The following is a 69265-nucleotide window of genomic DNA, read 5'->3' as shown; positions in this document are numbered from 1 at the left end:
AAATATAGTGAAGATAAAATACTCTCATATAAGTATATTATAAATACGTGTTTAGATCTAAACTTAAATTCTACTTCACACATTATGACTATATACAGTGATTTCCATACTGCACCAACAAGAGTAGAGACGTTGGGGTTATTAATGCTTATCTGGATCATTCTCAAAGGCCATCTTCTAAGTCTAGATGAATCCCAGTTAATTTGCTCCATTGCCCTTTTCCACAAACAAAATATGTTCCCTTTTCTTCCCCTCACTGCTAAAACAATTCTTTTTTTTTTAATCTATCTTATTTTATGTATGTGTATTTGTAAATGTTCTCATATCGTGTGCACCTTTTTTGTGTTTCTATGCTGCTGTGATGACTAAATTTCCCCTCTTTGGGATTCTAAATCTTCCCTTCCTGGTTCCCTGTAAGAGGGTTGCGTAGCCTCTAGAGCTACATTAAATAATAAATTCCCCCAAGTCCTGATTAGACAGGCATAAAAATGATGCAACTGTTACCCAGGACAGAGAAGTATATATTATATTAGAAGACTCCCTGAATCCCTAAACTCTCCTGCAGTTACATGCTTTTGCAGACTCACAGGGCAAACAACCACGACCTGCACAGCCAAACAGAAAGGACAAGCACGGCACATTATCTTAATGGTAGCAGAGGGAGTCTTGCGATTAGAGGGTCAATCACTACTCACATCAATCCTTTCAGAAACAAGCACCATGATTTTACTGTTCACAGACAGACTTTAAAATGTAGAAGCGAGCACGACAGTGTGCGGTGTGAGGCAAATGAAATGAACCATGGGACGGAAAAAAAAGCCATTGCTGTCACCATATAGGCCTGTACAGTTCACACTTCGTTTTCCCCTTTAGTCACACTTTACTAACACACAAACGTGACATGTCATATTAGCTCACACATTCATGTGATGTGTGAAACCAACGTGGAAGAGAAGATTTAAGAATATTTCTTTTTGATGCTGTTGCTGAACTGTTTTCATCTTCATTCTGAGAGCACCACAAGCTTAGTGTCGAAAGGGTATTTGTTCTTAAGACCTCATGAGAGGGAAGTTTGCCAACCCATCACTAATGGCTTCTGTTAAGGTAGATCTGGGCCCATCACAAACCACCATGCTTGCCTCCATCGCTGAATTTGCTCATGCAGAACAACCATAACAAGGCAAAGTGGGCCAGATGGAAAACTGCAACTGTGCTCGGCCTCCCAGGATTCCTCTGTAACGTTGTGTATATGTACACTGGAAACATCTAAACAGCACTCTAACTCTAGCTAACGTTGTGCTCGTCCGCTCCATCCACATCCAATCTTATAAGAAAACAATACAGTCGCTCTATCTTCAAACTGTGTGTCAAGAGCAGCACTTTCCTATGGCTTTATCTGTACTTATTACTGTTCTGTTAAATGTATTGGGTTCCGAGTATCATTTTCTCTCTGATTACCTAATAACAAGTAACAAGGTTTAACTGTGGCTCTTGGGTCATGTTATACCTGAGGAAAAGACACTTTTTTTTTTTTTTTTCTGTGAAATAATGTGGGAGTGTTAAAATGAAACAGGCCAACAGGGAGAGGAAGGAATACAACTGTCAATAAAATGAGTCACTTCACTGTCGCGCTTTTCAAAAGATGGCTGGTCATTTCACCACCTGAATGTGTTGTGAAAGCTACGGACAAATGACAAGGCCTCCGTCACTATGGTTACGTTGTTCAAGGAGGAACTGAACGATCCCTGGTGATTTGTTTTTGCCATGCCAGAAATACACCGTGTACAATACGACAATCCTGGAGCTAGCACACCTAAATGCACCTTGTGCTCTTCCTGCTTCGACATGCTAAAATGTCTGCTGTGAACAAGATCTATTATCAGATCTTTCTTTCTTCCTTGTTAATAGGTAGATTTTGTATTTTTCTGTATACAGTGTTAGATTACTGGCTAAAGGCTGAGAAGTCACATTAAGGATGTCGACCTACCATCATGTGAACCATCAAGGTTCACATGATATGTTCCCTTTTTTTATTATATCCACGTCAAACTCCACAAGATTTTGGTATCAGATCAAGTTTAGATGGAAAATGATTTGTATTTCTTTATTCCTATCAAAGCTTGCTCAATGTGTGTGTTGTGTGTGTGTGTGTGTGTGTGTGTGTGTGTGTGTGTGTGTGTGTGTGTGTGTGTGTGTGTGTGTGTGTGTGTGTGTGTATCTTTACTGCATGGCTGTGTCTATTTGCATGTGTCATTTGTTTTTCCCCTGTTGAAAAGCAGAAACAAGTGAGTGAGCTCCGACAATGTTTTCACAACAGCCTAATGGTGATCATATCACATACAGACACACACATGGACAGTTCACCTGAGACCTGAATTCATTTAATCCTTCTGAAACCACAAGTTTAGTCAGTTCCCTAAATGTGTTATTATTATTAGTATTATGATGGCAGCATTTAACAATTTACTGTAAAAGCATTTAACTGGGTGGACGTTATTACATCAAAACATTATCTCTGTAGACTAAGGAAGTTAAAATTTGAATTAAACTTTGTGAAACCTATTCTGTTAACATCTGCTGATTATGAATACATGTATAATGACCTGACATGATCCAGTGAGAACGTAAGAGTTTTCATAGAAATTTAAACAAGAAATGTACCCGTAATATGAACCATATGAAGTCAACTATAAAGTAAATATGTCCAGTGCCAGTATTACCCATTTACATCATAAATCCTTATTTTAACTTGGAAACTATGGCCTCTTAAGGGAAGCTATTAAAAAAAAAAACAGGTCTATATTGGCCTAGTTTAAGCTGAAAGAGTTTCATTATATTTAGACTGTGCACACATACGCTGTGCTATCCGTGTGACAGAGCAGCTCTGTAGCCCGGCAGACCATGTTTACTTTTTCTGCGTCTGGAGAAAGGGCCGGCTGATTATGGAAAAAAAAACACAAAAAAAACACACTGGACCTAATTACGAGGAGTCAGAACCACAATATATCAACCACAAACACACACTTAGGACTAATAATCTAACAAAAAAAATTTAAAAAATTTAAAAAAAATAGTCAAATAAGATGAATCGAGAAAAATGATCAAACAAAAACATAATTTCCAGTGCGGCAAACAAAACCTCTGTTGCTACAATGAGCCTGATAACATTCATTTGAAAAAGGCAATTAAGCTCGCGCTCGTTTGTTATAGCAGTAACATTCGGTTGTGCTGCTATTAGCAGCTTATTAACATTAATTTATTTTTTTTTTTTTTTTTTGGTCATACTCACGCCAACCGTGAGAAAATGTGTTTAGGCTATCAATATAATATTAAATGAATAGGGCCGACAGACGTAGCACTTATACAGGCCACGACCAGTTCCCGCACTGGTCCCATTCCCAGCCCTCTTTTCATGTTCATGGTGACTGGGCTCATTACCACGTAAACATCTCATTCAAGGACGTGTTTGGACCACCTACCTTGAATGAATTAAATCCCCCGTGTGTTGCAGACAGCTGCGATGTCTCTTTAGGAGGAAACTCCGTCAGTCCTCCGTGTTTATTATTTTTACCGCAATGAGCAGAACGACCCTCTCCGACAAGTCCAGCGCGTATCGACGCTTTTGCTGGACGTGACGTCATTTGAAAGATACGGCACGGGCAGTGCCATTGGGCAACAAAGGTCCGGATTGGCTGCTGAGACGGTCGCTGCTCAGAGCGTCCAATCAGAAGCTAGAGCGATGACCGACCGGGGGATGTCAGGGGGAAAAAACGATGACTCCTGATCATCTGACTCGATAAAAGATTAAACAGGCATACATCACCAAGACAATGACGAATTAATACACGACGAGATAACAACTCCGATGAGTCACTGATACATGTTAACCATTATTTAGTGACCCAGTTGCTTTTGTCCTTGGAGGTTCAATTGTGAAAATTTGGCAGATTTTACACGCAGGCCTACACAAAAACAGAACAATTTTGTGTATGATAATATAGACTATTTAGGCATTAATATATAAAGATATCAATACATATTTTGAGCTTTTTGCTTAAATACGTCATTGTGTTTGTATTAATCATTTAACGGCAGAGCTGTCTTGACCAGGCAAGGTGCATCGCTGGTTTTCTTCCAGCAGATGTCATACTAGGACCAGCCTTGAGTCTTCCCTAAATTCCCTGCAATGAGTTGTAGTGTTCCTGGTTTTTATGTTAGATTACACATTTGCCAAAGTCTGTTTTTCTTTTGCTTTTAATGCCTATTTATCAGTAATACATGCCCCTCAGTGCAGGGCCTTCTAATCTAAATTAAGTATTATGGAGAACACTTAACACACATTTGGACTATTTTGATTGGGTTCTGTTATGACAAGAAAGAGTAATGGGCCCTGGGGAACAATGCACAGGTTGAGTTTTAATTCAGCGTCAGTGTCTGTCTGTGCTCTTTTTAGATGGGCAGTGACTTGACAGCTCACAGACAGAGTGAAGCACAAATGCACACACTTGCAAACATATGCATACTGTATATACACTTTATCGTGAGTTCAAATACAAGTAGAGCCTCAAGTCCTGCACTCACAATGTTAGTTGAGGAAAAGTACATAAGTATTTTCAGCTAAATGTACTAAAAATATTACGGGTACAAGTACTCATTGTGCAGCCAAATGGGATCTGTAAGTGTTCCATTATTGTACATTACTGGATAATCACTGATACATTAACACGAGACACATTTTAATGTTGATGTGGAGCTGATTTAACAATCTTTCATTCTACTCTATAACAAACTATTAAAATGTAAAAGCTGATGACACAGCTTTATGCATTTTATTCTGTAGAGTAAGTAGTAACTATAACTTTCCAGTACAAACTCACCAATGCATATGTGCCATGTGCTCCCTAGCAAGGGGTGGTGGGGTACTGGATGTTATGGTTGTAAAACTTTATATTAGCTCTTCTTCTGCATGTGACAGAGTGAATATAGAAACATACCAGCAGCCTGCTAGCATGACAGCTGTGAGACTTCAAAGTAAAGGGTCTCTCTTCTGCAAGGTAAAACCAGACTGTGTAGCAACAGGTGAAAAGGATTGCACAATGAGTATGTGCAATGGGAGCTCTTTATCCACAGTTAGAGCTGTAGTACAGTGGTGCCCCTGACAATCAAAAATATGACCTCTGAAATATGCGCACCAAGTTATGTTTACAACAAATATAAAGTTATACGTACATAAATGTTGATGAAAGGTACATGTAGCATGTTAGACAACAACTTGACAGCTTTAAAAAGGCTGATCTTATCAGAGATTATGCAACAATCTACGAAGGAATCATCAGCTCTGCTGAGCCAGATACATGCCAACACAGTGTAGTCTGAACTGTAATTCTCAAACTATTGTAGCAAAACAGTTCTGAAAAACAATTGAATTTGACATGCGAATTTCTTGAAAGATAATACATTTTCAAGTAAAATGTTGCAAACTTCACCTTTATTAACTAAACCAGACAAATTAATGATGAAATGTACATTTGTAAATACTATGTGAACCTAATGAAATCCAGGAAACGTCAAACAGCTTTTGCCTTAAATTAGATTTCAAAGTGCAGCCATGATCTTGGAATTGTTCTATACAGTTTGTGTATGTGTGATCATGTAGCTGTCAAACATGCGGTCCCTAATGATGTCACCAAGCAGGCTGTGTGTTTGAGTGTCTGTTTACATCGTCGCCCAGGCAGTTCAGCCTGGGCCCGTACCATTGGCTTCAGCAGGGGCAACAGACAAAAATAGAGCCTCATCGACTAACCTTGCTTTATCCAACCCTCCTACAGGGAAACTGTAGGAGGGGTGAAGAGATGGAGAGGGGGAATATTTGGTCTATGGAAAAGGGCACTGGGGCAAGTTTAGCAGGCTTCTTTTCAACTAAAAAAAAAAGGCAGGTCTGCCCTGTTGTTTACAGTGGTACTAGGTGGTTATTTTCCAAAACCACATTTCATGGATGTACATGCATGTACCATTGACCTGGGGTCCACAAGGAAAGGTGACACATTTCAGGATCAAGAGCAAATTGTACAATTAACACATATATGGTTGCTATTTGGAATCAATGTGTCCAATGTGCCTTTTTTATGGACTCTTTTTACTTATGACATATGTCATTTATTGTCATGTACATAATATAAGAATAAAAACAATGACATTTTTTTTGTTTCTAAGCACTTTTGGCCCTTGCTCATTGATTTATACTTCTTTATACAGTACTACCAGAAAGTTACTGACAACCTTATGTGTTCCTGCCATTTGCCCAGTGATGGATGTACTAGCTAAGGTGCTCTTTCTCAAACTGATGCAAACCTTCTGGACACATAATTACAGTTCATGATTACAGAAAAAAGAAAGGTCGCTCATTATGTTAGCAGCTTAGTTTCGTGTAGATTCATCTGTAGACTGATACCATGCAGGGGTCGTGAAAATGTATAATTCTAGTGAGTGTTTTGAGTGGGGGAGGGAGGGGGGAGGGGTTTGGATTAACCCAAATGTCTGTGATGTCAAAAGGGTTGATGCATACATTTCCCAGATTAGGACATGGGATGTTTACATTACATTACCCGTAAATGCACATTTGTATAAAATAACATTTTCTCTAATGTGGGAGCAAAAATATAGTGCATTATTGAGTGTGAGTGCACACAGACTTTGAGGTTTGTTGAGTGCTTTTGGGTCTCATTTCCAGCTTCATACTGTATCTCCTCTGGCAAATAAGTAATCGACAAAAACCACACAATTAGAGCATGTGATGTTATAGTCACCTGGTACCTGGCCTTGTTCTCACGTGCTTTACAAAAACAAACAAGTGCACACAAACTGTCGGCTGATTTAGTATTGTGACTTTTGGCAGTGTTATCTTATCATGCTGCTGCCTGGGCTCAATATTTGCTATAAGGCACAATAACACTGACACACAGAGAATATTTACTTTGGATGCACTCAGAACTGTAATGGATCAAATACTGACTCTGACCATCTGTCTTATTATGAAGTAGGAAGTAATGAATCAGAGTTGGCCGAAAGACAATTGTTAGCTTTAATGCAATTTGAAAAGGTTTCCCATTCATGTCTGCAAGACCGTGAGACTAGAAGAGCTGAGCAGACTGACCCACATCACGAAGTTACACAAGACGCATATGGAGCTGCTTATCTGTTCTCACTTGAATTCTGCACTCAGGATATAATGTGACATTAGCATTAGCATTAGCATTAAAATCCAAATAGTTGGCTCATCAGAGCTGAAACATAAATTCATTCAACATATATCTCAACATAATTCACACTCAGTTAATCCACAACTACATATTTGAGATAACTGCCTGGTCAGATATCAGTAGGTGTCATACTGCCACCCCCACATTGTAGTGTGGTTTCGATATGTCCCGCCTTTGGGCTGCAGCTGCCCTCATTCCTTGAGACCAGGCCTTCCCCTGCGGTCTGTCCCCCTAATCTACAGATCGGTGTCTGGAAGCTCGGTCCTGACCTGCTGATACGGTGAGAGAAGCTGAACAGTGTGTGCGGGTAGAAGTCAGCCTTTCAGTAACATGTGCTATTGGTGCACTTTGAACTCACTTCTGTTGCCACATAAAGTGGTGCTTGAAAGTTTGGGAAATATGTGGATTTTTTTTTTTTTTTATTCTGCATAAATAAGACCTAAATTAAATATCATCAGATTTTCACACAAGTCCTAAAAATAGATAAACAGAATCCAATTAAACCGATCAGACAAAATACTATTGGTCATTTATATAGTGAGGAAAATGATACAACATTACATATCCGAGTGCAAAGGTACGTGAACTTCTGGTAGGTGTTTTCAATCATCGGGGTGATAATCAGGTGTGAGTGGGCGCCCTGTTTCATTCAAAAGAGATTTATCAAAGTCTGATCTTCACACCACATGCTTATGGCAGTCTATAACAGTACAAACAAAGGAGATTCCTGAAAACCTCATTAAAAGAGTTGTTGATTCTCATTAGCCTGGAAGAATTGACAAAACCATGTTGGAAGTGTTTGGACTCCAACAATCCACAGTCAGACAGGCTGTGTACAAATGGGAGCAAATTCAAGACCATTGTTACCCTCACCAGGAGTGGTTGACCAACAAAAAACACTCCAAGAGCAAATAGTCCATGAGGTCACAAAGGGGCTCACTGTAACATTGGCTATGTTAATGTTCATAAATGCACCGTCAGGAGAGGACTAAACAATGATGTGCATGGAAGGGTTGCAAAGAGGAAGCCGTTGCTCTTCATAAAGAACATCGCTGCCCGTCTGCAGTGGACAAGCATGTGGACAAGCCAGAAAGCTGTTAGAAAAATGTTTTGTGGACAGATGAGACAACTATAGATTTTTTTTGTTTAACATGAGCAGTGTGTTTAAAGAAAGGATAACACTTCATTTCTAGCATAAGAGCCCTATCCCATCTGTGAAACATGGTGGTGGTAGTACCCTAGTTTGTTAGCCAACTCTACCTGCTTTTCTGAGTGGAGTTTCCTCCTCCACTGCAAAAAACAACAACATACAATTCCATACTTGAGATGGTTATGAAACTCTTAACTGCTTAGCATGTAGGTTGCTGTGGCCATATGTTTTTCCATTACACAATGTTTCATGAGGCTGAGGGAGGATCCCATTCACTGAAATATAGGTCCTCTTTCTAGCTATACTCTAGACAGATCAGACTTGCAGTGTCCATGCCTTCTCAAATCTCATTGTAAATTCACATTATAGAGCTTCATATGCCAAAGTCTCATCTTTAAACACATGAACATTTAAAACTAAGTAACACCTACATCTTGTGAACAAAGTTTAAAAAGGAAAAGATTACCAATATCTCTATTCCCCGCAAATGTTATCAGAGATCGCTTATACTGGATGTTAAAATGCTACATTATCAAACTTTGTCTCCCTGCAGTTTTAAGATAAGATAAAGGCAAAGCATTAAGAAAAACTTATTACATAATTTAATGTTTTTATAAAACTTTAGTGACAAGACAATAACTGTCCTAAACATTACCCAACACTGAATGTGATACATTTCATAAAAAAAATAAACACACGACTGACAGCAGTTTGAGCAGCCTTTATTCGTTTTGTTTTTTTCACATTTCATCTTCCCCTCCATACAAAACAAAGTAAGAGCTGATTTTCAGTGAGCTCTGACCCCCGATTAGATGAGACACCGACAAAGAAAGCTAGTGCTTCTTTTTGGGGGGTATAAATCCAACAAAACAAAACTGATGCCTGCATTGAAAAACCCAACATTACATGTTTTAATGTAATCATTTTATATTCCCCAACTTAAAAAATAGGCTACAGACTACATGTTTCTTATTTACAGAAGATTAAAAAAAAAAAAAAAAAAAAAAAAAGTGAAATCAAAATGGATTTTTTTTTTTGCAATCCTGCTACAGCTCCGAGTAACCAATCAACCCATTTAATACTATTCATTTGCTTAATACGCTTTTTCTAGGGTGACAAGCACCCTACATCTGTCTAACTTATTCATTCTTTCTGGTTCCTCACAAAAGCTTTTATTTTAAAAAAGTGAAAAAAAGCAATATACGTCATCATTAATGACCTTGGAGGTGTTTTGACAAATAACTCTCCACAGGAGGTAATATTGCAGCTCAGATATCCATCTCAAACTGGCTGTCATCTGTTGAAAAAGGACAAAAAACAGTAAAGATTAGGCTGTTTGACAATCAGCTGACAATTAACGGTTATGTGTTTGCACCCCAAACACTGCCACACCTTAACGGACCAAAAAGAAAAGGGACAAACAGAAGCCCTTATCAACACATTAGAAACTGGCAAAAAAAGAAAGAAAGAAAACAGTTGACTAAATATGGTGCAGCTCACTGATCCAAACCCATGACATGTCCTGTGTTTACCAACATAGATGAGGGAGATGGAGGAAAAATGGGGGCAAGCCCTAATCCTCATGGCCTTTAGTTTGACAGGGGGAATGGAGGGACAGATTTGATAGGTGCATATACTTCGCTCAATAACAAATAGCTCTCAACTTGACCAACAGCACAACTCTTTTGTCACACTGTGATGAAAAGCCCCACAAGAGAATCATTGCCCAAATGAGTTGTTTTTTTTCTCTCCAACTGGTCATTATAATCTCTGGAGGAGGTAATCGGAAATACAGAAAAGTATGTAATATTACTGTAAAATTGCTATCCTCACAGAAAGAACAAATTAAAAAGTAGACACTAAAAGCTGGACAGACAAAACAAATTCAGTCCTACACTATGAAATATAGAAGGATCGTTCAGTAATAAACTACTGGCCTAGTTTTGGAGGTGCTAAAATCCAAGTTATGCCCAAGACGTCATTGCCTCTGACGGACTAAACTAATATACAGCATAACTGCTGTGCTGCAAAAACAGCACCTATCTGCTGTATTAGCACGTGCTGTTAAATGAAAAGACCTAGTGAGCACAAAAGCAAGTTCATCAAAAATGTTGTCAGCAGATCCCTCTGCAAATGATATTTGTTTGGTTGTCTTTAAGATGAATCACAACATTTGTATTTGGTGGAGGGAAGTTTCATTTCATTACACTACAGAAGGAATGAGAGATAATGTGTGAAAAAATGTTGCGCAATCCACTAAGGCCAGTTCTTGTACGTTATGGCTATATGTTTGCATACTCAAAATTAGAAATGTGTCTCCAGCTGTAACGTTACTTGAACTACTTGTAAAGGCCAAAGAAAACAGGGACTAAATTGGGTTATGTTTACCTGCAATGTCCTTCTCTTCCTCCTCTGCCTCCTCTTTAAGATCCTGCAATTTCCCCATGGGGTGTGTGGCTGGTACTGTTACCCCTGGGATCTGAGGCAGACAGCATGGGGGGGTCCGAGCCAAAGGGGAGTTTCGACAATCCAGGAGAAACTTCCTGTCATAGATGATGCGGGTACCTGTGTTTGGAGAGAGGGTGGGTTGGGGGTTAAGGAAATTCGGTGTTTGACCTGTAGTAAACAACCATCAAACTTAAATAGTAAAAAAAATAATAAAAGTAAATAATCTGTACGTTTGGTGGACCACCTTTGCATCTAAGCACGGTGCACATCTGGGGAGTCAAGTATTCTTGTCCTCAACTGGAAGATTTTAGTAGGAAAAGAAGGGTTGGTTTTCTCTCTGTGTGTGTGTGTGTGTGTGTGTGTGTGTGTGTGTGTGTGTGTGTGTGTGTGTGTGTGTGTGTGTGTGTGTGTGTGCACAGAGGGGAGGGATGAGGGCTGCCACAGCAATGAGTTCTAGGAAATCAGAGTACAAAACATTCTCTCTTTGAAGCAAGAGGCTTTCTGATTAAAGCCACGTCTCATACGTTGACTGGTTTAAAACCTTCAATATTTACGACATACTAGAATTACAAAAGATGTAATTTGTCAAGTTTTTTTTTTTTTTTACAGTAGTGACACGATTTCAGCTCAAAGTTCCACACAAACCCTACAGCTTCTCAAATCTAAAATGTATTTGGCACGTCCTTGGGCTGTCACCGTTTAAATGGAAGTCAACTCCGAGTCAAAACAGGATCATAAATAGCTCATTGTGGAAAGTTCAACCAGGACATGACATGAGTCAAGGAGTGGTCTGTGGCTCATGTTATACTTCACTGGAGTTTGAACCGTAATGTACATTATCAGTTCCTCCGGTCTACAAGCGAAAACATGTTATTCAATAACTTAGCAGCAAGCAGTTCCTCCTGGACAAAGGAAAGCAAAGAAGAGGGAGGTGGCAGAAAGTATTGGGGTGGAGAGACGGGGCTGGCATGCAACCTATAGCGCAAGGCAGAGTTAGCCTGCAGAGCAATTATGTAACTATAAACGGGGTCAACCGAGCAACACATGCTCAGACTCTCGCTGAGTGTAGAATGTGTCGCTTACAAAGTGGAGTGCAAGGCAAAACTCTCTTGCAACTTCCCAGACTGCATTTACTCGGTGGCATCCATTTTCGATGAAAACATGGCGTTCATACTCTCCATGCATTAAGACATATCCTCCCCTCCCCTCCCCGCCAACTTGTACAGAATGTTCTCTACTGTTCCTCAAATGCAGAGCAGAGAGCAGCACGGACAGGACGGCCTCCAACTCCACCAGTGCTGCAGAGACCAATCATACTGGCTGCTGTGCCAGCTGAACACATACACCCTCTTCAAATCACATGATGCTGTGTTTAGAAGTTTTGCCAAGTAACTGATCAGACTTAAATGTATGTGAAAAGTTTTGATTGTATTAGCAATATGCATGATAATGACCATCTCTTATGTAAGCAAAACACTATCAGCAACAAAAAGATATGCGTGCATTTGTTCGGTTGATTTGATTGTAATTTAAAAACAAGAGGAACAACGTCTGTGCAGAGTCCGCACTACTCGTTGGTGTGAACGTATTTCTTGACTTTAAGAGTTTGGTTCATGAAGTGTTCACGACAGCAAACCTGTTGACAACATGAGGGCTGAAGCCAGCTGCCACTGTGCAGTGAGCAATACAGCATTTAACCAACTTTATCCTATTTTTGAAACAAAAATCATTGAAATGTGATTTTTTTTTTTTTTTGTTTTTTTGGTTAGGGCAAAATAATGATAAAAATGTCATTTGTATCAGTTGTTGAGACATATATATATACATATACACGTATATACATACACGCGTGTATTGTTTGCAGTCTATCGCGAGAGCTTGAGCTGTGAGTGTGCACGTACGCCCAAACCAGTTACGCCTAAAAAATAATAATAATAATAAAAATCGAACTTTTTCGCAAGTTCAGGGGTGTAAACATATTTCAGAAACACACGGTACACACACACACACACACACAAAAACGAAATATATCGGTTTTCTTACCTCCAGGCGTGGTGGAGAAGAGGGTCCCTCCGGGTGTCTGGCTGTAACAGTCGGGGAGCTGAGACCAGTCCTTCAGGGTGAGCACCTTGGTGGGGATGGGGCAGCTTTTCACCTGGTTGGTGCCCGTCGACATGCTTCAGCTTTGGGTGCAGCAAATGCAGAAGGAGTGGGACAAGTGTTTCGGAAAAAGCACCTCAAACTCGCAAATAAGCTCTCTCGCAGGTGTGTGTGTGTGTGTGTGTGTGTGTGTGTGTGTGTGCGCGCACACAGAGAAATGACTTTAAAAGGGAGTCGATATTGTACAGTGACCAAAGTAAAAAAGTTCTGCAAGTTTCTCTCGTTGACTGAGATTTCAAACGAGCTGGAGGTTGGACGTCGGGTGGTGTCCGTCGCTACAGCCAGCTACCAAACGCTACCATGTGCTGTATTTGTAGCAGCCACAGCTGTGGAGGGCCACCCGTGATGTTTGTGTGTAGCTGCTGCGAGGCACGTGGGGGCGACGTCAAATAAGATGCGAAGGTTTTATATCTAAAGGACAGTCCGTAGGGGCGGTGATAACAATGGCGTTTCATTTGAAGACACGACTGAATTCATTCCCTGTATTATACTTCAAGAGAAAATAAGCGGAAGTTGTATTGTTAATACAAGCATTTTTGCCTATAAGCTGAAGGAAAGTGTTTACATTTACTTTAAAATGCGTGCACGTTTCTAAACTGTGGACCGCCAGGAAGATAAACAGTAATTTAACGCAAATTAAACTGTGATTCAAACGTTATTGTCACAGTCGTTCACTTATAAGCTGAGCTTTTGCAAGTTTGCTCAGGAACAGGCCTGCAGGTGACCGGTTAAAAAGGTTCAAGCTGAAGATGACCGGTCGATCTCAGCCTCAAACTCCTCAACGTCACACGGACTTGCTCTTTGGGTCAGTGGGTGTAAAATGAATGTAATAAATAAGTTTTAAAGTAGCACCGAAACTGCTTCCTGGGCTTCACTGGTTCACAAAACACGCGCATCTCCACATCGCGCTTGTCAATCACTTGACAACACTGCCGCCTACAGGCACTTCAATGTACTGAAGCAAAGTAATGTGCACGTTTCTCACGAAGTGCTTCTCGCACCTGCTGCAGATCTGTGATCGACTGACAATCGACACCACGAATAAGCCTTACAATTATCTCATTAGCTTCATTACTTTTTTCTATAATTAGGTATCGCATTATTTATTTATGTACTATATTATATTTACCTTATCATTTTATTTTTTTATACACTTTATTAATAATCCCCGAGGGGAAATTTCTTCATCTCATTTCTTCATCTCATTTCATCTCTTTCATATTTATTGTAATACTTATTTTATTCTGAAGTTATGCCCCCATTGCCACAAAATAATAACATCAGAAAATAAATAGATAAATAATGAATACTCTTGTGTGATATTGCACATTAGATTTGTTAATAAAGATGTTTGAGGAAAAGATCAAAACTAAACCAATAATGTGTAAATGCTGCCTGAAGAAAGAAATATTATAAATCGATATTTATATAAGTGTAAATAAATATTCAGCTGGAGTTACTGGAATACTGCTTCAAAAATATCGGTACAAAAACCTGTTCAATCAGAACTCACTCAATGAAAATATCCAAACTACTCAGAGAAGATGTTTCTTCTTGCCGACCACTTGAGGGCGACATTGCTATGAAGACATTAACTGGGGCCTGTGTTTATTTAACTGTGTATGGTGCATAAACTATTTATGGTGGGATAGTTATAATGTCAGTGTAAATGCACAATTTCAACACAAATGGAAGACAACAAGTCTCTGTGACTATATCTCCCTTAAAAATACACTTAATTTTAATTAAAAGACTGTACAATAACTCACCTCTGGCAAAATCCATCACACAACAATAACACTGTTGTCTGTGTTTCTTGGTTGTTTATATATATACTGTACTGTATATACTGTGAATTTTATATTTAATATTTTTTTACTGTTATTTTATTGCTTTGTATTGCTTTCCTGTATGCTGCTGTAGCGGGGAAAAAAAATTCCCCTTGGGGACTAATAAAGTAACCTAACCTAACCTAATTTCAATATTTGCAAGAGCTAAAGTGTATTTGTCCACGCTTGTGTTTAAATTGTGACTTTTATCTAGCTATAGATAGACTTTATTGATCCCACAATGGGACATCTTTCAAGTAGTTTGGAGCATAGCATCTTTGGTGTCTAAGGTTTTGAGTATCCAACTTACACATGTTTGGAACTTTTCAGTGAAATAGCAACGGACGTCTTACTCCTGAGACCAGACATATTTGCATATTAATAAGATCCAGGTGTTTTTCTTTTTTCAATCAAAAACGGGAGTACATATAGGCCTACTTCTAAGAATTTTTAACAAGGTGATGAATGTATAAGAAACAAAACTGATAAGAGTATTTTTTAAAGCAAGTCAGGTTGAAACATGACCGTAGGGGATCTTACACTGGGTTCATTTATTAGCTGAATGTATAATTGTCAATACGTTTACCAACTTCAGCGTTTTTTTAAGGTAGGTAGGGTAGGTAGGTATTTACTTTATTAATCCCTGAGGGGAAATTTTTTCGCTACAGCAGCATACAGAAGCAATAAGATAATAATAGAAATAATAGAATAAAATAATAGAATAGAATAGAATAGAATAATAGAAAAGCAATAAAATAGCAGTAAATAGCAGTTAAAAAATATAAATATAAAATGCACAGTATTGTGCGATTCTGTGCTAGGTTATGTTTACAATAATACAACATATATATATGCCATATCATATTACTTATATATAGGTCGTATTATCAACTATTAATCCTAAGGGGTAGACGAAAGGCTGTGTTTGTGTAGACAACAGGGTGTGGTTGTGAATGAAGGTGTAGACAACAGGGCGTGGTTGTGAATGAAGGTGTAGACAAAAGGCTGTGTTTGTAAATGAGAGTGAGAGTACTGTGCCAAACCAAAAGGTCACAGGAGGGGGTCGGCAACCTGTGGGGTCACATACTGTTGTTCTTTGAGGCATAAACAGGAACAGACGGCTGTCTGGAGGACTCCAGGGTGTGAAGGAAGACAACCACCACCTCCACCAACCAACAAAGGACACATCAATACACATGACTTTTTGGTGTCTGGACTATAAGAAGACTGGGTCAGGGAAAGTCAGGAGGTCAGACTTCGTGAACTGACACATACTCTGTTGCGGTCAGGGAAACATAGTCTGGACCCAGAGCTCTGTAAACTGGTTATTCTGCTGCTGTTAAATAAATATCTTGAAGCCTGACATCTTCTCCTATTGCCTCATTAAAGAACACGCAGGACTGGGGGCTGACACATATTGGCTTTGTACTAGCAGGAGCCCAAGTCCAACAGTATATACATTATATATCTATATATATTATATACAAACAAACCAAGAAACACAGTCAACATATATATATATATATATACAGTACAGTATATATCTATATATATTATATACAAACAAACCAAGTATTAAGCAAAGTATATTGGGTAGTAAAGGAAAATATGGTTATACTCAACATATCACAAGAGATGACAGAGACAAATGAGAGATATGTTTTTTTTTATTTTATTTTTTTTAGTAAGTTAGTAAGTTTACGGGAAAAAAGAAAAAAAGTGAGTTTCACTAACAAAGCATTGCTGACTTCCTGTCGGTGCATCATCTCACTGACGTAGGGCAGAGAAATAGGAAAAAAAAAAAAGAAGGGCAAATCCGCTTTGGCTGCTCATTGGTCTAGAAATATGGAATCAGATGACGTAGTAGTTCCGGGTTTTTAGAGCCACAGAAAAGGTAACTTTCGGTCATTCGTTGGTTGAGAGTGGCATGACGGACCGGGCTGCCTGCTGCTGCTGAAAGGTAAGAGCACCGACACACGCCAGCCGAGGGTATCACTTCTCTATCTGACCGCTGGAATCGCATCACTGCCTTCATCCGCTGGTTAATTCGCGTTAAGGTTAATGTGTGCGGGCGCTCCTGGACTGGGTTTAAGCTACATCCTCGGCGGCTAACGTTGATCAACTTGCCGACGGGTTGCCCAATGAGACGCGCGGTGGCTGTGACGTCATCTCGTCTGCTCCTCTTCACCCATCGTCGGACAACCGGCATGTGGAGACGGTACATTTGCCTCCCGGGTCGTTTTGTTTGGACGGTAGCCAGCTCTTGTGTCTCGGTGGTAAATGGAGCTTTTTGTTGATTTGAACGGGGTTTTTAAAAAGCGTGATGTGTAACAAGTTAAAAAAAATAAATTAATAAAAAAAACGACACTGCCCGTATTGAACTCGGGCATTTCCTGACACATGATCACAATTTCTACGTGATTTATAGCAATATCCGTGAAATAAAGATATTGCATGGAAATAACACTTTCAAAGGCTGGTACAGTCGTGGTTGTATCGCACCGTGCCATCATAAAGTACCTGAACATTTGCCTTCAACCTCGTTTATACCATCATTTTGCAAATTAAGTGATTTGAATATCCTGTTATTCATAAAGATAAAAAAACAAAAACAACCTGAAGTCAGTGGTTTCACAGCTCCGTCATTTAGATAGAAAACTCTCGTCTGTGCTGTTGAAATCGTTTCTGTTTCTCTAAGTAATAAGGGCCCAAAAACCCACTCTGACATGCAAACGTTGATTCACCACCTTTATTTATCCTTTGGAGTCCAGCCAGATGTTCTTCTTAAGATATACAGACAGGTTTGACGCACACAGGAGATATGATTCACTGAAGTGGTGTAAGAGTGATACATTCAGGACAGGGAGGGTCAAGCTCCACGATTTAACTTTCTATTAGTCATAAATAGGATAAAGTGGCTCGGTAACAGGATAAAAATGTGGTGAATTGGGAATTTTATTTTTCTTGGAAAGTATGCTGCTCCATAAAAGAGGACAGCTGGAAAAGCTGCGTAATTACACGCCGCTTGTCTGCGTGTCCTTTTCTTGTGTTCAGCTGGTAGTGTCACGGAAGAAGTGTTTTACTTTCGATGTTGACAACCATTTGAAAGGACCACATTTAGCCCACCCGCTCTGCCCCGGGAGGTTTTTAAATGAGCCGAGCCCAGCTTGCCCTAGAGTGGCCTTTCACTGACCACCGAGTGGGGTGAGCCTTAAGAGTATTGTCATTGGTTGTCTGCTGCTCCATCCTCTTCAGCACAACTCACTGGGCTGTGGTCATTGGACGGTCGCCAGACTGTTCAGAAGGGGCCGTGTCTCAACACTGCTTCATCCCCTCCATGACCTTTCACACAACCTGCCCTTTATTTTGGAAAGGCAGGCCGTTGTTTGAACATGAGGGAGGGGACTTGCGCTCTTTAGTAATAACATCCTCCACGGAGGCTGACTGCATGTACAGTTGAAAGCTCTGGGACAGACACAGGGACGGTTTTAAGCACAGAGCAAGAAGGTGGTGAGTCTCTGGTGGATGGTGTGAGGAGAGGTTGTCCTGGGATTGGTTTAAATGCCTTTCAGATACCGATAGTAGTAAGTAGCTCACTCTTTTATTTTCACAAACTGGTTCCTTTTTTTTGTTGTGAAGTCGATCCACAGTTGAAGTTAGTAAACCAGCTAACTTCCTCTTTGAGAAATCTGTCGCCATGTGACTGATATTTTGGCGAATTGTAGTGATTTACATTAGTTTGATAAATTGTCTATTTCGTATGTTGTCTTTTGTTTTCTCCTAATTTTAGCTGAAACATTTGGGGGCCAATTATTTTCATACTACAGCTCTGGGACTCATAATAACACCTTGAGTGGGTGCTTTTCTCTTCCCATCTGACAGTTGTCCTTGCGTGCCTGAAACATCTGTAGGACCAGCACACCGTTCAAAACTTCTCTGACCATCACTGCTGCTCTTTCACACGTACTCTTCCTGAGAACAGTATGGGTCTCCAGTCAGACTCTGCCCTCCAGACTATCCTGCTTTTTCCAATCCACCTCCTGGTATGGATGTACTCCCTCCTCTCCTTCCTGCCTTGGTACTACATCACTGGAGCTGGCCAAAGCAAAGCTCTCTCCAAGCGGATAAAGGCCCGTTCCACTTCAGGCTGCGCCGAGGGACCATACCGCTCTGTGGACCACTTCGACTCCTTGGCCAGGGAAGACTTACCTGGCAAAGACACACTGGATAAGCTGTTCGAGCATGCTGTGCAGCGCTTCGGACCGTCTCGTTGTCTCGGCACCCGAGATGCACTGAGTGAAGAGAACGAGATTCAGCCCAGCGGTAAAGTTTTTAAAAAGGTCAGAATGTGCACCCTTTATTTTTTGTTGTGACGTGATGCTTGGGATGTCAGCACTGTTTGATGTTACAAGTGTCTCTTTCTCCTGCTAGCTGATCCTGGGGGAGTACAGATGGCTGTCCTACAATGAAGTGGACACCATAGTCAGTCAGTTTGGCAGCGGACTGGCAGCTCTGGGGCTGCAGTCCAAAAGCACCATTGCAATCTTCTGTGAAACCCGAGCAGAGTGGATGATCACTGCCCAGGCGTGCTTCAGGCGCAATTTCCCATGTAAGCATATCATAGTATGTACAGTACAAGATGTTAATGTTACTAGTTGATTATATTGTCTATGTTGCTCTAACTCACTGAGGTCTTTTATTTATTCCAGTGGTGACCTTCTACGCCACTCTGGGAGAGGAGGCGATTGCATATGGACTGAACGAGACCGGAGTTACACACCTAGTTACGAGCGTGGAACTCCTTGAGACTAAACTGAAAGTGAGTTCATTCTTTTTTTCACGTCCCAAACTGATCCTCCTGAGGACAAGAGAAGCAGTGATTAAGATACCCACACAAAACATCTCCTGTGTCTGTAGATGTCGCCCGAATAATCATCATGAGATGGTCATTTGGGACCAAGCTAATAATTAATTGACGTCTAAGTTGGTATGCGTAACCCAGAATAAGGAAGTGTGTTGTCCACAGCCGCAGATGAATGAATGAGCAGTGCATCTGTTTAGATGTATTAAAGTAGGAAACATATATTTTAAGTGTGCGACTAAATGAAAAAGATCAGTATTCTTATTGTGTAGTTTTATTTTAAAGCCTGTATAGCTTCTTCTGTCAAGAGAGAGACCGTTATTTCTGGAAGATAACTTTCAGCATATGCTTGTCAAGCCATTTTTAAATGTGATGCAACAAAATGCAAAATGTGTCACGACAGAGGAAGTGTGAGAAAGGATAGAAAACTAGAGCTGGAGGACATGCAGAATGTTTATGTTGAGTTTTTTTGTCCATATTTGTTTTAAATATTTTCCTCCCGAAGATGAGAGTTTAAGAAAATAAGCTAATAAATGTTTAAGTAAATGCATCTCAAACAAATGTTCTTGAACATACAGTATCTGTGAGTCTTCCAGTGCACGATTTCTTTATCTAATGGCTCAACCAGGCAGTGAATATGGAACTAAAAGGCCTTCTAAACATTTATAAAGGCATATCGTGTACTTGGGCATCTTGTTGTGACACCAGCATTATTTCCTGCTTTTTCTGTCCAGAGTGTGCTGTCACGGATCTCAAAACTGAAGCATGTGATCTACGTGGACCAGAAGAAAGTGAGCCCAGAAGGCTACTCAGCAGGACTTTCCATCCACAGCATGGAGGCTGTACAAGAGCTGGGCAGGCTGCCGGAAAATAGTGAGTGTTTCTCTGATTTGATGTGGCTGTGCTTTCTTTTTTTGTTTTGGTCAAATTCAGAGGTGGAAAAACCTCCCTCATTCAGTACGAGACAATGACTGTTTTGTTTGTCCTGCAGTGGACAGGCCAATTGTGAAGCCTCAGCCCTCCGATCTGGCTGTGGTGATGTACACCAGTGGCTCTACAGGAAGACCTAAAGGAGTCATGATTGTTCACAGTAACCTCATTGCAGGAATGACAGGGCAGTGTGAACGCATCCCTGGACTTGGGTGAGTTTCGCTTTGAGGAATTTGGTATACTATGATGTGCACAACGGAACATGTTTCACCATTCCTCTGCTTTTACTGAGCAAATCTCTCCAGTGTTCCAACTAAAACAACAATGACTTAGACTCTATAAAAACACACTGCCTGGCAGATAACAGTAGAATTTTCCATATAAATTTGTGCAGGGACCCACTTCTAAAAGAACCACTGCTCATCAGCCATTTAGAGGTTGAAAGAGGTTGATGGTACATTTTTTTAGACCATGTTTGTTACAAACTGCGAACAAAGGAACCACCTTAAAAGATGCCAGTGAAAATTAGAAAGAGGAACAGAAAACATGCAGTAGCTGCTGTCCCTAACTTTCCTATGGTGGGTATTGCGCGATCACACAATTTTCAATACGAGTACAGATACCTTGTCTTTGATACCTGTTATTGAACAATACTTTTTTTCAATACCACTTTAAAAAAAAAAAAAAAAACATCCATTTTATTAAGAAAAAAATTATAATACATATTACAGTCCAAATCTCAAGTTTTTATTAAATTTAGAGGGGGAGAGTGTAACCAGGTTGTTTTCTGTAGCTACAATTTACAGATGTCCCCTAAACACCTCACATGCAGAATATCGATATACCCTACAATTTTTCCATGTTCCATAAATGCCTCAAATGCAGAGTATTAGACGGCAGCTAGCTGGCAGCACATAGAGAAGCCTCCAGCTACTGCAGCACATGCAACCCAGACAGGCGTGGGGCCGAAAATGCTTTTGTGAAATTTATCTCTGCTGAAACGAAGTGATTCTATCTACGTGGGTTGGCCGCCCAAGTAAAGCACATTAACATTATCTTTTAATGTGCTTTACTTGTATGTTAAATGCTGTATTGGCTTACTGATGCTGATGAGATTTACTCCTGTGTAAATATAACAGAAGTTATACATTTGAATTTGAAAGTGTTGATGTAGCCAAAGTATGACAATTTGTTTTTTTGGTGTTTTTTTTTTATACTTGATTGAAACGATTCAGTCTGTGCCATAAAAGCGTCCATGTTCAGTACTTGGCTCTAACCTTTTCTCCCTGTCCCTGTGCTCTGGCAGCCCTGACGATACTTACATAGCCTACCTGCCCCTGGCTCATGTTTTGGAAATGACGGCTGAAATCTCCTGTGTCACATATGGCTGCCGTATCGGCTACTCGTCCCCACAGACCCTGTCAGACCAGGTAATAAGCAGCACCAACACCAGGTCACATTTTCACGCTTTATTTCTAAGTGGATGTAGTTACTAACACTGCTCTCTATCATGGCCGTTAGCTTAATCGTAATGTAATCATACCCTTCATGTGTTTTTTTTTTTTCTTGTTTCCTTTAGTCAACTAAGATAAAGAAAGGAAGTAAAGGAGACAGCTCTGTGCTCAGACCCACCCTGATGGCAGCCGTTCCAGTAAGGATCACCATTCTGTTCTGTTTCTCTTTGCTCTTCCTGCTCGATTTCACAGACACATTCTTTATTTTTCACCAGCTCTTTATCAAAAGTCTAAATGAATCCTGTGTTTTCTCCCAAAACAACAACAAAAAAAAGGAAATTATGGATCGCATCAACAAGAATGTGATGCGCAAAGTGCAGGAAATGAGTCTGATTCAGAAGACGCTGTTTACACTTGGCTACAAATATAAACTAGAACAGATCAAGAACGGCTATGACGCACCACTCTGCAACACGTAAGAAACCACCATGTTTTCCGCAGAGCCATTACACTGAATTGTGATTGCGTGGTTCAACCTGAAATCAAACGCACTCTAATCTGCTGTTGCAGTTTGCTTTTTGGGAAAGTGAAGAAACTGCTGGGTGGTCGGGTGAGGATGATGTTGTCGGGTGGAGCCCCCCTGTCCTCAGCCACTCAGAGATTTATGAATGTATGTTTCTGCTGCCCAGTGGGCCAGGGCTATGGCCTCACTGAAACCTGTGGAGCAGGCACCATCACTGAGGGTAAGACCAGCTATAGAGTGCAGCAATAAAGTGTAAAGATGAGAATGTGTAACCAAGTTATTAATTCATTGTGTTTCATTACACAGTTGCAGACATCAGCACCGGTCGTGTCGGAGCTCCTCTCATTTGCTGTGAGATCAGACTCAGGGACTGGGTGGAAGGTACGCCTGACAAACATGTTGGCACATGCTCTGCAAAATGGGAAGAATGGGTTTTTTTTGCAGGGTAATTATGTGTTTTACTATTTCATTTTCCAATCAGGTGGCTACACCAGCAAAGACAAGCCAAATCCAAGAGGGGAGATCCTGATTGGTGGTCCCAATGTAACCATGGGTTACTACAGGCACGAAAGCAATGATCAGGACTTTTTTGTGGATGAAAAAGGTCAGAGATGGTTCTGCACCGGAGATGTTGGAGAGATTTATCCAGATGGCTGCCTACAAATAGTGGGTGAGTATATTTACTCACTTACAAGTTGTATTGGATGCTTTTCTAATACTGTTCGCAAAAGCCACACCTTGTTTATTTTCTGGCAATGATCTGCATTCTGTGCTGTTGTAACTTGTAAGGCATTGTTTACATTCGTTAGCCGAGAACTGAAAACACATTTTTTTTATCTTCTCATTTCAGATCGCAAGAAAGATTTGGTCAAACTGCAGGCCGGGGAGTACGTGTCTCTCGGTAAAGTCGAATCTGCGCTGAAAAACTGCTCTCTTGTTGACAACATCTGTGCATACGCAAACAGGTGAGTAAATTGCTTTGCTTCTAATCCCAAGAAATATGATAATAGATTTTTTTTTTTTTTAAAGAAGAAATGACAGAATTGTTTTATACAAGTAGTGATATTTCTATAAATGGTGTTCAAGAAACTGTATACTGTCAACAGCCTCAGACATAAAAGAAAACTTTATTACATGCGTGCTTCTGTCATCAAAGCCTCCCTTTGTGAAAATAATGTCAGATAAACAACCTTTGGATAGATGTTTCTTCACTTTGTACATATTTGTGCAAGGAGTGTTGACAAGCACTCTGCTCGGAAATGCAGAAGAAATCACATCATAGTCATCACTCGTACATTTTGAACTAGTGTGGATATATTTCAGTATATTACGCATCACCCTAAACCAAGTGATGTCTTTCAATGTTGGGGTAACTGAACAAATGCAATGCAACTCAAAAACTAATGACATACTTTAGAGGTAAAAGTGAAAAATCTATATTGATATTTGTAATTCATGTCTAATTGTTATTATACTGTGGGGTCTTGGTTATATTGTGAATCATTATACGCTCTTGGATAAAGTGTTCCCATCTAAAAAATATTAGTCACAGTTTTATCCATCTCTTGAATATCAGCCAGATGTTTTCTATCTCTATCCTGCAGCTGTTTGGTTTAGTGAGAAATGTGTGATTATAAACAGATTCTGTTATCGCAGTATCACAATTTCATAATGACCCTATTTTAACATAATATTCAATATTGTGTCATGCCCCTGCCAGCGCTCACCTGACCTTCTCATGGCAATTACTCGAGATATCTAAGCAGCAGCAGCAGCAGTAGGAGGAGGATCTTTCTAAATTTTCACAGCCCAGATGTTGACCTTTGTGTCACAGCCCCGCTTCATGAATTGTTTAACTTTTGACATTTCACAATAACTGAAACTTAAACTACAATCATCTTTCTTTTTAGCTGAGATTTCTTTTACGGTGAATAAACTTTAAAGCTGACACTTCAAAGCCTTTTAGGTCTCCGAAGGTATCTTGACTACAAAGAAATCCCCCATAAATTGAATATATTCACTTTTCATACACAATTTACAGCTTTTAGCACTTTACACTTCAGCTCACACTTCAACTACACTCGCTTGAAGTGTCAGTAAGTTCCATCAGAACTTTCACTTCAACTGAACGCATCACCTGTGCCTCGACTGACATTTGAATTCCTTTTCAGTGCTTGAACTTTAATTGAATCTATAACACATACTTGAACAAATTAAAGTGTTACTTCAACTTCATTCTCTGCTACAATTATATTTCAGCCCTGTCTTTTAAATCATTTCTTCCAGCCTCGTGTTTTTTAATGCCACTTCTGAGACAGCTTCACCTGCTTCTCTCAATGGCAGATTTTCAGCAGTGAGCAACACGTGTTCTTCTGACTTTTATTGCATTTATTAACCTACTTTTCTAATGTTCACCCTTACAGTGACCAGAACTACGTTATCAGCTTTGTGGTTCCCAACCAGAAAAGCCTGACAGAACTGGCCAAACGGAGAGGCATCGCTGTAACATGGGAGGAGATCTGTACTCACCCTGAAATGGAGAGGGAGGTCCTGAAAGAGATCAAGGAGGTTGCTGCCACCAGTAAGAGTTGGCCATCTTATTATCTTCACTTTCATGATCAGACTTCTTACTTCTGTATTTCTCCTCATCCATTAATGTTCTCCCTTTTATGTTATGTGCCATATTTTGTAGAAAAATAAATCACGAATGTTCCATTCCCCTCCACTAGTTAAACTCCAGCGGTTTGAGATTCCAGTGAAGGTGCATCTGAGTCCAGAGCCGTGGACCCCTGAGACAGGCCTCGTCACAGACGCATTCAAGCTGAAGAGGAAAGAGCTGAAGAACCACTATCTCTACCACATAGAGAGAATGTATGGGGGGAAATAAGTTCCGGGAGGTGCCATTATAACCACAACCACTGTTTTTGATCTGTAAATACTTGTCCTGGTACCCAGGTTTAGGCTGTTTGTGTACCACAGGCTTTCAGATGAAATTGTCTTGAAAAGAAATGTTGAAGCTGTAGATAGTTGTAGCTGTTGATCCATGTGTGCTGCTTTTTTCACGTGTGTAGAAGTTTTGATTGTCAAAGACAAACACTTAAGTGGCAATGTGTGTTTCATGAAAAGGGTCTGAGACCGTTACTGCACTCGACTGCCATCTACTCAAATCAATTGTTTCTTGGTTTGTGGCTGATTTAAAAAAAAAAAAAAAAAAAAAAAATACACTGTTGGCCATATGTTGCTGATGCTTTGTTGTTACTTCCATTGAAAATATTAACAAATGTCATCATCACAAAGGCTTATAATGCTCTTTTGTAAAGTTGGAGTACGTGCCTTCAGTCTGCAGTACTTGTGTTGGCAAGCAGAAGTAAGTGGTGACTAGAGGAAGATAAATAGTTTATGGGTTTGTTACAAAATGGCTGAACTGCCATGTAAAGTTTACTTGAGATTTAAGGAAAAATATCCCACACAGACATGCACACAAATCGATCATAGACAAGCTCATGATCATGTCTGTTTATCCACGTTTATTTTTTGTATTCTTACCAATGTTTTTATTTATGGCTTTGTTTATTGTAAGAATTATTCAGTAAGAAAGACCAAAATGTGTAAACATAAATGACTCAGGAAGATAAGCAAATGTTTAAGTATATGAAACTGTCAAATGGTGGGTTACTTGTATAGAAACACTTCTGTCTAAATTCTTGTGTGCACCTTATTTTCTTAAGAGCAAGAATGCTTAACTATTAAAATGCTTATAAGCATTAATTACAGTCAGAACTGGTATACTGTAATACTGCGTGTACTTTACCTCTTCAACAGGTTAATGTAAAATTTGGTATCAAAAGATGATCTGAACTAGAGTCTGTTCATTTTCATATAATAGGAGTGTTTTCTATGTATTTTTCCAATTATTGTCGTGTTGATAGATTTTGCATCAGATGATGACGCCACTTTACAGTTGTTTGGTGAACCTATTTGTATTTATTACTCCATCATTATGGTCACATGCCTTGTTCAACATTTCCAAAATAAACATCTTTTTGTATTCAGTGTTGTATGACATTTTTATTTTATTACAAAAAATAATAATAAATGTACAAATGACACCTTTAATTTTTATGATTATATCTGCTGAACAGTTTTGAGGAAAACGGAGAACAGTGGAGCCTCAGCTGTTCCAGTCTTGAAATCGGAAACAGTCACTAGCGATCTTCCAGACAGGCTGGTCGTTGTTTGGTGACGCCTGAGCGGTCAGAAGAAAGTTCTGGTTGAAGAAACGCTGTTTGTTTCCTTCGAACTTCGCTATCCCACCAGTCACGACAAGCAGTGTGGTCTGACCTTGGGTGGCTTGTTCTGTGAATGAAGAAAGGTTTGATTGATGTTGAATCAGCACACCTTCAGCTGAAGACCATCACATGTTTATGTTACAAGTCATTTTCAAACTTTTAATTTGCTCGACAATTTTATGCCCCGATTCACAATTACACAGTGTCTCGCTACTCTTCATAACACACTTTAGATTTAGATTTAGAAAAAAATTGCCCAAGCCTTTATCTTCAGTCAGCTCGACCACTGTAATGCTTTGTTTACGGGTCTCTAAAATAAATCTATTAGTTAGCTGCAGCTGAATCAGAACGCTGCTGCTCGTATCCTCACTAAGACTTAGAAAGTTGATCATACTACTCCAGTTCTCAGACCTCTAAAGTGGCTTTCTGGCTGTCAAAGAACTGACAAAACACTCCTGTTGGTTTAAACAGCACTGAATGGAAACAAGCCTCCAGATACCTGCAGTTCTGCTGACACTCTCAGTTCTTTTTCAATCAAAGCTGAAGGCTTTTCTGTTCACCACTGCCTTATATTAATCAAACAATTACTAATTTATGACACTACACTGTAACTTTTACTCTTGACTTTATTATTATTATATTTTTCTATTCAACCCTTTTAAATTGACATCTTCATGTTTTTTTCTTTTATCATTTATCTTTTATCATTTATCTTATATTGCTTGTACATTTAGTCTTGATGCCTTTTATGTTGTATGTGAAGCACTCTGAATTAGCCTGTTGAAATGAGCTATACGAATTGAATTGACTTGACTTATTCATGATTATGTACTATACTCTGTTAGTAAAAAGCCATGCCTGATAGAATAATCCAAGAAACCGATTTGACTTTGGTGTAAAAAATAAATACTGTAGAGGTCCGCCTTTATTAGAATTTGTTTACGTTTGAGGTTGCCCCCACTGACCGTGAACTGGCTGACAGTCCAGTGTTTGAACCTGAAACTCGCTCGATGGCAGTGACTCAAAAAACTCGCCCAGAGCATCCTGTCCTGACACCGCATTCCCATTCCACACCAAGGTCGCCTTGTCAAGATACAGCCGGGTCAAGTTCTGGGAAACAGGAGACAGTACACAAAGAGAGTTAGGAACAGTGACATCAGCCCAAGACAACATACAGTGTGCTGAAGATCCAGTGACAGCCTGGTGGCAAATTCTGAAATAAAACAAAGTCAGATTACAATTAATCAACTGATAACGTTAATGATGCCCTGAAAGTGGTTATTACGTCATCGTAAACAAAGATACGTGTTCAGTGGGACTCAGCTGAAAAATAAAGTTGTTACTGCTCTCTGGTGAGCGAACTGTGTTACATCAATGGTGGACGTTGATCATTATGTGTGTCCGACTATAGCAGTGACCGTGTATCGGTAATGTTTCAGAGTGGTCATACAAATGATTTAATATAAATGAAGTAAGTTTTACAACAAAACTCACCCTCCTTTTCTTATCCATGCAGTCGTAATAAATGTTGACGAATTCTTCCGAATATCTGCACGACTGGTCAACGTGGGTCCTGAAATCCTAATGGGACAACCACGTATTAAGATGATCAAGATGAAGCAAGCAGTGAATATTGTCATGTGCTACTGTGCGTTTTAAAGAGGCGCACATTGGAGACCAGCGAGCAAAACACAGCGACAGCTGCTCGATTTCAGCGATATAGTTTAAAACTTACCGGCGTGTTTGCCATAAGGACAGATGTAAAAACCCGCAACAATAACGAACAATACTATTACAATCGTGGGAACTCTTTCCAAGCAGTAATTTGGCCTATTTTATTTTATTTATTTTTTAAAATTCTTTTCTTGTTCATTTAGCAACCAACACAAGTCAGGTTTGGCTGCATGTATTACTTCCTCGGGTTACCAGCTGTACCTACCAAAATAAAATATTTATACTTTTCTTCACAATCTAATCTAATCTTTTTTTTTCTCATGTCATGTTGTTTTCAACTATTCAAGAACAATATTTGTAGGAAGTAATGACTGGACGAATAATAAGACGGGACTGATGTGATAATGCGCTGTATTTGCCGGGCGAAATAACTCGGTATTTTAATTTGAAGAGACAAAATATCGACCCCGCGCGGAAGCAGAGCTCATAATTTCCTGAGTCATTGCGCTTCTTTTTCAAACTAAAACTGTCTGGTGTCCCCAGCAGGCTGCAAAACGTTTAGTTTGACAGTGAAGTGTATTTAACAATGGAGGGATCTGTATCAAATGTGGAGGTCTGTAATTTTGCTTACTCGGGTCAGTTTGAGAAATTAAAAGAGTGCATCCTGTCAGATAAAACGCTCGCCTGCAAAACGGACCAGGTAAGAATACATGAACCAACACGGTCCCCGGAGAATTTGTTGTTGTTTTTATTATCCTGCCAATTCTGGAAAAAAAAATAATAAAAAAAAAATGACTGGCTGCTGCCTTTGCTTTCAGGACAGCAGAACCGCGCTGCACTGGGCTTGTTCGGCTGGCCACACCAATATTGTGGAGTTTTTGCTCGACTTGGGAGTTGAAGTGAATCTGCAAGATGATGTAGGCTGTTTGTTAAATTGTATTATTTATTTATGTGTTTTATTTTCTGTGTCAAACAAAGTATCGCACATGGTGATGCGGCCCCCTTTTTCGTTTAACGTGACATTTGACCTTTACTTTGATACGAGGGACGATGTTCCAGTGTGGTGGTGATGCCAGCGTGTGCTTGTTGTTCCCCAGGCTTCGTGGACTCCTCTGCACATCGCAGCATCCGCAGGCAGAGAAGACATAGTGAGGTCTCTGATATCCAAAGCAGCCCAGCTCAATTCAGTCAACCAGAATGGATGCACCCCTCTGCACTACGCTGCCTCCAAAGACAGATATGAGGTAACAGAGCCAGGTGTCAGGAACATGCCTTGATGCCACATGACGCTGCTCCTTCACTTAAAATCTTCCATTTCTGTAGCGTTATATTTCAAATATTTAGATCTATTTTTAACATGCGGCGTCTTTACTTATAATTTGTAGAGTGTGAATATTGACAAACAAATCCATCAGTGTATCAACAGAACAACTCTTTTCATAATTAAATAATCATTTTTCAAAATTAAAACATTCTGGGGACATATTCACTAAAGAGCCTCAGGCTAAAGTACTTCCTAACTGGCATAGATAGTCTTAAAAAATAAGGTGCGAGAAACTCACACAATCGTTTTTCAACAATACAGCAATAAGGACCCTTTAAAAGGAAATAGATTTTGATGGTGGCGAGTAGGGCTGGGCAAGGAAATAATATATCACCTCTTGATATGAGACTAAATATCACCTTAGAGTTTTGATATTGTAATATAGTTATGTCTTTTTGTAATTTTTAAAGGCTGCATTACACAGTAAAGTGATGTCATTTTCTGAATTTCTCAGACTGTTTTAGCTGTTTTATTATTAGCCTTTACCTTCTTATTCATGATATCCACATTTTCTATGATTATTTATCAAAAATCTCTCTTTTTATAAATATTATGTAAAAGCACCAATAACCATCCCTACAATATTGTTGTAATATAAATATTGTGGTATTTGGGGAAACATATCATGATATTAAATTTTGTCCATATCTTTCCGGTCCTAGAGGTGAATTCATAAGTGTTCAGTTACCAACCAATGGAAACAACCCAATAACACTGGATATGATTGTTTGCACAACACGAAGTCTGCACCGCTATATTGATGCACACATTTTGCATCACTGCTGAACTTGATCTCATTTGTCTGTCAGAAGTATTTATCAATCCATAATCCACTCTTCAGAGTCTGTAGTACTATATTACCACTTATATGAAATAATAATTAATATGAATACAATAAATGAATCATCTATTTATTTCTAGATACATTTCTCTAACACAAGACAAAATAAAACATGACTTGATTAGTCTATCTAAAGTTATCATTGGTTGAAGCCCTGATATCTTAGTACTGCAGAAAAATGTTACCATTAACTTTTGTAGTGTGCAATTTTAATATTTTCATAGTAAAGTGTATTTCATATATGAGAACAACAGCAGTATCTAGGTCACATGTAGCATCATTATTTTCATCAGGTTAAAGACATTTGTCGCTAACCATTCATTGGTGAGCTTTGAATCTTAGACATTATTAGTTGTGAACAGTGACATTAAAATCTCTAGAGTTTAGTTTTTATGAATATCACTTTCTCTGAATGTCAACTCGTTGATCCTTGTATTTATATTTATTAAGCCATTTCAGCTGTGTATGTGTATTCATGAGAGGACGACAACATGCTCAAAGTCACAAACATTTGACAAAATATAGATGGATATGTGGATAAAATAAGTGTACATCATTTTTTATTAGGGTGGAACAGTGGTTAGTGTTGTTGCCTCACAGCAAGAAGGTTCAGGATCAGAAAATGTGTATTTCTTGGAAATGGAAAATCCCATGGTTTGAGAGTAACAGGTGTTCCCATCTTTACAGATTGCCTTGCTATTGCTGGAAAACGGAGCAGACCCCAATGCGACCGACAAGTTGCAGTCTACTCCTCTTCACAGAGCGTCTGCCAAGGGCAACTTCCGCCTCATCCAGCTGCTTCTCAAGGAGAGTGCTTCAACCAACATCCAGGACTCACAGGGCAACACCCCACTGTACGTGTGAATAAGGATTACTCAAATGCAACATTAGGCTGCCAGTATAAATATACAGTTGAACAAACACAAACTCTCAAAGGGTCACTTCACCCAAATGAAAAAAACGTTTTCTCATTTACCACGAGTGGTTTGGGATATTTGCCTTGTATTAGAGATATCACACCCACCCTAATGAAGTGCTTCCTTTTTATTATTGCAATTTCTGACATTCTGCATGAATTCTGTTTATTTTTTTTTTTATCCCCTCCCCCTCCCCCACCAGCCACCTTGCATGCGATGAGGAGCGTGTGGAAGCAGCCAAGTTGCTGGTGGAACACGGGGCCAGCATTTACATTGAGAACAAGGAGGAGAAGACGCCCCTCCAGATGGCCAAGGGCAGTCTGGGCAACATACTTCGTCGGATCGTGGAGGGATGATGCCTTTACTGAATTACAGGTCGTGTTCTAGTTCGAATTCCCACCATCGCAAAGTTACATGATGAGAGTTATTGTCCCAGTCGGTCCTCCTTAGCGGTCTGGTGTGATAAATTCAAATGTGTGAATGGTGGAAGATGAGACCGTGTCTGAGAGAAAGATTGGACTACTACACCCTTGTAAGCTGTTCAGATGGGATTTTGAAACTGCGCAGATCTTATATGTCTGAACAGAAACACTGTGTCCTGCACTACGCGCAGTCATTCCGACCCCACTGCATATTTTCTATGATGTTTGAATTATTAAAATGACTAAATAAAAAAAAAAATCTGTGTTCAGCCTGTTAGTGGTGCCTATTTGAACTGTGTTTATCTGTTGTACATGAATGCACATGGATGACCTATTGTCACCTTTAATGACAATAGTTATAATAGTTGCCCTCCATAATATCTTAAAAATGAGCTCACATTGCTAAATAGCAGGGCAGAGGAGTGCTAGGATCAAGCATACATAGGAAGAGGATATGATGATATAAATGTGAGCTACATTGGAGTAGCACATGTAATATGTAGTAGCTCTAGTGGTTCTTGTGTGCCTGTTCTCTGTAGAAGGCAGATTTGGAGTCTGGGCTGTAAACCATTTGACTAACAAGGAAACTTTGGTTTTAGATTAGATTAGATTTTACTTTATTAATCCCACAGTGTGGAAATTTACTCGTCACAGCAGCATAGAGAAGACAAAAAAGTGCACACAATATGAACAAATTTACAAATACTTATGAGATAACATTATCTCATAAGTATTTGTAAATTTGTTCATATAAATTGTCTGAAATGGACTCTGCAATTTATATTGAAAGTGATTGATTAGTCAAACGATTTCAAGCTAAACAGAAGTTAGTTTGGTAATCCCCCTCTGAAACTCCGCAAAACTCATTTCTTTACATACACCACCAAATGTATGAACTTCTCACCTGGCTTGTGACATTCAAGGATGCTCCATGTGATATTACTTTTTAGTGTGGTTATGTGCATCAAAGCCCACTAGCGACCACACCCAAATACACCCATTAATGGTAGGCTACTACAGTAGTTGATGTAAAATTCTACAATGTATTGCTGCTGCAATACCCAAATTTCCACATTTGAATATCAAATTCAGTTGCAGGTAGCCACAATGTAAATCGTAAATGGTGGCCATTTGCCTGGTCAGAACTCTAATTAAAGATATCTTTAATTACATTTTGACTTGGCAGGATGAAAGCCAAAGATATTCCTAATTTGAGACATCTCTAACTGAAATGACTTGTCAGAATTAAATTGTCTGAAATGGACTCTGCAATTTATATTGAAAGTGACTGATTAGTCAAACGATTTCAAGGTAAACAGAAGTTGGTTTGGGAACCCCCTCCTCTCCCCCCGTCTGAAACTCCGCAAAACTCATTTCTTTCCTGACGTCACGACACTGATCGTCTCTGCGCACCTCAATGTGCGCACATCCCCCCCCCCCCCCCCCCGTGCTTTCACTTCCTGGAAGCCAGGTCTCGTCAAGAAAACGCCTCTTGGGCCGTCGGGCGATGTTTTCACCGAAGACGGACTGAAAACACAGACCGGAGAGACCTGTCTAGGAGGTTGTTTGAAAGGTAAATCTCGGACGTTTTGCGACAATAATTCGTCGAGTAACTTCGCGACCTGGCCAACGTTACGTAGACGAGCTAAGCTAACGTAAGTAGCACACATTTGTAGCTGGCGTTAGCGCTCGCGACCCCGTTCACGAGCCAAACGTCAATCACGCTGCTGCAAAGACGAAACCGACGATTTCTCGGTCCAGACTGCTGCTTTCAGGTCGGACATCACTTCATTACTGAACCAACACTGTGTGTGCGCGGTTAGCGAGGTGTCAACTGTCGGATGCAAACAGCTGTCGGTTTGCTTTCATCGGCGTTTTACACAGAAACCACATGTTGTGTTCCGCAGCTATTGTTTACGAGACCTTTCTGGAAATATGTGGGTGCGCGTCGTTTCACTCTGAACTGCGTGAGTGGATCAGACGCAGCGAGTTCATCGGCAAACGTGTGAGATGTCTTGTGTTTGAAACCGAAGGACATTGCTTTTGATCTGGTTTGATCCGGTGTTGAAGATCACAAGCTGCACCCTTCAATAAAGTAAATATAGCATCGTGCCAGAGTGATAACGAGTTGCCTAATCAGTGACTATGTGCTGCGGTTACAGTCTTCTGCATCAGGCTGATGTCGTGCTTTGTGCAATGTGATCAATGTTCACAGTTTTAGTTTAGTTGAGGACATGTGACTACAACTGGGTGACTGAACTTCCACCCTTCATGTATTTTTAAAACGGAGTGGTACATGCTTTGTGTTGCAACATATTTCCACTTGTTAGTAATGGACATGTACCTTACTTGGCTCACTAAAATATATTGCTATATCCCTATTCTACAGATGTTTTAAATGTCACCCTGCATGTTGTATTAGACCTAATTGATGTACAGTATTCCTAAGTGTCCCAGATCATCCAAAAGGACAGGTGATTATTATCGTCCTTTGGCATAGTGTATGTCATTGTACTACCAAGGGATACACCCTTTTCTAAACTACCGTGTACTGTTCCTGTAGACAAGCCTGCCTCTCCAGTGCCCAGCCCTCACATGGGTTATCAAAAGCCTCCATGTGATTACAGCCTGGCTACTCCCCTTAAAGGTGCAGTGCCAACATGTGTCAATCCACTTCCTGGTGCCAGTCACAGAAGCACATTCAACCACTGATTTGTCTCTAAATACATACTTTTTGACCCTTTGAAATGCATTTGAAGGTTATTGTAGGTTGTTAGATACCTTGCTTTCTTTTTGTACTTTGGAAAATGCTCGTAAGCTTGCAAGAAGTGGATTTCTATTCGATCTCCCTTTTTTTAAACATTTCTCAGCTTAAAAACTCACTTAAAACCGACAACATTTTTCTCTCTGTGTTTTATCAGCAGACGTTTTGTTCTTCAACTTAGCCCACCCGGCAGTTTCCTACATCAATCATGTGTGATTTGAGATATGACGGCAATTTCGAGACAGACGACGGTGATTTTACCCTGATGAACAATCGGCTGGCGTCCTTCCGTGACTCCAGGCTGGCCCAGCAGGTGTCAGCAGAAAGATTGGCCCGGGCTGGCTTCTACTTCACCGGCCACGCTGACCGCGTTCGTTGTTTCAGCTGCCAGAAGACTGTGGAAAACTGGTGCACAGGAGACACACCTGTAGAGAGGCACAAGGAGGTAATCATATATATGATATATATCATATATATTACATCAAATTATATCACATAAATATATATATATATATACATGTATATAAATATAAAAAAAAAAGAAAAGAAAGGTGATTAATACTTTAGCATTGCTTCTTTTTTTAAATAGTTAAATCCTATTTTCTGCACTGGTCCAGGTTTCCCCATCATGCAGGTTTCTCAGCTGCACCCACCGCACCAATTTTAACCCAAATTCTGACACCACACTTACCAATGGTTCCACCTACAATGAAGAAGCGGAAGACATGGCGTATCGCTTGAGAACAGGAGAAGTGGTTGACGAGTCCACCTACCCTCTGGCCCCTCACATGAGAAGTGAAGAAGCCAGACTTCAGACCTTTTCCTCTTGGCCCTTCACTGCTCCGGTGAGGCCCCGAGATCTGGCCCAAGCTGGCCTCTACCACGTAGGGGAGAGTGACCAGGTGCAGTGTTTCTGCTGCGGCGGTAGGCTGGGCGGCTGGGAGGCCGGAGACACCGCCTGGAGAGAGCATACCAAACATTTTCCCTACTGCTTCTTCATCCTCGGGCACGACGTGGGCAACATCCCATTGCAGGGGGGAGCAGAGGAGGAGGGCGGCAGCAGTCGGCATGCAAACACTGATGTACCTATGGGGAGTTTTGAGGAGAGGCTTGGTAGCTTTGCAGGTGTCCAGCACCCTGTTGACCACGAGAGGCTTGTCAGAGCTGGTTTCTACAGCACAGGTAAAAGCAACATTGTTGTACATTTTCTAATGTGTTTCATCATAGCTGTGAATGCAGGAAAGTTAAAGTTGTGTGCTTTACAGGGACAGGAGACAGGGTGTTGTGTTTCTGCTGTGGAGGGGGCTTGAAAGGTTGGCAGCCTGAGGAAGACCCCTGGGAAGAGCATGCCAAACACTACCCCGGGTAAGAACGGCTACCATGTTCCTTCTTTGAAATACTAATTTATATATATAAAAATATATATATATTTCTTCTTGTTGTGGCATTTGATTTTGTTTTATTACAATTTCATGTTATTTTCTAATTAGATGCAGCTTCCTGTTAGCAGAAAAAGGACAAGAATTTGTCAACAGCATCCAGCTTCAAGGACCACGACAGAATAGACCCGTAAGCATTTTTTTTTTTTTTTTTTTTTAAATCTTTCCCTTTGGGGATCAATACAGTGATCTATTTAACTAAATAAAGGTATAAAATGTAAAATTTGTTTGCCCTAATAAGTCTAAAACAATGACACTTATGGTATATATTCTACTCTGATTTGTGTTCCCACATTATTCGGAATATTTCAAACAATTATAATCGGGGTAATGGTCCGTTTCATTTGATCTTCTGTCAATGGCGTCCTAGCAATATAACTCCTTCTACTTGCTATAACTTGTGGGGAAAAACTATGGGCTGGTTAACGACAACAGTTAACACTTATAATTCCTCCAGCATTGCAAATGCACTAATTCTATTACATGCACCGTTTTCACTAAAAGAGGCAGAGGAGCGTCTTAACGTAAGACCAAGCAAGAGACATCAGGAGAGTGAGCGGGAGAGTAGAAGCCATTGCTGAACTGCTCAGCTAAAGTTGATTTTTCATCACAAATGGTGATTGTTTAACAATGAAGAAGACAACTCCTTTGATCCCACACTTCTTCACGATGTCATCACGCTCTCTTGTTACTGTTTTTACTGAGAGAACGGTAACAGCAGAAATAATTACACACTGTGCTTTTAATTAACCGTGTTGTTATTTACTTTGCAAAGTAATCTGATTTTGTAAACCTGATGTAAACATGGAATCGGATTCCTTCAATTAGGATAATGATTCAAAGGATCTCGATTTACGGGCCAATATTATACTTAACCTGCTTTCTAACCGTGTTTCCATGCGGCATTTGTGAATAATAAAGACCCAGGACAACAAATGTATAGCTGTGATCGTGTTGGAATCAGCAGAAACATTATTACTCGTGGTTGGTACTTAGCCTGATATTACCAAACTCAGATTAACTGCATGAATTTTATCGGTCTGTCCACGCTCCATAGAGAATTGTTTTCAGTCGTTGCATCCTACTCGGTGGAGACCTCTTTTGAAGCAGCCTTTAACCAATCGGCATTCGTCATCATATGCGCTGAAACCATAAGGAAACAGCACTTAACCACACTTCCAGACTACAATCACAGCAAAGAAAACTAAAGCTGCGAGCCATAGTCTGGCAGAACCAAGGTAGTGGGTCCATGGATGCAAATTCATTTCATTCAAAATGTAGCTGAAACTGGGCTGGTTAAAACCAGTCTTTGTTACAAATAGGGTAGTGGTTAGGTGGACATTTTCATTTCCAACCAGCTGAATGTAGATTTTGCTTTTTATTTCACTTAATCTTAGTTCTCACTGGCCTGATTCTCTCCTGCATGTAAACTTTAAACTGCGATTTGTGATTTTCCAGCCATTTAACTGCAGTGATGGACACATTGCTGTGGCGTATTATGCTTTATATTGATTTTTGAACAATAAATACTCCCCTTTGGGTGCGTGGAATAAATGGAAATATGTCTTAATGTCTGGAGTGATTTTGATTTACACCAAAACTAACTATGTGACCCTGTTTGCTTCCAGACTCCAAGTCATCAGAATGGATTTTCAGGAGATAGGAATGGTAAATATTTATGTATTTGATTTCCCTTTATGAGAAAATGTAAGAATAATTTAAAACATCTCTTTTACTTAAAGATGAAAAGGTAGTATATATTGCAAACAAAGTAAAATATCACAGCTGGACAAAACAAAAAGTTGTATAAATGATTGTTCCTTTATTTTCAGAGACGCTGCGGTCAGCCATGGCTCAGAAGGCCATAGAGATGGGTGTCGACCCCAGCGTTGTGGAGACGACCATCTTGAAGAAAATCAGCAGGACTGGCTCAGGCTACTCCTCCCTGGAAGAGTTTTTGGAAGACTGCCTCAACAACACACCAGAGAGCAAAGCTGCCCAGACAAAAGAACAAGGTAAGTGCACCTCCTGTATGCTGAACCATGTTCACACAATACCGGCTGAGCAGCAGTGATTTTTACATACATTTATTTCACTCCTTTCTTTCAGATGAGGACCCACTTGAGAAACTACGGAAGCTGCAGAGGGAAAAACAGTGCAAAATATGTATGGACAGAGATATTTGTATTGTATTCATCCCATGTGGTCACCTGGTCTCCTGCAATGTGTGTTCAGAGTCACTCATCAAGTGTCCAATCTGCTGTGGAGTTATAAAACAGAAGCTCAAGACTTATATTGCTTAAGGGAACCACAACCTCTGGCCAAACATCAATGCTGCTTATCCTCCTTATAATATGGTAATTTAATATTCAATGTACAGCAGATAGCCTATAATATATTTAAGGACCATGTTGTTTGTATCAAGATCAGAATGAATGATTGAATACACATCTCAAGACTATTTTCACAATCACTCATGGTAAATAGTTGTAAATATTAAGATGATTTTAAAAATAGCTAAAATTTGTAGTGGCCATTAAATGAGTACTGACACTTGTAAATACACACTAAAGTACGATTTCCATTTTGCAACACACTTTTTGCCAGAAGTGCCTTGCTTTAGGTTTATGTACTAATGTGCCTCCTTTACCACATTTAAACTGAACTGAACATTGGATGTCATGTGAGTCCGTTTCATTCACTTATGTCCCACTCCTCTCTTCTGTTCAGTGTATTTTATGCTTAGACTCAGTTTTAGTTATTTCCATATGTGCTGCTCTCTATTGGTATTTGCTTTATAATTAATCTGCGATAAATCAGTGGGGTGTGAAATGATTTTACCATTCCATCATGCAATCTGTTGTCATCCAGAGTGAATAAATCTTAATATTTGGATTTGATGTTTTGCTTTATTGCTATTGTGTTTTTCTTTTTTTTTTTTTTTAACTACAACTGGTTGTATTTTGTGTTTGATACGATGCCAACTCAGCCACTTAAAGGGTTTGTATGTCTTTTGTAAATTAAAGTGTTTTTCCATTTTATTATGTATCAGTTTAGTTTTACAAATAATTTAAAATGTTAGTGGTCATAAAACCATAATTTTTCTCAGCTGTGAGGTTTACTGGAAACCTTTTCAAAAGGGGAAATGTAAAGATTAATCTCAAAATGAGACACACAGTATTTCGGCATCAGAAATCACAAAAATATTGATTAATTAAAACAGGCTGTGTGCACTATACGGCTAAATTCTCAACACATTTTAGTCTAAATATATGGATAGTTTGAAAGGTACGCAGATATATAAAGATTGTTTTTATATTGTTTCCTAAAAGTAAATTATTTATAGAAGATATTAGTTTTAAGAACTATTGTATTGACTTTGCATTACCCGTGTCACAAAATAGATTCCAATGAATTAAAAACAGGTTATATCGCAAATGCTGGACCACAGCTGACCAGTGATGGGAATGACCTCATCAGAGAAATTAAGTTGGCATTTTACTCAGTATTTTGTTAAAGGACACCAGACACACAGCTTCCAGAACAAGCTGTGTTGTTCAATATGGTGGTTAAAAGCCAACCTTTTGAACTGCTTTCTGGTGTGCCACCCATTGTGGGAGGAAAACTTAGATTGTTAACTTAAGTAAAAGAAGCAATACTACCTTAAAAATAATAATAATTAAAAAAAAAAAAAAATCAATTACAAGTTGTAGTCCTGTATTCAAAATCTTACTTAAATAAAAATACATAAGTACTGTCAGCAAAATGTACTTAAAATATCAAAAGTAAAAGTACTCACTATGCAAAATGGCTCGGCTTAGATTGTTTTTAGTTTTGAGTATATTTATCATGAATTACTGGAATAGTACTTTATTGACATGAACATGTGAGCAGCATTTTAATGTTGACGTAGAGCTAATTTTAATATGATACTGTGGAAGCGTCTAATCTATGTCTATATAAATTCATATATAACAACTAATCATATATTTTATGTAGGAAATATGGATCAGAAAAGTAACTAGTATCTGATGCTGCCAAATAAATATATAATGGAGTAGAAAGTAGGCTACAACATTTCCCGCTGAAATGTAGTGGAGTTGAAATACAAAGTAGCATCAAATGAAAATACTCAAGCAAAGTACAAGTACCCATGAATTGGTTAGGTTAGGTAGTTACTTTATTAATCCCTGAGGGGAAATGTTTTTGCTACAGCAGCATACAGAAGCAATAAGATAATAATAGAATAATAGAATAATAGAAAAGCAATAAAATAGCAGTAAAAAATATAAAATGCACAGTATATACAGTACAGTATATATCTATATATATTATATACAAACACCCAAGAAACACAGTCAACAGTGTTATTGTTGTGTGATGGATTTTGCTAGAGGTGAGTTATTGTACAGTCTTATTGCAGTGGGCAGGAATGATCTCCTGTATCAGGAATGATCTCCTGTATCGGGAATGATCTCCTGTATCAGGAATGATCTCCTGTATCAGGAATGATCTCCTGTATCTGGAATGATCTCCTGTATCGGGAATGATCTCCTGTATCTGGAATGATCTCCTGTATCAGGAATGATCTCCTGTATCAGGAATGATCTCCTGTATCTGGAATGATCTCCTGTATCGGGAATGATCTACTGTATCGGGAATGATCTCCTGTATCGGGAATGATCTCCTGTATCTGGAATGATCTCCTGTATCGGGAATGATCTCCTGTATCTGGAATGATCTCCTGTATCGGGAATGATCTCCTGTATCTGGAATGATCTCCTGTATCTGGAATGATCTACTGTATCAGGAATGATCTCCTGTATCAGGAATGATCTCCTGTATCAGGAATGATCTACTGTATCAGGAATGATCTCCTGTATCGGGAATGATCTCCTGTATCTGGAATGATCTCCTGTATCGGGAATGATATCCTGTATCTGGAATGATCTCCTGTATCAGGAATGATCTCCTGCATCTGTCCTTGTGACAACAGAGCTGGAGGAGTCTTTTGGAGAAAGTGCTCCGCTGTCCCTGCAGCAGGTGGAGAGGGTGGTCAGGATTAGAATTGTACTTAAGTAAAGTACTTGAGTAAATGTACTTAATTACTTTTCAGCAGCACACACACACACACACACACACACACACACACACACACACACACACACACACACACACACACACACACACACACACACACACACAGGTCGGACTTCTGGGAATAACGTTCACGTTCTCCTGGCGTTTTCCTCTCCAGTGTGCAAAAAAACAAAAACAAAAACAAAAAAAAGGCAAAAGCGCACAGTGCACTCACTCACTATGCGGCCGCGTTGAGCTGCAGTACCCGTCGGCCGCCACTAGATGTCAGCTCATCAACGCTGCATCGACCGCGGGCGGAGTGGCCGCTAGGTGGTAGCTCTGCACCAGGATTTCCTCCTCCCAGGTCGTCGAAACAACAAACCGAACTACGGAGCAAGCGGGGTGAGAGAACGTCCGAAACCGCCTCTGACCGCGACTTTTAAACTATTTTCTACAGAAATTGCGGCGGAATTCAGACGGAGGCGGCGTGCGAGTAGTTAAAGTTCCGCTTCTGCCGGGACTATATTTCTCAACAAGGTAAGTTAGCTGTAAAATGGCGGAGAAGCTATCTGGGAACTTAGTTGATTTGTATTTTCGCTAGCCGCGTCGCTAGCCGAGGCTAAGCTGGGAGACGGGGCGGAGCGCGGAGCGCGGAGCGCGGCGCTCCGAGCCGAGCCGAGCCGCTCCGCTAGCTCCGAGGCTAAAGCGGAGCTAACGGAGCCGGACGTTGTGGCACAGCGGCGCAAAAAAAAAAAAAAAAAAAAAAAAAAAAAAGACGTAGTTCGCGACCGAAAGAAGCGTTTTACTGTTTCAACCGACTTGGTTGCACTTTATATATTTGTAAACAAAGTGTTTGTTGCTTATGCAACACCGTACTGGAACTCCCGAGGCAAGATGGAGGACGCAAGGACGTGATGTTTTTTTTTTTGGGGGGGGGTAAACGTTAGCGGTAGCTGTTAGCGTGGCTAACTAACGGGAGTTATTTCCGTGTCGTTTATCGCGGCGCAACTCGTATTATTCGCGTCGTCTCCGGTCGAGCACCGGGTACGACCACCGGGTACGACCGGTCTCCCGACGCGGGGGGAGTTTATTCCGCGGCGACGTCGCTGACCGTCGGTTGTTGTGCGCTGGCTAACGTTAGCCCCGCGCTAGCCCGGTGAGCCTTGCGTTGTTTTGTTTTTGTGGTCCCGAGTATCGGCGGCTTCGGCGAAACGCGCTGCGCGGGTTTCTGGACCTTCCGGTTCGGGTAATTGCGGGTTTGTTTGCCCTCGGTGGTGCGTGCTTTTTACTTCGGCTGACGCCCGGGAAAAGACGCCAAAGAAAAAAAAAAAAAAAAAAAAGTGGCGCTTAGCAGCAGCAGCAGCAGCACCGGCGTCAATTTTGACAGGAGCCGACGAAGAGCGTTGCCGAGCCGGCGTTGTTAGAGGGAACCGAGTCGCTGATTTGCGGCGCCGTCGTCCCGCTGGAAATCACACGGTTAAGTTTCGCTTCTTCATTTTTGTTAATCGGAGACTTATCTCCTGCCGCTTCGCATTCACACGTTTATGAGATACGCTGCCCGATTTGGCGCCACTTTTTTCAGTCTACACCCATAGACGATCCCGTCGTCTTGTCATGCAGCATCTCTTCACTGTCGAGGAACCAGAGACGGTCCCATGTTGTTAAAGACAGGAACATCCCGGTGAAGTCTAAAGTCGCAAAAGTCGCTGCGCCCGTCTCCTTTGCATCGTGCAACACCGCACATGCACACGTTAACCGTGTTGTAAATATTAGGGGATTTTTGCATCGGTTATTATTTATTGGTAATAAATACGCTTAGTTAAGAGCTTCAGTTTCGCATATGTGGGCCGTCGTTTGCTGGGTGTTGTGAGAAGGAACCTCTTGATCAGGTTTCTATCACAGTTGTGCCCATATGCTCTGCTCGCTGCTTACAACTCCTATCATGGTTTGTGAATGACACGGTTACATGTCAGTGCTGCGTGGACTAGAAATGAAAGAGGCACCCACAGCACCCAGGGTGGTGTAATGGGTGGAGTTTGCGTTTCCTTTTTCGGGACTGAACAGTTTACTCCGGTGTGCTTTTATTGACTTTCATTACTGCTAAAGAAAAAAAAAAATAACATTTGTGTCTGAATTGCAGACTGAGTAAAAAAAAAAAAAAAAATCCTGGTTTGAAAAGTTACTCCTGCTCTCCTCTTTGATCTATGTGCCACTAATTTACACATCACAACCATGCAAGAGTTTCCCTGTGTCCTGCAGTATCTTGTTGATGTTGATATTGTCTTTTGATTGGTTGAGAGATGTATGGGGCGGATAGGGCAGTGCCATATTTGGCCATTGAGGAAGATACTCCAATCTTACTTGCATGACGTTGTCTGTAAACTGAGGGGAGCTGAGAAAGAGAGGGAGCCAATGGCGAGACAGCCAGCGTGACAGGAGCGCTTGTGCCCGCCCCCCCTGTTACCATGTGAAACCTTTTCTCTTTTTTTCTCTCTGAAAGACATCAAAGAAACATTTGCTCACTACGAGGCTGTGATTTCTGAAAGCACACACATATATGATGTTTGCTTTTGTTTTGTGTAATTCATCATTTTTTTTGCTGTGTTAAAATGACAAATACATCTCCACGTGTAGCTCTCTAAATGATCCTTTTTCCATATTCTAGGTCACATGCAAGCTCTCTTGTCTGTTATTTTCTGAAGATCTCAAGCCAGTTGTAAGTTGAAGTTATCCAGAAGATGTTACAGAAATGATAGCAGCACCAGAAATACCATCAGAGTTCTCCTATACTCAGTAAGTACCTGCTTCCACTTTTTATTCACTGGTAAGGTTTAGGTCAAAGTGAAGTTTCATTCTAGGATTTGTTTGCGTTTACCAGGGATACAGACACCCGATTCTCCTCAGACACAGACTTCTCTGAGGATCCCGATGGAAGGAGTGCAAATACAGCTAAAGGAAAGGTATGGAAAGCACAAATGGACCCTTGTCCTGCGTCAGCATCTCGGTTGGATGACACAGTGTTGTGTCTTTTTTTGTGATAACATATATTACACAATGATAAAGTGAGCTTTGTCTTTCCTCACTCTCGGCTATGATTCATAAACTTACTCTGTGGTTTTTTTCACACTTTTCTAGGGTGGAAAGAAGGGGAAGAAGGCAGCAGGGGAGAAAGGAAAAGGAGGGAAGGGGGCAGGCCGGATAAATGGCCACCACCAAGAGAATGGCATGGAAAACATGATGCTGTTTGAGGTGGTGAAGCTGGGCAGGAGTGCAATGCAGGTATAAACAGCAACATCTTTGATACTACAACATTGTAAAAAATAAAAAAAAACTTTTTTTCATTCAAGTTAATAACTGGTCTACTTTTTGTACTGATTTACAATTTCTAAACGTGTCCATCCCTGTGTTCCTTCAGTCAGTGGTTGATGACTGGATTGAGTCGTACAAACATGACCGAGATGTTGCGCTACTAGATCTCATCAATTTTTTCATCCAGTGCTCAGGATGCAAAGGTATTAATGCGTTTCTGTTCACGTCATCCCACCTGTCACTATTTAACAGATATTGAGGTAAAATGTTGAACCGCATTACTCTGTTCTCACTCAATTGTTCTTGTTGAACACTAACTACATTTTCTGTGTAACCCTTTTGTGTTTGTCAGGTGTGGTCAGTGGAGAAATGTTTCGCAACATGCAGAACTCCGAGATAATTCGACGAATGACAGAGGAATTTGATGAGGTAATTTATGTCATCAGAGTAATTATTACCATATCCACCAGGAATCTCATAGGTGTCATTTTACATTAAATGTTAAAATCAAAATTCTTTTACTTGAAAAGCTTGCTGACTTGGTGGACATAACAGCTATTTGTAGCAGCATTTAATGATGTTCTTCCCCCTGTTTCCTCTGTAGGACAGCGGTGACTACCCTCTCACCATCGCTGGGCCCCAGTGGAAGAAGTTTAAATCAAGTTTTTGTGAATTCATTGCTGTCCTAGTGCGCCAGTGTCAGTACAGTATCATCTATGATGAGTACATGATGGACACAGTCATCTCCCTTCTCACCGGACTATCAGACTCCCAAGTCCGAGCCTTCAGACACACCTCAACACTGGCAGGTAAGATGAACTGTGTCTGTGATGAACATTTGAATGCGAGTGCTGAATTGCAATAAGTGGTGTGTTCTTCAACTACACAGAAAAGTTAGCTTGGTTGGGATAGTCACTAGCTTGTTTTGTTTACATTACTAGCTCAATTTGATTGATTTTGCATTTTGAAAGTATTTTAAATAGTATTAACGATGCATGTACAGTGTATATATTCAGTTTAGTTAAAAAAAAAAAGAAGTGTTCGTTGTGAGGTTTATACTGTCAGTCTTCTTTATGTTTTGCAGGGTGCAGTCATTGTTAAAACGTAATTTTGGCTCTTTTAGGAAAGTTATTTTCGATACTTTTATGAGAATAGTGTAGAATGAAAGCAACCACAGATAAAGGCACTCAGCCCCCATGACACACCCACACAGGGGTTTTCACTTATTTTGCCCAATTAGACCTTTTTGGTTTTTTTTAGTCCTCTTAAGAAAACGGCAACTTGCATCTTTTTCATCGGTTGCGCTTGTAACGCACACGAGAGAGCTCAGGATTGACGTAGGCAGCAAGAATGACTTTACACACTAAACTAAAGAGCCAAAAGCACCTGGTGGGGGCAGATCATATGCTCTACAATAACTCGAGGTATGCAGCACACAGCCAGTATTGTTTGTGCAGTAGCGTTGCACGTTTCACAAAACCAATACTTAACTGCAGGTGGGTGGTGTGACCACAAAACACGTCTCTATTTTTCTGTCTAGGTAACCGTCTTTGTCCTTAAATGTCAGTGTTCAGCAGTAATATGCTTTTCTTGCGCTTCTATTTTTGTGTTGGAGTGTCTCAGTTGATGCACAGTTTATTTCAGATGGTGTCCCGTTTAATAATAATGCTCTCTGGCCTGAGCTTAGGTGTATACAGAATGCAGCTAAAAGTAGACCTATTCATATCCTCAGTGAATGGAGCTTGTTGACTGTTGTCAGCATATTTCCAGCATAATCAAATGTAAGGTCTTAACTAGGCAGAGTGAACACATTTCTACCAAATACAAATAGGGTTTTTAATTGTGTTTATTTCATCAGCATTAAGGAGAAAGTTGATTTGTTTGTGTTTTAAAGATTACATTTGACCAAGGGGCTAGTTTATGTTGCACGTCATTGACACCATATACAAACACAAATGATCAAATCAGGTAACCTCTCATGGTGTTGAAAGCCAAGAATACTGTTTGTCTGTGGACTTTTTTATTTCTTAATGTTTGTTACTTGTGCTTTTTACAGCCATGAAGCTGATGACAGCCCTGGTGAATGTAGCTCTAAACTTGAGCATTAACATGGACAACACCCAGCGCCAGTACGAGGCGGAGAGGAATAAAATAGTGGCCAAAAGGGCAAATGACAGACTGGAGCTGCTCCTGCAGAAACGCAAAGAGGTAAGCTCGGCCACACTTGGCTGCCTTTGTATTGAAATGCAGTTTACCGAACTACCTGTCTCTTTCATTTTGTTACTTTTACCCATTGAAAGCTTCAAATTCTAACTGAAATCTCCTGCCAGATGGAGGTCAGTTTGACCAGTCATTTGTTTAGTCATGAAGTTCATTATCCAAAGTGGCATGCTCCAAACAAGACCGAGGTCTTCCTCTAACTTTTGGCAGAAAGTAGTGTGGTCTCACTGTGATATGAATGCACTAAAAACTGTCAACATAATAAGCTCGCTGTGCTGTGCTGTGCTGTGCTGTGCTGTGCTGTGCTGTGCTGTGCTGTGCTGTGCTGTGCTGTGCTGTGCTGTGCTGTGCTGTGCTGTGCTGTGCTGTGCTGTGCTGTGCTGTGCTGTGCTGTGCTGTGCTGTGCTGTGCTGTGCTGTGCTGTGTTGTGTTGTGTTGTGCTGTGTTGTGCTGTGCTGTGCTGTGCTGTGTTGTGTTGTGTTGTGTTGTGCTGTGTTGTGCTGTGCTGTGTTGTGTTGTGTTGTGCTGTGCTGTGTTGTGTTGTGTTGTGTTGTGTTGTGCTGTGCTGTGCTGTGCTTGTTCTATGATTCTAAATTGAATAACAGATTTTCAAAATATAAATTTGTATCTTGCCAGTGCAGTTATATTAATGGGACATTAAAAGGCAGAACGAAAGGGCAATGGTGTACAACTTGTACACGTTGGAGTTATTTTGTTGGTCAACTGTAAAGAAAGATCCGTTAAAGATTGAATAACTTGGAGATTAGCTTTGCAAAATGAAAGTGAATTGACTGACTGTGTTTACAGTCATTAAGCAGTAAATGGTGCTTGTGAAAGGGGCTGTTTGTGATTTAACTGATTATTCCATGTGGGGACAAGTCAGCACAGTGGATAGGTTTTTACACCAGTATATATTGTAATGGCTGTTTATGAACTCTCGCTTTTCACAACTAATACTGAGCCTCATGGCACAATAGAATAGCCCTGGTCTTCTTTCTTTGCGTTCATCAGTCATGTCAAGAAATTGTGCCAGAATTCAATAAGATCTAGAGTTGATATCAGAATGCTCAAAGGTTGTATGTTTCCCAGCTTGCAGGCTGTAGCCTCCTCCAGGCTGTTTTGTTCAGGCAAATCATGAAAGAACCTGTACACAATCAATCCTGGCTAAACAATCATTTCTGAATCACTTGAGCTTATGACCATACTTTTTTTTTTTTTTTTAACAATAGCAACTACACCACCCGAATTGTCAGTTTATTAGGTTGTGTAACAGCAGGTCCCACTGGGCATCCATCTGTTAGTTCTCTGTGCAGCCGCACCACAGCATGGTGGCTTAGTTGGCTGTAGCACATCTTATGTTAGAAATGAGTCCTGGTCACCTCTTACTGTAGCAGTCTAGTCAGTTAGGGTGTATGTTTAATGAAATGTGCTCACGTGTCTTTATTCTGCTCTTTATTTCAGCTCCAAGAAAATCAGGATGAGATTGAAAACATGATGAATGCAATATTCAAAGGAGTGTTTGTTCACAGATATCGGTATGGCTTCATACAATGAACATCTATTGTCAACAACTTTAATACAGTCTTGGTTGTTGATGCTGCTGAACAGCTTTCATTCTTGTGTTTTGTTCTACAAATGATGATAAAATGTTTTTGCAGAGATTCGATAGCAGAAATCAGGGCAATCTGTATAGAAGAGATTGGAGTGTGGATGAAACTCTATAGTGATGCCTTCCTCAACGACAGCTATCTGAAGTATGTGGGATGGACGATGCATGATAAGGTGGGTTACATGAAGGTTTCTTATGCCCATTGTAGTTTTAAAGTCTCTACTCGCCTATGGTCTGCCAACACGGGAGTTCTCACCTTTATTTCTTTCTTAATTGGACCTCTTCTCAGCACTGTGATTGTTTACAGACTGAACAACCACATCTCTGTCACTTTCATGTCAGTTTTCATGAACCTGTTCATGTTGGACAGCTTAAACCTCTTACAATTTTATTGTTGTATCATTTCTAATTTAGCTTTGCATAACTCAATCTGAGCAGGTGTCTAATCACACACACACACACACACACACATACATATATATAAATATATATACATATATATATGTATATGTATATATATTTATATGGATATGGTTTCCCAGATCACAAACTTCAATTTAAATTGATTTGTTACTTCACCATAGATGTGTTTTTCCTCATATATTGACAAAAATACCTGAAATATAGTAACCTTAATAATGAGAAAATATCTTGAATTAAGACTCACCTGCTTTTATTTTGCTTATTAGATCTGTCAATCAACGCTGGAGTAACAGCAGGTTTCTGTTCTGGTGGCTACACAATGTTTAAAACGGAGTCAGTGATTGTGCCTTTAGCAGCGCTGCGCACCCACACAAGTGCTTTATGCATACTTTGTGTGATGAGACACCTGCTCAGATTGAGTAATGCAAAGTTAAATTAGAAATTATACAACAATAAATTTGTAAGAGGTGTAAGATGTCCAACATGAACAGGTTCATGAAAACTAACAGGAGAGTGACGGAGATGTGGTTGTTCAGTGCTGAGAAGAGGTCTTAATTAGGGGGAAAAAAATAAGGTCACACTCTTCTTAATGTAATTTAACTTGTGTATATTTAAAAACAATCCTGATTGCATCTCATACCTACCAAAACCAGTAATGGATACAAATGTGTTCCAATTCTTTTCCAGCAAGGCGAGGTACGTCTGAAGTGTCTGACAGCTCTGCAGGGCCTCTACTACAACAGAGAACTCAATGCCAGACTGGAGCTCTTCACCAGTCGCTTCAAGGTCAGCACCACCTGCTGGACAACTTAAACACAACAGCTACCACTTTATTTCTTTCTGCACTCTGATACAAAAACAAACTGTAGACTCACACTCTGGTCACATGTTTTCATTTTACTAACAATTACTAAACCTATGAAGCCAAATGACTCATTAGGTCTGCTGTCTCTCTGTCTCTTTGCTCAGGACCGTATTGTCTCCATGACTCTTGACAAAGAGTATGACGTTGCAGTACAAGCAATTAAACTGCTCACTCTAGTCTTGAAGTAAGTGGCTGTTCTTGATGATATCTAATGTCGTTGACCACATATTGGGGGGGAGATAGTTTGTACATGAAGGACAAGCCCTTGTACACGGTTACATTAAGTACATGTGTGCTATGAGCAACTCCTTAGTAACTGTCTGTGTTTGTCTCTGCAGTAGTACAGATGAGGTGCTGACCCCCGAAGACTGTGAGAGTGTCTATCACTTGGTCTACTCAGCACACAGGCCTGTTGCAATCGCAGCTGGAGAATTCCTCTTTAAAAAGTATGTCAGACATAAATCCAATTTTTCTTTGGTTCATCCTTGCTGTCATTTTGTTGTCAAATTCAGAGTTTGAGTTTGTACAGTTGTTCAACGATCAGTCTCTGTTGGAATTTGTGAGTCAGTTCTCAGTTGAGCTCATAAGTTTTAATTTGGTGAGCCCCTTGCTGATTTCATGAAATGCTGTTGGAGTATTATGTAAGGGTTTTGTTTGATATCCTACTCATGATAAATCTTCTCAAAGATTGTTCAGCCAGCGGGAACCGGAGGAGGAAGGTGCCCCCAAAAGAAGAGGCAGACAAAGCCCCAATGCCAACCTCATTAAGACCACTGTCTTTTTCTTCCTGGAGAGTGAGGTACATTATCATATTCTATTTTGTACTTCCTCATCCAGGCAACATTTCTCTCTTCATTCATAGTAGTGGATGTAAGAAATTCCGTGATGCATCCTTCATTTGTGTGAACACCTCTCTTGTTAGCTCCACGAGCACGCAGCTTACCTTGTGGACTCCCTATGGGAATGTGGTGCCGAGCTACTGAAAGACTGGGAGTGTATGATCAGCTTACTGCTAGATGACCCGTTGCCAGGAGAGGAAGGTATGTTACCGCTTTCTTTTATTGTGCAATTCAAAACACAACTGTGTTACAGACAACACTGATTGTTGTGTGTCTGTTTTTTTGTAGCTCTCACAGACAGACAAGAGACGGCTTTGATTGAAATCATGCTGTGCACTGTACGCCAAGCTGCTGAATGCCACCCACCTGTTGGAAGAGGAACAGGCAAGAGGGTAAGAGTGGCGAGCACACACACTTTGAAGAGTGAACCAAGATTGGTTTGTTTGTTTGTTTTAACTGTCCTGGGATTTCGATGATGACAGTTGTGTTGAAGATAGATTACATTGATTACTGAACTCTGGACCGGGATCAGTTGAAGCTGAGGCTAGTTGTGTGGTTGATCATTTTTAAACCTTTGCTTTCTTTGCTCTGTCTGACTGCTGTGGTTTGCATAATTTGAGACACCAGAGAATAAGAGGATTGCTTTGTGTATTTGTGGAATACAGTGAACCCTCGTTTTTCGCGGGGGTTACGTTCCAAATAGAAACCGTGATAGGCGAAATCCGTGAAGTAGTAACCTTTATTTTACAATTGAAATAGATAGAACTGGATATTAAATATATCTACGTTACATATAGTCGTAATGTGATTTCAATGCACGATGCAAATCCGTGAAGCAGCGAGACCGTGAAAGGTGACCCGCGTTATAGCGAGGGTTCACTGTATATTTGAATGTATCGCATGCCGATAATGACATGTAATTTGTGCTGAAATGTTTTGTGTTAATGTTAACTAACTTTTGAAAATTCATTCAATTGTCAGTTGTTGGACAACAAGGATATTCAGATATTCTACATGTTCATAGCAGTAAAAAGTTGATGCGTAGCTGCGACTCTGTAGAGTTGTATTCACTAAATGTTACATGAATGTTTTTCTTTTTATTTCCTACTGGGTTAAGCTAGAGTGTCTTTTGATCTCAAATGTGTAAGCAGCATTACTGGGTCGTGTACAACACATCAAGTTAAAAAGACCTGCTTCTAGGTTTTGTTTTACTACTTAAATAATCTAGAAGATGCAGTAAAATCAATAACCTGCGCCGAATAGCTGGACTAAAGTTACAAACCTCTCCAAATGTGAAAAGCCCTGTGATAAAGGAAAATAAATAATCCTGGCTAAAATAATATATGGCGGGAGTTTAAATTAACCCCAAATGCTGTAGTGAAAAAGTAAACTTTACTAAAAGACTAGACTTTTGTATGCATGAATGCAAACTCGTTGTGTGGACAACTATCTAATGTGCTTGTATCACACGACCAGGTGATGACAGCTAAAGAGAAGAAGACTCAACTGGATGATAGAACCAGAATGACAGAGCTGTTTGCTGTGGCTTTGCCCCCTCTACTGGCCAAGGTATGTTACTTCCACTCACTGCTTTTTTTTTTTAAATATTTCTTGTGTGCGCTTTTAGCATCATTAAATATCATTATGTTGTTTGTTCTACAGTACGCTGTGGATGCAGAGAAAGTGACTAACTTGTTGCAGCTGCCTCAGTTCTTTGACCTGGAAATTTATACGACAGGAAGATTGGAGAAGGTAAAGACAAATTGGCTTATTAGACAACACCATTCAGAACAGGACAAATTGGATGAGTGTATTTAACATAATAATATGATCATTTGTCTTCCTCATTACCGGTTATCACACATGATATTGATTTGTCCATCTCTTTCGTTCTACTCCAGCACCTGGAATCACTGCTGCGACAGATCAGAGAAATTGTGGAGAAGCACACAGACACTGAGGTTTTGGAGTCCTGCTCCAAGACTTACCACGCCCTCTGCAATGAGGAGTTCACAATCTTTAACAGGGTAGACATCGCCCGCTCCCAGCTGCTGGATGAGCTGGTGGACAAGTTCAACAGGCTACTGGAGGATTTTCTACAAGAGGTAGGAGTGACGGTGTGCAAATACAAATATACTCATTATCCTTTTGGCAAACTGAGCTTGAAAATCAACACGCATAGATGTCTCCATGTCACACGACGCGACGCCTGTAAGACACAGTGGACGTGTTACCAGTGTTGTTTGGGACAAACAATATTGCTCATTGACGTCAAATTCTCCTACTCTGCAGTAGCCTACAGCCACATATTATTTAACCTCTCAGATGATCATATTTTCTTGCCAAACAATGTTAATGGATGGAACAGCAAATTGAGGTTAGGGTTAAACTGGGTCAGACATATTTTACTTTGTATTTACTAATATTTCAATAACATGGTAATTAGTTTCATTAATATCAACAAAGTCCAGTGTAATCAGAAAACAGGAATTTTAGCTTGCTCATGTGCACCTTGAAGTATTGCTCTGTTTTATGGATCTCTCACAAGTGAGCAGATATCTCGAGCTCTTGCTTTAATATTACCCTCAGAATGTATTTCTTTTATTTTAATAAGGTTTTCTTCTAATCTGAGAGAATCTCATCTTTTTTTTTTTTTTCCTCCTCGAGCTGCAGTAATTACAAAACATTGAGGACTAACTTAAGTAAACCACTGTGTTTATAGAAAAAGGCCATTTACTACTGCACATTAACTGTAAACATTTAGATATGTGATTGATGTACTGCTTATGTGGAACACTGAGAAAATCCAACAACAGTGTGAGAAGTAGTTCATTAGATACTTGTGTTACTGGACAACCTGAAAACGTTTACTTGTTTTAATTCTAGAGGATTCAGTCTTTATCAGATGAGTAAACATCTTAATCTATGGGATAAAATCACAGTTCCACAATTTCTCCTTTCAGGGTGAAGATGCTGATGAAGATGATGCTTATCAGGTTTTGTCAACTCTAAAGAGGATCACAGCATTTCACAAGTATGAAATTATTCTCAGAAGTACTCATTTCCTCACTTCAGATCCGCCTTCTAACATCTCCTGCGCCCTCTGCAGTTAGAGCAGTAATTTACCTGTGATTCTGTGTACTTGTGTCTGAAATTGATGAGACGTTATCACCTCTGTTGCAGTGCACATGACCTGTCAGGGTGGGACCTCTTCACCAGCAACTTCAAGCTTCTCAACACAGGCATAGAGAATGGAGACATGCCTGAGCAGGTAATTAAATATACACAAGTACCAAGTTGTGCCTCTACAAATGTTTCTTTTTGTGAATACTAAATAAATATGAACCCCCTCTTCCCCCCCCCCTTTTTTTTTTCTTCTTCTTCTTCTTGTGAGCAGATAGTCATCCATTCACTGCAGTGTACCCACTATGTGATCCTGTGGCACCTGGCTAAGTCATCTGAGGGCAGCTCCAGAAAGGTGAGGTCGACATTAGCGTCATCATCTCTATCCTGCGGTGTTGTAACAGACGTGGACAGGTGTGAGTGTACGTGCGATGTAAAATAATGTGTAACTGTCCTTTGTATCAGGATGATCTGGTGACCCTGCGGAAACAGATGAGGGCATTCTGCATGATGTGTCAGCGCTACCTCACCAATGTCAACACGGCAGTCAAAGAACAGGTGACAGACGGGAGAAAACCTCCTTTCCTTGTGTAGGAGGAGTTGTAAGATCCGTTTAAGAGCAATAAATGGAGATCATGAATAAATAGGCAATGCAATAAAAGCTTTTACCTCATAGGAGATGGATATTTATGGCCACAAACGCTGATAAGAAAAGTGGCATTGCCTGAATAAGTGGCCGTAGTGAATACACTTTACGCTCTTCCATATGTGCTAAAAAGCCATCTGAGGCTTGCAACTGATGAGAAGTCAGATTTTCACTTGTTATGAAGGTGTTCTGTATAATCATACACAGACACTTAGTTTAATACCTCAGTCGTAAGGAGTCTGCTTGTATAATGCTTGTGCACACAAAGTGTAACCTTTTGTTCTTCTTTGCTTTTCTCCCACAGGCATTCACCATCCTGTGTGATCTTCTGCTCATCTTCAGCCACCAGATGGTGTCCGGGGGCAGGGAACACCTGGAGCCTCTGGTCTATTCCCCAGAGGACTCGCTGCAGTCCGAACTGCTCTCCTTCATCCTGAATCATGTCTTCATAGACCAGGACGACGACACAAATAGCACAGGTACAGATGCAGATATGCAGTATTAGTACACTTCAATGGCGTGAGCAAGTCAACGCATGGTTTTTCAAATGATATTTTTCTGTCATCTCAGACGGGCAACAGGACGATGAGGCAGTAAAGATTGAAGCTCTGCACAAGAGGAGAAACCTCCTGGCAGCATACTGTAAACTCATCATCTACTGTGTGGTCGAAATGAAGACCGGAGCTGACATCTTCAAACAATACATGAGAGTAAGTTAAACATTTAGAAAACACAGTTATAGCCATTCATTTTGAATAAGGAGGACTTGTGCATTAGAAACACGGGTTTTAATAAACCCATTTGCGCTTGCTTTTTTCCTTGACAGTATTACAATGATTACGGTGACATCATCAAGGAGACCATGAGTAAGACTCGGCAAATTGACAAGATTCAATGTGCCAAGACGCTCATCCTCAGTCTGCAGCAGGTCAGTGCACACATTCTTGCTCATTCATTAATTTGTTCAGTAATTCTGACCTTTGTCCCGTGTTAAAGATGTTGTTTATCTAATTTTCCGTGTCTCTCTTGGTGCTAGCTGTTTAATGAAATGCTGTCGGACCTGGGTCATGGGTTTGATCGCTCGTCCTCTTCGTTCTGTGGAATCAAAGAGTTGGCTCGTCGTTTTTCTCTAACCTTCGGCCTCGACCAAGTCAAAACCAGAGATGCCATAGCCATGCTACACAAGTAAGGCTTCATCCTTCTCTTGCTGGTTTGCGCTACTCATCTTACAGTTTTGGCCTCATATCTGGGAACTGCCATGTTAGACAAATTACTCCTTCAATGCTGTGTTTCCTTTTGCCATGTTATTTTCCCTCTGGATTTTGGAGACCTCTCTTAAGCTATCGAATGTTGCAGTTTAGTCTGTTTCCCATACACCGACAGTCATGTAGAAAAACATGTAAAAACGACACTGAGCTGTTTGAACACAGTGGAAAAGAGCAGTATTATAAAAACAAGCCTGCTCTGTTGGACAAAGTCTACGTACGTAACCTTTGCACTGATCAAAAGAGCTGCACAAGATGTTGTTGCAAAATGTGAGGTCTAAAACTTGATCAAACAACACTTATATTTGCTGCTACATAATCATACATTTCCCACAAGCTTCTCCAAACATCAACTAGTGCAGTGGCAAAAGAAATATATTTTAATGCAGTCTTAACCTTTGTTAATAATGCATGTTTCTTCTTTTTGGAAATATGAGTATTTATAAGTTCATATTTCTCCACATTTGTAAATACACCTCAGCCACATCACATGGGTTTCCTTTCTTTCATGTGGATTATTGAATTATAATCTCACATAGGTCCCAGGGAAGCCAGTGAATGCACGCTTCCTATGCTGGCGTGGGTATCCTCTACACTTGTGTGACATATGTGCATACTATGTAACGGGATATGGCGCCTGTGCAACAGGCTTTTAAATAATGAAAAAAATGCTGCTCGGATTCTATCTAGTATTTAAAATGGTCAAACTTTAAAGTTTATGTTGCACATAATTGCGTTGTGAACATATCAGACACAAATTGTTCACTCAAACAAGTTTTTATATATCTTTAAACATGAGTGGAGCTTTATTGAAATGTCCAAAACATGTCTGTAAGCAGCTTTAATGAAATACAGGTTGGTAAAGATCAGTGTCCCTTGTTGGAATAAATAAATGTCTTAAAAAAAATACTTAAAACTTCATTTTTTTTATTTATTTTTGTACTACTCCATGAAAGCGTTCCTCGTCTTCGCTCACAGTGTCCTGTTCTTCCTCTCTGTCTTTGTGCGTCTCTCAGAGACGGTATTGAGTTTGCATTTAAGGACCCCAGTCCCCAGGGAGAAGGAGGCCCTCCCCTCAACCTGGCTTTCTTGGACATCCTCAGCGAGTTCTCCTCCAAGCTTATGAAACAAGACAAGAGGACTGTGTAAGTGTTTTGTTTTTTTGGTTGTTTTTTTCTGCTCCGCTTTTGAGTGTGAGGCTTCAGTGGCTCAGTGCAACAGGTGTTAGTGGCAACTGGTGCAACTGGTGTTTCGGCAGCGTGAGAGGCTTTTTTTTTTTTTCTTCTTCTTCTTCTTTTTTCATGCTCCAATTGGAATGTGCACCTGGTTTCATGTGTAAAGTTTGTCTTCTGTATGCACGCGTTCATTAATCTTGTCTCTGTGGCCCCCCCCACCCCCACCTCCCCTCCTCTCCCCAGCCACATGTACCTGGAGCGCTTCATGACATTCCAGATGGCACTGCAGCGAGAGGACTGCTGGCTTCCCCTCATCTCCTACAGGAATTCCCTGCAGGCTGGTGGTGATGATGATACCATGTCTGTGATGAGTGGCTACTCCAGCAGAGGCTCCTCCATTCGCTCCAAGAAGACTAAGCCTCCTGCTGCCACAGCGGGAACTTCAGCCGCCAAGAGGAAGCTGCCAGAAGGTATTGCACACTCCAGAACGAGAAAAAAAAACTAAAAACAAAACAACAGAAGTTAATTAACAGCGTAAATTATGGTGTTTTCTTCTTTTTTTGTTTTTTTGGAACACACATTAACCTCCAGTGTAGTTGAAAAGCTTTAAAACAGGATATCAACAGTTTGTTTTAACTCTAAACAAGAATTAGTTAATGGTTATTAATTACTCTGAAAAAGCTATATTCTTGAAAACCACATACAATACAGCCCAGAAATAATGTTACAAAAGCAGAGTTGGAGCCCAGATTAACCCAGATGTGTTCCTACCAGCTTTGCTCAGCCAGCCGAGCTGATGGGTGAGGAGATTAAACAGCAGATGGTAGGAGAGAGTCAAAGTACTCCTCAGCAATCACGTACCGTCACTTAAATCTGTGTTTGATTAACATCTCTTCATGACCAAGGATGTTTCTACAATGTCGAATGTTATATTTTATTTACATTTCTTTTTTTTTTTTTTCCTTCTTTTTTTGTGACTCCATCTGTCAGTTATCTTTGGTTTGGATTTCACCGTCAAAATGATTTTTGACATGCAAACTCACCCAGCACCCAGTACTGTAATCCATATAATGAAAGAGTATACTAAACTTCTAGAAATACCATACCAACGCCTCTTTAAAAAGGACGAACTGTGAGAACCCCTGCCTTGGTGTAAAGATTGATTTGCTGATTATTTGTTTTTCATTTTGAGTTCACAATAACGATTGTAAATTTGCTCACGGTTTGTTTTGAAACTCAACAATGGCCACACTTAAGGGGCTTGGGAAGACAATTGCCAAGTTTGGCAAAATGTATTACAAAATCAGTCCCGTGCAGGTTGGTTGAAATGTGCCTAACGCTGGTACTTCCCCTGCAGAGGAGAGCAGCAGCAGCGAGGTGTGGCAGCAGAGCATGCAGACCCCAGTCATGATGCCGTCCCCCCACCTTACCTCCACTGCCATGCGAGACCCCAAGAGGGGACGTGATGACAGCTTCTTGGGGGTCTACCCCCTCCCTCACGAGCAGCAGCAGCAGCAGCCCCACCAACACCCACAGCACCATCAACAGACGCCTCAGCACCACCAGACACCCATGGATTACAAGTATGCATGCCTCTGTGTTGCATTCCTGAACCGTTGCAGTCACTTCACAGTTCAGCACAATACTCATTACGGGGGTCACAGTTCAATACGTGCACATATATATATTTTTTTTTTCTAAGTTCAAAGGAACAGCTTGACTGTAGAAGACTGATGAATTCCTACTTTGGAATAAAATGCAAAATGCTTTTAAGTACAAAATCAAATAAAAGAACACTTTTGTTGGCCAGATCTGAAAAAAGGTTCAGACAGCCTCAGACGAATGCCCTCTAAGAGACTGGTGTTAATTTATGTCACAAGAAATACAGCTTTCATTTAATTTATGTAAATTAAAGATCCCGTAGGTGCAGAATAATAAGTATGGATATTTAAATATTTCCGCTCCTCTCTGGACACCATCAAACTTTAGTATCCTTGAATGTCACACGGTGAAAGTGCTTTCAGCCAGCGATCTGCCGCCTCCCTTCTTTTCAGTGTAAACACGACCACTGATGCCATCAGAGTTTATGATGGTTGAACTTCAACTTTCCACTGTAGCCTGCTGTGTGACCATGGCGACCACAGAAAAACAGCACAAGCTGATGTTGCAAACTGAGTTCAGTGAATGATGTGCCTCTTCGCCAGCAGAGAATGGACAGATCAATGAGGAGAAAGTCTCTGAGCAACATCAGCTCCAAGATCGGATTATTTGGACGTAGCCAACAAGCGACCTTTATGACATACGTTTACAGAACTTGCCGTATTAATTGCGTCGTGCTGTTAACAATTTCCTTGGTTTTAATCTGCAATTCACTGTTTAGCTTCATGATGAGATTAAACGTAGTGTACAGCTGATAACAGCAGCCCGTTGTGTTCAGGCTCATAGAGCTGGAGGTTGCCTGGAGAAACAGCAGCGGCGAGGCGTCCTGCTGCTTCCAATTCCAAACACACAATGCCAACGTTGCCACAGTGGCAACAGCTCACAGTCTGAAAGAACCTCAAAAGTACGAATAAACTTCACAGTCCAGCATTTACTTTTCTCTTCCTGCTTTGCTTTGTTGACCCAGCGTTTCCAAAACTCTTCAATGGCCACTTACTTGGAATGAATATTCCGTTATTTCAGTGCATCCTAATGCTCAGCACCACAAGATTTTAAAAAGTATATCTAGGCTCATGTGCAGGCCTATCATTCAGTTCAGCGCATCACTTATTCTCTTGAGAATGGGATGTGACTGGAATGAGCCAAAATACATTAGGATAGGGTTTAATGTAATTTCCCATTTGCATGCTATTAATTTTGAGGGCAAATGATTGCAAAATGCTTGTACTCAACAGTCTGCCAAGGGTTTGCTCTACTGGGATCGTGATTGACTCGTTTATTTATCCGCCCTGGCTTTTCATAGGCGCCAGGCCAGTGTGCGACATAGTTGTATGTGACATCCTCACGGCATCTCCAGTTAAGACACGAGGCACACGTGGATTCAAAACCGCGGCTGATTAATGTGCTCTTGTGCCTTTAGTTCCCAGGTGACGTGGATGCTGGCTCAGAGACAGCAGGAGGAGGCACGCCAGCAGCAAGAAAGAGCCATGAACTATGCCAAGCTCAGGACCAATCTGCAGCATGCTATGTAAGACACCGACGCCCCCGCACACAGACACGCATGTACTAATCTGATAACAAGTACACCTCCGTAAACATATCATGGTTTGCTTAGCAGTCGTCGCGGCACTGGGCTTATGGAGGAAGACGAAGAGCCGATTGTGGAGGATGTGATGATGTCATCTGAGGGTCGTATGGATGACCTGAATGAAGGCATGGACTTTGACACCATGGATATTGATCTGGTGAGACACAAATATCGCAGAGTTTTCACGAGTTGTTGTTTTTTAAAAAAAAAAAAAAAAAAATGTATACTTCATTCAAATTCACTAGATCTCTCACATAGTGCGCAGACAAATATAGGAATGCTGCCATCCTTTGAAGCCAGGCCTTTTGTTTGTTCTTGTATGCATACAATCTGTCATGTTTTTTTTTTTCATGCACATTTGTAGCTAAGAAACAGAAGAAATCATCAAAAAGAAATGTTGGCTCGAGGGAAGGATATATCTGTTTTTGGTTTTTAAAAAGATGAAACCTCTACTCTGTCGGCAGTCCCTCGCCACTGATGGTACCACACGAGGCAACGTGACAATTTTTTTTTTTGCCCGTTTACGCCAACACCACAGAGCAATGTATGAGGAGGTTAAAGCCAGAACTAAATTTGATCCGCGATAAACCTCTATTTTGGATGCTTATGCTGGAGCCGGGCTCCACGAGACCGTCTCCATATGTCATGTTGAATCAACAAGAATATTGTACAACTGCCCTCGTTTCTCTAAAATTCACTCCAGTTAAATGCTCCAAATATCTGCTGAAATTACACATTTTATTTTGCAGCATTGTGTGTTGCTCAAATCTTAACACAGCGTCGTGTTTATTTCCCCCAGCACCCATCTGTGCCTTAGTTTGTTTTGGGTGCGATGGTGTGAACAGTGGTCGGTTGTGTGACGAAGCAGCTGAGCAGGAGTTGTTCCAGTATCTCCTCTAAACATGCCGTCTCTCTCTCTCTCTCTCTCTCTCTCTCTCTCGTCCAGCCGCCCTCTAAGAATCGCCGTGAGAGGTCTGAGCTCAAGCCCGACTACTTTGACCCCGCTTCTATCATGGATGAATCGGTGAGGCTCATCTACACTTTACTCAGAAGTGGTTGCTTCGTGCTTCGGACTAATCCCGGCGCGGCGGTCATGCGAAGGGACGCGACTTGTGATTTTTGTTCATGTAAATAATGATACTGTAAAGTAGATGTCACTGTTTGCAAGTGAATTAAAAGCAGATGGCTTGAAAACAAGGCACATTACATGGACTGCTTGCTGGCTTGTTGTATTTGGGAGCTGACTGAGACTGCAAAACATGTCCAGCTGACCAGCCTGTAGCCGAGTGCCACATTTATTTGCGGTCGCAGAGCAGCCATTTATGCTTGTGTAAACAATTTTTATTTATTTCAGACTGCATGGCCAGCAGTAAATTCTTGTTTCAGCATGTCACAACCTTAGGAACCCAAACCCTGAGGGATTTTGCCTTTTGGTTGTTCTAAAACTGGGCTTTTGAATCAGACTCGAAAGAGTGCTGTGTGAATGTTTGGTGGCAGACGTGAATATTTTTTGACCACAAAAAAATAGCAGAAAACAGGTTTGTCTTTGCTTAATCCGTTACATCTTGTTCCATTAAATCTTTTTTTCTGAGCAAAGAAATAACATGCAGCTTACTTGGCTTCCGAGCTTTTCGCCACCACACCGCAGCTCAGAACAAATCAGCCTCAGGTCCGTTTTTCCCACAATGTTAAAAATATTGTGGCTGTTCATGACATTATATTACGAAACCTTAAACGTTGAAATTAAATGTATTAAATGCGATGCGATATAAACGGAAAAAAACAGCAATTATTCCCACCCTATTCCCTATCTTTTTTTTTTTTTTTTTTTTTTTTTATTGTCAACGCAATTCTACAGTCAGTTTCACTTCAGCACTTCTTCTGTCTGACTTTAGACTGTTCATTATTTGCTATGATACTTTGTCCAGTGTGACACTTTGGCAGTTATGAGAGCCAATGAGTTTCATTGCAGTCAAATATGACTCGTGTCCACAGATCACACTGGTGATAAATACCTGTACTTTAATTTAATCACATGGAAGTCATTACAGATACATTCAAATACAACGTGTACAAGAGAGTTTCTGACCGTTATTAACGTTGTGTTTGTTTCCTTTAGGTCCTCGGGGTGTCCATGTTTTAAGCTAATATCCAGATGATTTTGACGCTGGGATAACAGAAGAGGCGCTTTGTATTTAAAGAGAATTTTAGATGCGAAAACAGAAGTGTTTTCTGTAAGAAAAAGCAAAAACAAAACAAAAAAAATAATTCTGGCTTGTACTCCACGTGGACCAATGACAACCCACACTCAGTGTTGCTTGCTCAGAGAGGACTTTGTTTCAAATATTTACTTTTATAATCTTGGGTAAGCTCTTCCTGTTCAGAAATAGTGTAACAGGCCACTTCCAAACCTATTAGAAATGAGACATGTCGGAAGAAAAATCAATAATAGCTTTTTTGTTTCCTTTTTTTTTTTTTTTTTTTTTTTTAAATTTTTTTTTAATGGGGATGAATTGGTGTGTTTAACTTAAGAAACATTTTTTTGTTTATGTCTAACCCTTTTTACAATTGTAGTAAGTTACCAGGTGTGAAGTAGTTATTTATAAACGGACTGTAGTAGCTTGCTTGTACTGTGTTAGCCAAGTGGATGGAGGTCTTTATGTTTCTGTGCTCTTTTTTTTTTTTTTTTTTTTTTGTTCTTCCCCCCCTCCTCCTATATCTTAAGTTCCTTCTCCCTGTTGTTGGGCCTGAGTTGAGGTCCTGATAACCACTGGTGGTTAAGATGGTGAGACGTCACATAGAATCAGTCAACATCCCTTTATGCTGTGAAGATTCCTAGAGTCCACTGAACGCTCCACACTGTTAAGCAGTAAGTCCAAGAGCTTACCCCAAGATTTGGATCACTCCTTTTAACCATCATCGATTAGAAAAACGTGCCCCCCCCCCTCCCTACCTCCCACCTGCCCAGTAATGAGTTGTATCCCAGCAGTGCCACTGTGTGGGCTCTGGAAGACAGCAGCTCGGTCAAACAAAATCACACCTTTTCTCTTTAAATCCAGCAGCATAATGTTGAAATGGGTATCTCTACATTTTAAATAAAAGGTATATATGAATCGGTGCTGATTTTATATATGTGCTTTTGGTTTTTCTTATTTTCAACTTTTCAACCTTCAGTCACAAAGTTTGAGAAATGTGTAAGTAAAAAAAAAAAAAAAAAAAAAAAAAAATGAAAGCATGTGAAGCCATGCATCAAGGAAGATTTTTAAATTTGTATTTTTCTGTTTTGTTTTTTTGTTTTTTTTTTTTTTTTTTTTTCTGTCTTGATAATGTCTTCGGGTTTCTACCTTTTTTCCTACATGTAAATTAGTTTGGATAAAACTAATGAAAAGACTTGTGAAATTCAGCTTTAAGGTTTTCTCAACATGAAAAGTCCTGTCACAAAAAAAATACTTCTAATGTTGAAACTAAACTAAAAAGGTAGTCATTCAGACAATACTGAAGATGAAAGTTATTCAGCAGCGCTGTGGCAGCTAGACAAAGCTTAGATTTTGACATATATTTGTCACACACAAGTTTTAATGAAATGTTTTGTCTACTGAGGTTTTTATTTTGTAGTCATTCCATGCTTAAGCCTTAAACATGCTTGTGGAGGTCACCTTTTCTCACAGCAATCTTCCATGTCAGAGGATCAGTCATGTTTAAAGGTGGATAATTGGCTTCTTAGAACATGAAATATGAGGTGGTCAGATGTAATGTGATAAAGTAGATAAACAGCCTATATGTGTTTTGCCTAATTATTTTATGTAAGTAAAAAAGAAAATTCTTTTAAGGAAAAAGTACTGTTTATTGTTTGTTACTTACCACTACATCGGTATAAATTCTTATTAGATCATGTGTATATATACAAAATTTAATTTCTTTCCTTCCTTTTTGGCCATTTCTGTGTTTTATTATTTTTTTCTGCACTCTTGCCTACACTCTGAGTTGTTGTCTATTATCCCATCCTCTTTCAGTCACTCTGTTTTCTGATTTGTACTTGTCTGGAGACAGTAACTTTTGAATAAAAATCAACACATTTCATCGGTGGTACTTTTATTTTTACTTTTACACAATAATACCTTTAATCTGCTGTCCCCCCCCCCCCTTTGCAGCTCTATCTGGGGTAAATATAGCTCAGTTGGGGTGACACTCACTTAAGTTATTCCCTGTAATGGCACTTGGGGGCAGTGTAGTCCAAGGCAGACGCCTCATCTCCCCACAACGGCATTGTTAGTGTTGTGTCGCTCTTTGTAATATACGTGTCAGTTTCACTTTGCTGAAAATCCCTGGATATGTATTCTGAGACACATCTCTCTGTGTATGGCAGCTTTTACATTTGTTTTGACTCTCAAAAGGACCCTTTTTAGCAACACTGATGTCTTGTGTGGAGACAAAAGGGGCGCCACAGTTGTTCTAATGATAAAAGTGAGGAGGTGAGGTAGCAGAAGAAAGGATGAATGCGACACAGACTTGAGTGTTAAGTGCGTGTTGAATAAGAGGAGCTCAGCTCATTGCGGGCGTGCTGGAATTGGACCTGGCAGAGAGTTCCCTTCATGTCCAGCTTGTGACACATGAAGAGGCTCATCTATCGCGACGTCAGTCTGCTTGTCACACGGCGGCTGTCAGAATAATGTGCAGAAAAGCGCTTGCCTCGGCAGCCCTGTTTGATTGTCCTGTGAGCTGCCGGCTCTTTTTTTGGTAACGTGCTGTTAGTAGTGCTCATGCAGAAAGAGACTAAAGGTAAAATGTTGATGAGCGCCTGTAAGCTTTTGTCACACCAGTATCTCCCCGGCTCACGCTTCCGTTCCCTCCTTCCAGCGCCTGATCCCACAGCAGCGCATCTGCTCGGGCTGACTTCGGTTAAGTTATTTTGCAGAGGTCACGGCTGCTGCTGACTTTAAATCAGAGCCACAGCCTCAGTTGGGTTCCCAGCGAATATTTACTTCTGATAACCCAAAGGCCTCCACAAGCACTATCAGTTCAGCTGGTGTTGAAACCTCAGAGGGTCAAGGAGGACTGGGAACCGGGATTCCGACACGCATGAGTTCTCTGGGTAAACCCGTCTAACAAGATCTGAACAGTACTTCATGGCCATTTAAAACATGTTTTCTCTACATTAACTGAACCTCTTTCACATAATTGATTGCAACTCTCAGGGGAGTTGTTGTACGTGTGAGGATGGAGACTTTTTCAGCATTCTGCGAGAAGATAAACCCCACAGAATTTAAATTCTGTGGATAAATCATTAATGAGAGCATAGGGTGTAATCTCCTCAGCTTGTAAAGGCAGAGAAAAGCAGCTCACCCTGGAAAATCATTTACCAGGACCTGCCTCAGATGAGGCACGCGGACTCATGCGTGCACACAGAAAGAACAACTTGCAGGCCTGAAACATTCAAATGTCCAGACTCGTCTTCTTGCGCCTCGTGATGCACTGCGGCACACTCCATTCCTCACGTTTCCGAGACATGTCATTTCAACAATTCGCGGTGCATCTAATAAACCATCTGGTAACCAAATAAAAGGAAAGAATCTCTCCTGGATTACGAGGAGACGCTCCGTGGGCTGTAACAGAGATGTCAAGGTGAATGTGAAATGAGAAAAAGGATCAATGCCCTTCATTATGAGGAGCAGGTTTCATGAGACGGGCCAGAACAGGTCAGAGATTCCAGTGGAAAGCTATGAATAGAGCGCCGTGGGAACCTACCGTCTGGCCTCCTGTCGGTTTTCTGCGTACCTACACACGGGCAGAGCAGCAAAAGGTACGCTCGATGAGTGAACGAGTGACGAGGCTATTGTACTTCGAGGACAGAAGCGGGAGGATTAGTCTTCCTTTGGCACTGATGGCCCAGAGTGAGGAGGGAATCTGTCATCAGCAGAGCTGCAGGTGGTCCAGAGGTCTGAACAGGGCATTCGACCCCGTGAGGCAAGAAAACAAGACGAGTTTTCAGCTGGGAGCGGGAGGATATTTACCCTGGGTTGCCCTGGAATCGGATTCTCCACACCTCCTCTCCTCACCTCACATCATTGTTGTGGAGCCACTTTCACTCATCCCAGTGGGCCTGAGCTCTGCAGCGAGGATAATAACGGCTTTCCCCGCAGGAAGGGGGAAACAAGATTACGGTTTCTCTCAATTAGAGGGGAAACTCTGGAAACACGCAAGCTACTGAGGTAGCACTGCGCCACACAGGCCCCTACATTTCTACACTTCCATTTTCAAATCCCTTGAAGCTTGTTCAAAGGTGACCCGCGGATGACTGAACGGATTCCTGGGCCAAGCCAGCACTGCTAAATCATGAGTCTCGGTAAAGTTTGGATGAGTGTCTTATAAGGGCGTGATGAGACAGGTCTCATAAAGATGACGGAGAGCCCTGCGTGTCACCAGCCCCTGCCAGGAAACCCCAGTGATGAACGAGGGCCAGGACACCTCCGCTAATAAGACTCATCTCTTTAATTGGCTTCATGATACGACCGTGCAAATGGCCCGGGGTGCGGCCGTGTGCGCGTTAAATGTGTGTGCACTATGTCCACCTGTGCATGTATGCGTAGGAGGGACGGGGGGTATATTGGACGTGCCTGCATGCGTGCGGGCAGGTGAGCGGCTCACGCGTGTGCCTTTTATTAGCTTTCTCACTTCCCGTCCTGTGCAGATACGAGCTGCAGATGAGGGAGGGGAGCCTCATTAGAAAGAGAGCACTTCTATTGCTGGCCAAGATTTAACACCTCGCCCAATAATAATTTATTCAATCTATTCTTAAGTATTGCATGCACCGGTAGATAGGGGTTAGGTTATGTAACAGTGCGACAGAGCCTAGTTTGAATGTGATATGATGATAATTATAAATCCAAGGAAGACGACAGATGGTGAGGTGCTTTAAAGGTTCAGCAGGTATAAGTATTACTACTCTGCTGCTGCCAGATCGGTCCCTGGGAGAGTGAGAGGAGAGAAGGAGGGGGGAGAGGGAAAAATTAGATGTAGTCAAAGACAAGAAGAGAGAGTGCAGACACAGTAAGAGAGAGCTGGTCCTCGTTAGCACGCTATTCATCAGCCTCGCGGGGTCAGGGTTCACCGAGCCCCGAGGCTTGGTGTGTGACCGGTCACCTCTCACCCCTGACCTCCCGCCAGCACCTGGAGCTGAGGTATTTCCGCATAACATTTTACTTGTAACATTTCGTCTCTATTACTGATTGTCAGCCGGCAGGCTCGGGACGTGTGTTTCACGTTGAAACAGCCTCGGCTGTAAATTTTGAACGATCTCTGTGTATCGCATACCAGCCGGCTCTCCCATACAGAGCAGCCAGGACTGGCTGACCCGGGGCAGATGGGAGTTGGAGAGGAGGAAACGCAGAGAGGACAGAGAGGTACAGGAGACGGAGTGGGTGGAGCAGGGTGGAGGAGGCAGGTCAGGGTCACAGCTGCGATAAAGAGGTCAGAATGAAAGATGTTGCTTCAGTCGCACCGGTGAGCAAAATAAACATCCTCCTAAAAATAATTCTGGGGTGCTTGTGTTCATCAGTTCTCGCTGCTACTCCAGCCAGGTGTAGGCGGCTCTGCTCTCCATAACACACCTAGAATCGGCTGACTTCTCTGAACAAACTGGGTTAATAATGTAAAAAAAAAAAAATGCAAGCGGAGGCTTTGATCTCAACTTCCCCCAAAGTTCATAGGACAAACAGAGCCAGCGATTATCTTAACCCCTCCAATAAATATGACGTGCCTGTCTTGACTTCATATCTACCTACGCCTGCCCACGAAATCTCAACTTTGGCCTTTTCCTCTGACCCATGCTTGTGACCTTTCCGTTTCTCGGTATGTCTTAATTCCCCCTTGAAGAATTTCTGCTGCCCTGAGTCGAGCTGCTTGCAAATCCCTTCTGAATAAAGTTGTTTTTTTGACTGGCTGATTGACAGATTGCAGCGTGAATGAGCCCCAAATGCTCAAGGCAAATAAGACAAGCAGGAACACGCGCACACTCACACACACACACACACACACACACACACACACACACACACACACACACACACACACACACACACACACACACACACACACACACACACACACACACACACACACACACACACACACACACACACACACACACACACACACACACACCCCTCTATGCCTCCTTCTGCCTATATTTCATTCTGTACCCCCCCACTCCAGCCCTCTGTGCTTCTTCCGGTGCCCCGCCTTCCTTTATTTATGCCTGCAGAGCCACTTTGTTGTGCTTTTAGTGGCTGAGTTTGTAGATGGAGCAGATGCTGGAGCTGATATTCCCTGATCCTGCAGCGGGCTGAGATAAGAGCAGATTTATGCCAGAGTGAGGGAGCATGGGAGTAATTGCCGAGGCTTTGATGATGCGGCTGAGAGCACTCGTGCACCCTCGGCTGCTTACTAACAAGGACACCCTCAGATTTAGGAGTTTGTCTGCCCTGGTTGAAAGTGTGGTTTTTTTTGTGCCATATATCTTTGTTTGCCATAGGTGTGTCGGTGCAACAGTGTGTGCTCGGGCGCAATGCCTCCTTTCTGCTCTGAGTGTGAATGGGGGCTTGTTGCACATAGATATGTGTACATTAGACGTAATTATTCTCGTGTCTTTGTTTTGAAGGCGTGCCACAATTCTAACATTGTATGTGTGTGTGTGTGTGTGTGTGTGTGTGTGTGTGTGTGTGTGTGTGTGTGTGTGTGTGTGTGTGTGTGTGTGTGTGTGTGTGTGTGTGTGTCTGGAGGGGAGGAGGAGTGGCACTGTAGACCACTTCCAGGATTTTTACGGCCTCTTTATTTATAGCTGCCCAGAATCACGCTCAGCTGAAAACATATGACACAATCATGATGACAGATAACAGATAAGGTATATGGCTCAAACATAAGAGTATTTTCTGGGAAACAGATGACGACAACTGCTACATTTGAAACACAGGCTGATTCAGAAGATGTTTCTCCACCAGAATTACATATATAAATATAAATGAATGATCAATGTGGTAGCAGCCTATATGATCACAGTACACCTGCCAGGGGATAAAAGCCAATGATGAGGTTGTTGGGGTTACTTTCTTCTGTACTCTGATTAGAGGTGGACGCTAATGGCTCCTAAGCTGAGCATTGACGAGAGAGGAGTGATCTGTTCAGT

The 69265-nt window shown here is 40.8% G+C and overlaps 7 protein-coding genes across 12 annotated transcripts in view; 4 read left to right on the top strand and 3 right to left on the bottom strand.

Annotated features, from left to right (window-relative positions):
- LOC138619972 (cysteine-rich and transmembrane domain-containing protein 1) overlaps positions 1-3625 on the bottom strand; it is a 9219-nt gene extending 5594 nt beyond the window's left edge. Inside the window, exon 1 of the mRNA XM_069696819.1 lies at positions 3480-3625. The gene's annotated coding sequence lies outside the window, so the exon portion shown is untranslated. The remainder of the gene's footprint in view (positions 1-3479) is intronic.
- Positions 3626-9115: 5490 nt separating this feature from the next.
- eif4ebp3l (eukaryotic translation initiation factor 4E binding protein 3, like) lies at positions 9116-13133 on the bottom strand. The gene is made up of 3 exons (XM_069696818.1): positions 12901-13133; positions 10798-10974; positions 9116-9706 (listed from the first exon to the last, which is right to left on the bottom strand). The coding sequence occupies exons 1-3, from the start codon at positions 13031-13033 to the stop codon at positions 9678-9680; spliced, it is 339 nt and encodes a 112-aa protein (XP_069552919.1). The 5' UTR covers positions 13034-13133; the 3' UTR covers positions 9116-9677.
- Positions 13134-16709: 3576 nt separating this feature from the next.
- Positions 16710-25954, top strand: acsl4a (acyl-CoA synthetase long chain family member 4a). Of its 2 annotated transcripts, none has more exons than XM_069696816.1 (15): positions 16710-16806; positions 18729-19186; positions 19278-19455; positions 19556-19665; positions 20442-20580; positions 20699-20849; positions 21944-22067; positions 22217-22288; positions 22427-22566; positions 22662-22834; positions 22921-22995; positions 23096-23284; positions 23465-23579; positions 25038-25195; positions 25344-25954. In XM_069696816.1, exons 2-15 carry the CDS (start codon positions 18830-18832, stop codon positions 25499-25501), a joined length of 2139 nt encoding a protein of 712 aa, XP_069552917.1. In that variant the 5' UTR covers positions 16710-16806; positions 18729-18829; the 3' UTR covers positions 25502-25954. The 2 variants fall into 2 exon arrangements, with proteins under 2 accessions (XP_069552917.1, XP_069552918.1); XM_069696817.1 differs by lacking the exon at positions 16710-16806 and adding an exon at positions 18229-18430.
- A 713-nt stretch (positions 25955-26667) lies between these two features.
- nxt2 (nuclear transport factor 2-like export factor 2) lies at positions 26668-28808 on the bottom strand. Of its 2 annotated transcripts, none has more exons than XM_069696814.1 (4): positions 28639-28808; positions 28398-28484; positions 27869-28013; positions 26668-26970 (listed from the first exon to the last, which is right to left on the bottom strand). In XM_069696814.1, exons 1-4 carry the CDS (start codon positions 28651-28653, stop codon positions 26786-26788), a joined length of 432 nt encoding a protein of 143 aa, XP_069552915.1. In that variant the 5' UTR covers positions 28654-28808; the 3' UTR covers positions 26668-26785. The 2 variants fall into 2 exon arrangements, with proteins under 2 accessions (XP_069552915.1, XP_069552916.1); XM_069696815.1 differs by having other exon boundaries at positions 27938-28013.
- Positions 28809-29090: 282 nt separating this feature from the next.
- On the top strand, positions 29091-32346 carry psmd10 (proteasome 26S subunit, non-ATPase 10). Its single transcript, XM_069696694.1, has 5 exons — positions 29091-29277; positions 29396-29494; positions 29675-29821; positions 31430-31596; positions 31862-32346. Exons 1-5 carry the CDS (start codon positions 29164-29166, stop codon positions 32013-32015), a joined length of 681 nt encoding a protein of 226 aa, XP_069552795.1. The 5' UTR covers positions 29091-29163; the 3' UTR covers positions 32016-32346.
- Positions 32347-33556: 1210 nt separating this feature from the next.
- xiap (X-linked inhibitor of apoptosis) lies at positions 33557-39179 on the top strand. 2 transcript variants are annotated; one of them, XM_069696848.1, is made up of 8 exons: positions 33557-33654; positions 35006-35290; positions 35463-36027; positions 36111-36210; positions 36336-36414; positions 37913-37952; positions 38117-38299; positions 38394-39179. In XM_069696848.1, the coding sequence occupies exons 2-8, from the start codon at positions 35054-35056 to the stop codon at positions 38585-38587; spliced, it is 1398 nt and encodes a 465-aa protein (XP_069552949.1). In that variant the 5' UTR covers positions 33557-33654; positions 35006-35053; the 3' UTR covers positions 38588-39179. The 2 variants fall into 2 exon arrangements, with proteins under 2 accessions (XP_069552949.1, XP_069552948.1); XM_069696847.1 differs by having other exon boundaries at positions 35003-35290.
- A 2536-nt stretch (positions 39180-41715) lies between these two features.
- On the top strand, positions 41716-64164 carry stag2b (STAG2 cohesin complex component b). 3 transcript variants are annotated; one of them, XM_069696812.1, is made up of 34 exons: positions 41716-41900; positions 44029-44156; positions 44242-44323; positions 44499-44642; positions 44779-44875; positions 45025-45101; positions 45277-45481; positions 46729-46880; positions 48354-48427; positions 48551-48674; positions 49612-49710; positions 49894-49973; positions 50128-50235; positions 50477-50588; positions 50712-50829; positions 50917-51020; positions 52105-52197; positions 52291-52380; positions 52530-52733; positions 53592-53662; positions 53812-53899; positions 54026-54106; positions 54217-54309; positions 54702-54876; positions 54968-55107; positions 55224-55325; positions 55434-55582; positions 56679-56807; positions 57081-57307; positions 58195-58420; positions 59917-60024; positions 60115-60241; positions 61031-61108; positions 62204-64164. In XM_069696812.1, the coding sequence occupies exons 2-34, from the start codon at positions 44113-44115 to the stop codon at positions 62225-62227; spliced, it is 3825 nt and encodes a 1274-aa protein (XP_069552913.1). In that variant the 5' UTR covers positions 41716-41900; positions 44029-44112; the 3' UTR covers positions 62228-64164. The 3 variants fall into 3 exon arrangements, with proteins under 3 accessions (XP_069552913.1, XP_069552911.1, XP_069552912.1); XM_069696810.1 differs by having other exon boundaries at positions 60112-60241; XM_069696811.1 differs by lacking the exon at positions 41716-41900 and adding an exon at positions 42056-42839 and having other exon boundaries at positions 60112-60241.
- Positions 64165-69265: the final 5101 nt, after the last annotated feature.

This window comes from Brachyistius frenatus, unplaced genomic scaffold, assembly GCF_029030835.1.
Source record: "Brachyistius frenatus isolate BFR_SWC_R1_liver_20210118 unplaced genomic scaffold, ASM2903083v1 Contig_22, whole genome shotgun sequence".
NCBI lineage: Eukaryota > Metazoa > Chordata > Actinopteri > Embiotocidae > Brachyistius > Brachyistius frenatus.
The sequence above is the reverse complement of the archived record's forward strand: the minus strand, read 5'-3'. Positions and strand labels throughout refer to the sequence as shown.

Excerpts from the sequence above, each read along its gene's own strand:
- eif4ebp3l (XM_069696818.1), bottom strand. The coding sequence starts at position 13,033 with ATGTCGACGGGCACCAACCAGGTGAAAAGCTGCCCCATCCCCACCAAG. Across the intron at positions 10,975-12,900 it reads CTTCTCCACCACGCCTGGAG|GTACCCGCATCATCTATGAC; the intron begins GTAAGAAAACCG and ends CTCCAAACACAG. Across the intron at positions 9,707-10,797 it reads GGAAGAGAAGGACATTGCAG|ATGACAGCCAGTTTGAGATG; the intron begins GTAAACATAACC and ends CTTTTTCAACAG.
- acsl4a (XM_069696816.1), top strand. The coding sequence starts at position 18,830 with ATGGGTCTCCAGTCAGACTCTGCCCTCCAGACTATCCTGCTTTTTCCA. Across the intron at positions 22,567-22,661 it reads GACGCACCACTCTGCAACAC|TTTGCTTTTTGGGAAAGTGA; the intron begins GTAAGAAACCAC and ends CTGCTGTTGCAG. Across the intron at positions 23,285-23,464 it reads TGGCTGCCTACAAATAGTGG|ATCGCAAGAAAGATTTGGTC; the intron begins GTGAGTATATTT and ends TTCTCATTTCAG.
- nxt2 (XM_069696814.1), bottom strand. Across the intron at positions 28,014-28,397 it reads GCATGGATAAGAAAAGGAGG|AACTTGACCCGGCTGTATCT; the intron begins GTGAGTTTTGTT and ends CCTGTTTCCCAG. Across the intron at positions 26,971-27,868 it reads GGACTGTCAGCCAGTTCACG|AACAAGCCACCCAAGGTCAG; the intron begins GTCAGTGGGGGC and ends CTTCATTCACAG.
- psmd10 (XM_069696694.1), top strand. The coding sequence starts at position 29,164 with ATGGAGGGATCTGTATCAAATGTGGAGGTCTGTAATTTTGCTTACTCG. Across the intron at positions 29,495-29,674 it reads AAGTGAATCTGCAAGATGAT|GCTTCGTGGACTCCTCTGCA; the intron begins GTAGGCTGTTTG and ends GTTGTTCCCCAG. Across the intron at positions 31,597-31,861 it reads TCACAGGGCAACACCCCACT|CCACCTTGCATGCGATGAGG; the intron begins GTACGTGTGAAT and ends CTCCCCCACCAG.
- xiap (XM_069696848.1), top strand. The coding sequence starts at position 35,054 with ATGTGTGATTTGAGATATGACGGCAATTTCGAGACAGACGACGGTGAT. Across the intron at positions 35,291-35,462 it reads CTGTAGAGAGGCACAAGGAG|GTTTCCCCATCATGCAGGTT; the intron begins GTAATCATATAT and ends GCACTGGTCCAG. Across the intron at positions 36,028-36,110 it reads AGCTGGTTTCTACAGCACAG|GGACAGGAGACAGGGTGTTG; the intron begins GTAAAAGCAACA and ends TGTGCTTTACAG.
- stag2b (XM_069696810.1), top strand. The coding sequence starts at position 44,113 with ATGATAGCAGCACCAGAAATACCATCAGAGTTCTCCTATACTCA. Across the intron at positions 50,236-50,476 it reads GGAGAATTCCTCTTTAAAAA|ATTGTTCAGCCAGCGGGAAC; the intron begins GTATGTCAGACA and ends ATCTTCTCAAAG. Across the intron at positions 56,808-57,080 it reads AAACAAGACAAGAGGACTGT|CCACATGTACCTGGAGCGCT; the intron begins GTAAGTGTTTTG and ends TCCTCTCCCCAG.